This window comes from Trachemys scripta, chromosome 2 (genome assembly GCF_013100865.1).
Source record: "Trachemys scripta elegans isolate TJP31775 chromosome 2, CAS_Tse_1.0, whole genome shotgun sequence".
Classification (NCBI taxonomy): Eukaryota; Metazoa; Chordata; order Testudines; family Emydidae; genus Trachemys; species Trachemys scripta.
The window spans coordinates 96,135,151-96,197,193 of NC_048299.1; the positions used below are offsets into that span (position 1 = coordinate 96,135,151).

At 42.9% G+C, this 62,043-nt stretch overlaps 2 protein-coding genes across 2 annotated transcripts in view; both read left to right on the forward strand.

Moving 5' to 3' along the window:
- The window catches only part of CNTNAP2 (contactin associated protein 2), a 1,628,923-nt gene extending 1,619,128 nt beyond the window's left edge, over positions 1–9,795 (forward strand). Inside the window, exons 23-24 of the mRNA XM_034761282.1 lie at positions 1,363–1,434; positions 4,780–9,795. Of these exons, the coding sequence (XP_034617173.1) occupies positions 1,363–1,434; positions 4,780–4,979 (272 nt within the window). The 3' untranslated portion in view covers positions 4,980–9,795. The remainder of the gene's footprint in view (positions 1–1,362; positions 1,435–4,779) is intronic.
- A 17,239-nt stretch (positions 9,796–27,034) lies between these two features.
- On the forward strand, positions 27,035–49,380 carry LOC117871731 (transcription initiation factor IIB-like). Its single transcript, XM_034759498.1, has 2 exons — positions 27,035–27,179; positions 48,830–49,380. Exons 1-2 carry the CDS (start codon positions 27,035–27,037, stop codon positions 49,378–49,380), a joined length of 696 nt encoding a protein of 231 aa, XP_034615389.1.
- The last annotated feature ends 12,663 nt before the right edge of the window (positions 49,381–62,043 follow it).

Sequence of the window (62,043 nt, forward strand, 5' to 3'; positions counted from 1 at the left end):
GTGTAATATGATCCAATGGCTGGCAGTTGACGCTAGACAAACTCAGATTGGAAATAAGATATACATTTTTAACAGTGAGAGTAATTAACCATTGGAACAATTTCCAAGGGCTGTGGTGGATTCTCCATCACTGACCATTTTTAAATCAAGATTGGTTGTGTTTCTAAAAGATCTGCTCTAGGAATTAGTTTGGGGAGTTCTATGGCCTGTGTTATACAGGAGGTCAGACTACTAGCTATTTAACATGCCGTGGCTCTGCTCCCAGAGTATACATATGGGAAACCACTTGGGGCCGTGGGGTCTGAAGAGAGTTTTGGAGCTAGAGAGGTGATTCTGAGCTATTAAGACTTTGCAACACAAAAGGAACCTAGATGCCTAAGAAGAGAAAGTTAAACTCCATAAGGGCAAGCCTCTGGATACAGTGATTGCATCAGTGGTCTTTAATGGCAACCTATTACAATATACACCAACGAAAAAAGAACAGCTATGCTTTAAATACTGACCTGAGTAATAAATAATTTATCCAATTTCTGCATCTCCTCCAGTAATGGTTTTATTATTGAAATGTTCTTGTTGATTCATTGAAAACATTATTATGTTTCAGTGACAAAGTATCAGGTGCTGTAAGTGTGCCTCCATATGCACAACTACCAGGGTTGGCAGTATAGAGCTAGCAAGTAGGCACTGCAGTGATGGACAATACAGAAAAATTACGATCACAGATTAAATAGATGAGATTCCCTTTGAAAATACTCCTCAATATTCTGTGGATGGCCAAACCTGGAACTTCCCATCCAAACTTTAGCCTAAAGCCTAATGATTCTTTGGCCCATCTCTACCACAATCACTCATTTGTTTACTTTAGGCTGTGCAACAAAAAAGAGAATTCCTTTTTCTGTCACACAGTTTGCTGGTATTGTATAGCAGTCCCTAAAGGCTGGAGAAGTTGGAATCCCTTCTGGACAGCAATGTCTAGTATTACTAGGGCAAAAATCTCATTAGAAGCACAATATGATCTCCCACTGTTAGGGAGAAATAAATTAAAAAATCGTATAAAAGTCTTTGTTAGTTCAGGATGCCACAGACATACTTGACTATGTGTTAACACATACTGCTGGATTGCCTCTTGTATTTCATTTAGATTCTTGAATGGTTTGGGGTTGAGTGGAGTGGCTTTGAGGTATTAGGTAGAGGGGAAAGTTTCTTATTTAAAAATAAAAATACAAATCGCAGCTGACTTTCTTTTTTTAACTTTATTTATTTTAGGATCTTGGGCTTGTGACAAGTGTATTTTTAAGCCAGTCTTGTGAGTTTTCGGGAACTGGTATATTATAACATGAATCTTTGATTCCTGTTTTACAGCCAGTGCTGATTTCCCATACAATGGTCAAGCTATAGGAGATGGAGTTAACAGGAACTCTGCCATTATTGGAGGTAAGAAAAATATATGCATTGGTGAGATGTTTTGTGGCTTGTGTATAGAAGTTTGAAACATCAGAAAATAATGTGTTCAAACTGCTTGGTTTAGTAAAGGGCTTCCCTACATGGGACAGTTATACCTGTTTAAGGTAAGGTTTGAACCACTGTAGTTATACTGTTAAAACTCCCCATTTAGACCTTCTTAGCCCAATAGAAGAGTGCCTTTTTTCAGTTTAGCTTACGGCACTTTGGAAGCTATTTAAGCTAAAGCCAAAAAAAGCCACTTTTATTCAGTGTAGTTGTACTGGTATAACTGGTAAAATGTCCTGCTGTTTAGTGTAATGAACTAGTACACACCAATCAGTGTGAACCTGGGGCCTGCTCCTGCTCCCACTGAAGTAGGCTCAAGCCTGTAATTCAAAGGTTGTAGGTCAAGCACACTCTGTTATACTCGTGACATGATTCAGCTATCACCAGGGCCGGCTCTAGGCACCAACAAAACAAGCTGGTGCTTGGGGCGGCACATTTTTAGGGGTGGCATGGCCGGCGCCCCTAAAAATGTGCCCCAGCCACCCGAGCTCACCTCCGCTGCTGCTGCCGCTGCTCGCGTGCCACGGCACGTGAAACAGCTGATTCGTGCGCCGCTGCTCGCCCTCCCTCCCAGGCTCTCAAACCTGGGAGGGAGGGCGAGATCCCGAGCGTCCGCGGCGCGCAAAACAGCTGATTCGCACGCCGCTGCTCCCCCTCCCTCCCAGGTTTGAGAGCCTGGGAGGGAGGGGGAGACTCCGAGCGGCCACGCCGCGCGCCGCTTCTCCCCCTCCCTCCCTCCCTCCCTCCTAGGCTTGAGAGCCTGCGGGGAGGAGGCAGGGCTGGGGATTTGGGGAAGGGGCAGAGTTGAGGCGGGGCCGGGGGTGAGGTAAGAAAAAAACGGGGGGGGGGGCAAAATTGTTTTTGCTTGGGGCGGCAAAACTCCTAGAGCCAGCCCCAGCTATCACGCTGACCTCACATCTACTTAGGGGCCAGATTCTGCCCTAACACCTCACAGAACCTCATTATAATTACAAATGCATATGTTATTAATTGCAGAATTTGGCCTCAGCATCCACTTAAAACGCTGCAGCGGCACAGCTGCAACACTTCAATGAAGACATTACCTATGCCGATGGGAGGGGTTCTCCTGTCAGCATAGGTAGTCCACCTTCCCGAGAGGCGGTAGCTAGGTCAGTGGGAGAATTCTGGCTACACCAGGGGCTAGGTTTGTTTAACTGCCTCTCTCATGGGGTGTACTCTTTTCACACCTCTGAGCAATGTAGTTATACCAACCTAATTTCCTAGTGTAGACCACTCCTTAGTGAAACTGGTTTGTGAGAAGGATTTTTTTCTTAATCATAATTCAGATATTATCTGCAAAATGGGGATCCTGGTTCAGATTTATACATAGACATATATATGCTTAGGTCTCCTGGCCTGCACCATACAAAGGGGTATTCAGATAAGGGGGTTGGGTCTGAGCCCCTCTTTAATTAGCACCATAGTATGCTAGAGAGGCATAGTATTACCACATTAATCTCCAAATGCATTCAAGTATTTTTCTAAAAGATAAACCTTTCATCTTAAAATCTGTTTTAGGGAAAAATTACCACAGCTTTCTTTCACTTATCCACAATGGAACAGCTTCAATATGGGGGGAGGCAGAAAGAGAGAGTCCTGGTGATTAGAGCACTCACCTGGGGGTGGAAAACCAGGGATCCAGTCTCCTGCTCCAAAGAGGTTTTTTAATTATTTATGCACAGGGGAAAAGCTTCAACAGGAGAGACTTAGGGGTCCCCACAGAATAGCCCATGGCCCAGTGCTTGGAGCACTCACCTGAGAGGTGGCAGATCTCTGTTCAGATCCCTTCTCCTCATCAGATGGAGGCAGGATTTGAACTGGGGATTGCCCACACCTCAGGTGAGTACCCTAACCACTGGGCTAAAAGCTACGAGGGAGTCCTTCCTTTTAAAATGACATAGGTACTAATCCCAAGAGAGAGTTTACAGCTGAGAATTCAAAGCAGAGTGAGGCGCCTCCCTGCCTCCAGACTTAGGTGCCTATTTCTGAGAGGAGTGGGGGGCAGGGGTCTTGTATACCCCTCCCTCAGCTTGGCATCTCCCATTGGCTATCTTAGGGAGGGAGTCATCTAGTGTTCTTGCTTTTGTGAATCCCATCCTGATGTGCCTATCTTTCCCCATTCATTTTATAGGGAGCCTGAGAGCTCTGTGAATCACATTGATTTTCTGGTCACCTAAAAGCTAGGTGTGGTGATGGTGACTTAAGTATCTTTGTGAATCTAGCCCTTATTATCAAACTGGCCCCTTTTTAGGGTTGAAAAACTAATTGTCTATAGCTTGTTGGAAAATAGAAAAATGTTTACAATTTTTTTTGTGAAAAGTACCCCATTTTTAATAAAAAAAAATTGAAATTGAAAATATTTGACGAGCGTCAGCGTTTATCCCCCATACAAACTGGGCTCCCTCCAAGCACAGAATTGCATCTCTGAATATAGGGAACATAACTAAACAACACCCTTAATGCCCAGCTCATAAATTACCAAGCCTCGTATAAAACGACTGACTACAGAAGAGATTGTTAGCGTGAGAACCTTGCAGTTTCCCACTCTGGATGAAATTCACACACCCACAGAGGGCCCATCCGGCCCTCTACACCACAGAAGTGCCACTTTAACACCACTGCCACCCATAGGGAACACAAGGAAGGTCATAAAGGGGGCTTGCTATGTCAAGGCACTCAGTACTTGCCTCAACTAGGCTATTGGAGAGGTGACTCTAAATAGGATGGTGCAGTTGAGGGTAGGTCAGGTGAGGAGCAACCTCACCTGACCTCTTGGGGGTTCAGAAGGCCAGTACCCACTATTCCAGGCAAATACAATAGGCATCATAGAAGGCCTGTGCTGCATTTCCAGGGCCTACCTACAGGTGACATGCGGATTCTGTCCCCCAAGGAGTTGTCCTGACAAAGCCCAGGTAACTCATCTTCATTTATACTGGTATTTAGTGGGAGTAGTTGGGCCCTCTGTCTCTATGACCACGCATGAAGCACCAAATACACCTGTGGACTGTATAAATAGTAATAATGTTGAGGTTCAACCATTGCAGTAAGGATTGGGGACTCCGTTTGATTAAGTTTTGGAATAAACCACAAAGGAATTCCATAGACATTAGTAGAGCCAAACAAAAAAAGTTAACTTCAGTGGTAATTAATTGCCAGATTGGTGTAAACATATGAAGTAGACAGTAAAATCAAGCCCCTGTGGAATTCCGGAATTTTTTTTTTGCTTCTGTCATTTCTCCTTTCCATTAGGTGTCATCGCTGTTGTGATCTTCACCATCCTTTGCACGCTGGTGTTCCTGATACGCTACATGTTCCGTCACAAGGGAACCTACCACACCAATGAGGCCAAGGGGGCGGAGTCTGCTGAGAGCGCTGATGCAGCCATCATGAACAATGACCCCAACTTTACGGAGACCATTGATGAGAGCAAAAAAGAGTGGCTTATCTGAGAGTGTGTGGAGGGGGTTGGAAGCAGGGCCGGGGTGGGGTTGGGGATGACTCTTTTAGCAAGGAGAGAATGCTCTACTTCAGACTCTTGAGCACATCTAGTAAAAAGATCAGCACAAATGAAGGAGCAAGCAGCAGGCAAAACCGATGAGACTGGAAACAAGGATGACACACACATTTAAGAAAAGTACTTTTTAATATTCATTTGCAATGAATTGCCCCTTCTGTATCCAAACAACAACAACAAACAGCAGCTTTTAGAGCTTCAGCATTGGTTAAAATTTGTCAGTAATACCTGTCTTTTCTGTGTGTGTTTAGAGGTGTTCTAAATACCCGTGATGATAACAGGGCCAGTTTTCTACATTTTTTAAAAGCCCTTTAGAATGTGGATATTTCTGTCTTGAGAACAGCTTACAAATCGACACATCCTCCAAGTGTTCTTTTCGGTCACTCATAGTCAGTTCCAGACAGGTTGCCATAATACTCGTTCACATATTGTTTCATTTGGTGGTGTTTGAATTGGGGTTTAGGAGTTCTAGGGGAGGAAGTGGGGTAGGGAAAAGAGGATCAAATCATATTTGCCAGTTTTCAAAATGCTACCATCTTGTGCCAACACTTTAAGAGTCCCACTTTGGCACAGCCATTTCAAAATATTGATTGTGTATAGTCCTTATCAGCAATGTAAAAATATTATAATTATTTCTGACTATAGGAGGGGAGTAAAAGCACAGGAAAATTTTTGTTTGGGTTTGTTTATTTAAATCTGAAGGAGTCTGTAGGCCTAGTTTGAGTCTGCAGACTTAATCTGTTTCTGTAACTTTGGCTATAATGCTGCTGACCTGAGGCCACATGGCGGTTTCAGTTTAAACTCAGCTCTGCCTGTGATATTTTGGCATAAACTGTATGTAGGCATAAGCATTGTAGTTGGGAATTAGAGTCAGCCTTTACCGTTTGTTTGCTTCTGTTTCTCTTCATAGGCTTTCACAGAACTATTAGCACAGTTCTAAGGAATGCATTTGATCCAACAGTTTTCACAGAATACTTTTCTGTCGTTGGCATAGCAATTTAGTTTGTTCTTTAAATCTTTGGTTTAAATCCCTTTGTGAAGAAAGCCTCTGTCACAGTGTTCTCTCAGGCAGTAAGGTAACACAAGAGGCTTAAAGAGTCCTGCTCATAGAGAGGGCAACAGAAACACACAGCATGAGAGCAGAGGTCCTTTTTTTTAATAAACAGATTTGCCTGATCAGTTTCACTGTCTTTGGGGAGTAATGACTAAGGACTGCAAAGGCAATATCTAGTGCTTCAGGGATCACAATCTCTCAGACCAGCTGAATGTCAGGCATGTCACTGAGAAAGAGACAGACACTTTGCACAGAGGGTAAGTGGTAGCCTGAATAGCTAATTTCATCCTTTGATGGCAATAAAGTGGTTTTTGCTTCCCCACTGCAAAGGAGCAGGAGTCTCCAATAACCTTGTTTGATGGAGACACAGGGCCTTATGGGTAGTTATGCGTGGAACAGAATGAAGATATGAATGTATAGCAGGACATTTACTGTGCATCAAAAAACAGAACCAATACTAAGAATTTCTTATGAAAGGATTTATGCCTGTGACATTTTTGGTGTCACGTAACCTTATAATATTTACAATTTTGGTATGCACCGCTTTAATCCATTCCTTGAGTACCTATTCACAAGACTTATTTGAAATTCCGATGAACTGCCCTCTGATGAGCTAAGCAGTGCTGTTTTCTTTTAGTTTCTTCTTCTCTTTTATTTTTGCTTTATAGAGCATTATTTTGTTGGATGTTGTAAAATTAGAATTTTTTAAAATTAGAGACAGAATATTGAAGCATTTTCAGGATTCCTTTGTATTCACAGGTCTTAAAACTGCTTCCTTGTTTATAAATGCACAGTCAGCAGACATGGCGACAATTTAAAGACATTGGATATGTGTTAAGGCCTTTCGTTAAAATTCGTCTGTATCACAAACGGGACTTGTTGAATCACTATAGCTAATGTAGATCACAAACCCACTACTTTCTTCAGGGTATGGATTTGGACTCAGTAGGTAAATTTGGCCAGTTTTAAGAAAGTTATTGTCTGTTTCTCAGGTATCTTTATGGCAATCCAAACAGGAAAGAAACCCATCTTTGCCCCACCCCACCCCATGATTAGCATTGGTTTGCCTCAAAAACTATCATTTCTCTCTTTGAGTGAAAAGTCCTTATTCTTGTTTAAGATCAGCGGGTATAAGAAGAATATCCTCCCCCTGAAGAGTGTCAAAACAACACGATAGCATTTTGAAACTAATCTGCCATACATCACTAATTATTCAGGCCAGCCACCTCTACTGTTGGGTGGGTAAGTCACAAAAGTCTTCTCTTCTAGTGAAGAAAATCCCACTTCTCCTTATTGATTTTAGTTTGTTAATTTGATTTCAAATGGTATTTTAGGCATTCCCAGTAAAGACTGTACCTGTTACTTCAGAAGGCCCAGATACAGCAAATGAGAGCAGAGCGCCCATTTCCTTAGGCTGTGATTTTGTTGCAGTAAAAAGGCTGACTTTCTAACTGAATTTAGTGTGAGAAGTGTCAGCTCTGCTGCCTGAGACGGGAGTCCTATGGTTCTTCACACAACAAAGACAGCACAAATCACCGCAGGGGCATACTTCCCAACTAACATGCCTCATCTCTGCGCTGGAAGGGCAAGTGGATAGTTGTCTCTCCATGTCCAGTCAAGACTTCAGGTACTTGGTTGACCTAGCAACAAGCATCTCTGTTATGACAGTGGTCTTTGTGATGGTGATGTCTGTTCATTAAGAACTAAACTGAGACCACTAACTCAATTCACATGAGGCACTGAGCAGCCGTCTCATGGAAATGATGGAGCTGGTCTCGATTCAAACCCGTGCAATAAAGAAGAAAGGCAAAGTCAATGCCAATACTCTTAAGCATCTGGTCTCCCAACCTTCTGTCTCTCTCATGTTTCTTCATGTGAAGCTCATGAGAGCTGTGTAAATTTGAGTTGGCCTCTTTGCAGGGAAGCCTCACGTGGTGAGAAGATGGTGATAAATTTCAATGTTATGATTATTTTCCTGATTCGGCAGGAATAAGGAAATGCCTTCATAAACCCAGAAGCTATTTGTATTAATGATTGAAAATCTTATTGAGAGCGGCATTAGCAATAGTGTATTTCCTTAAACTGGAAGTGAGAGAGCTGAGCAGGCTGAGACAATGGATTTGACATTGCAGACTGACACACATGCCCTCCACACCAGTATTTTATGATGGAGATGGTGTCTTGTCTGCCGGTTCTTGTAACCTTTTCCTAGAATGCCTTGTATCTAGAATGTCATGGTGAGTAGTCTTAAGCAGGATAAACACTGGCCCTGCAAGGACCCAGGAACTGAGAACGAGCAGACTAAGATGGGTACCTTGCATAAGCCTGCAAGCACCATCTCTTTTGCAGGAAAGTCTCCCTTGCAAAAGAAATGGTGATATCTTATATGATTCGTGAGGGAAGTTCACAGGTACTTCTGGTTGCTAAGAGAGTTTGTACTGATGAACTGAGCAGTTAAAAATGGCAGGTAATATAGTGAGTTTTTGGCAAGTGCTATATATCTTTCTATGGTGGCCAAACCTGAATCATAACAGAGTGAATCCTGATGAGCATGCAACACTGCCCTGAAATGTACTCAAGTATCATAGAAGCATAGTGCACATTCAGCTGAGTCAGTTTTGTCACTCCTTTTAGTCCCTTTCCCTGTTTGAACGTGTGGGGAAATGTGACTCTAAAAGGCCTGCTCCTGCTCCCATTGAAATCCATGGCAAAATTCCTGTTGATTTCAGTGGGGGGCAGCTTGTGCCCAGAACCAGGAGTGTTGGTCTAGTGGGGTAATGCTAAGGGACATTTGGATCAACAGTCATAATAAAGGAGATGAGCTGTGAAGTGCCAAAGAAATTTTGTCCTAGCCAAAATGGTAAAAATTAAGATGTTGATAACAATACAGCTTTTAATAGAAACCAGCTTTCTAATCTGTTGTTTCTTATGTGTTAATTCAAATGCCCCTTATTCCATATTAGAGTCAGTTGACATTAGAAATGACCTTTAAAATCAGAAATCAATATTAAACAAAAATGCGAAATTTCTGTTAGGACTATAATATTTGTGCCTACATATACACTGCGCCTTTGTTCTCTTATACATCGTTATGTTTTTCACAGCAGTTACCACTTGAAAGGTATGGAATTCGCAACATTTTTAATCATGCTCAAGACAGCATGATGCATATAAAAGGGTGGTTATCATCAATATTTCACTAAGATTGCCAAAGAGGGGGTGTATAATTACAAGTTTATGGTAGAGATAAGAGTTCATTTTAGAAGAGAGTCTATTCAGTGACTACATTTTAATCAAAACAGAATCACTTTTAATGGCAGATGCATCTAACTTCCAGGATACCAATTGAAATGTGAAGCTGTTACTCAGTCTGATAAGCAGTAGCTTTTTAATATGGTTTATCACTCAGCTTATCTTCCATTGTGTCATAAGCATGGTGACTCTTTATGGGTTACATTGTTGAAAAGCAGAACCTAAATTCTATCTCTGTTAATCAAAATTGGTATTCCATCCTAGAGATATGAAACAGGAATCTCACCCTCCAAAAGTAACAGCATGTAAATAAGAATGAAAGAAGGAAAATATGTATGTATGCCTAATATCCTTTGTGAATGTCTTTCCTTTAGTTAAAAGTTCTATTAGAAACCAGATTGATAAATAAAAAAATAGAAATTCTACATAGTTTTAATTATCCTAACAACTGCTTCCTTGTGCTTTGTATGTTCTGATCATTGTCTATATTTTTTCTTCCTCTAACAACAGGAAGTCAATTTGGAAAGGACAGAAGTCTCTGCCTCATGAGAAAAGACTCAAAATATGCAGCGACTCATATCCTCTCCAAAAGGACTTGTTCCTTCTTGCAACAAAGAAGGCAGTCATACACAAAAACAGTGATTGCTTAAAAATAAGAAACTGTTGCTAGACTGTTTAGTTTTCATTTCAACCAGCCTCGATTACATGCTGAAGGCCAGCTCCTTGGCTAGCGTAAGCCGGCATAGCTCCATTGACTTCATGAAAGCTATACCGATTTAGGGCAGCTGAGGATCTCGCCTCAAAAGTTTGGTCGGCACAAAATGACTGCTTTTGCTGTGATTGTTGTCATTCAGGCGCCTTTGCAGACAGTGTTAAGGAAGTTTTGCTGTTGCTAGCATTCATCGTGCATCTTATCTTATCTTCTACATTGTAGTATGAAATACGTATAAAAATTCCCTCTCTTAAAATAACATAGTATAGTTCATTTGTGTTCCTTCAGCACCATACTTCTGTCATTGAATATGGATGTGAGCCTACTATTGAATGCAGTGAGTTGTGTATGCATATCTAAGGGCAGAATTGGGCCCTCTGTCTTTTAATAGGTTAAATTATCAGGTTCCAGAAAGCTTTTATATTAAATACCTTCATAAAAGTATATGACTTGTACTTATGACTAAGAATATGTGAAACCAAGCCGGGAAACATGAATGCTACAAATACCAGTGAGTCAGGGGAAGTAGTTATACCATTGTCCCCAGCATGTTGTGCTGTCTACTACAAATTGCCTTGATGTTCCAAAACCAACTACAATCCTGGTCCTGTCTAGGACTTTATCTGAGTTTCTAGAACGTGATTACATATACATGACAAATTGTGACCCTGTTGTAACTAGGGTGACCAGACAGCAAGCGTGAAAAATCGGGACGGGGGTGGGGGGTAATAGGAGCCTATATAAGAAAAAGACCCAAAAATCAGGACTGTCCCTATAAAATCGGGACATCTGGTCACCCTCGCATAGGCGTGCGCATGGGGTGTGCCCAGGCACACCCTAATGCAGGGGTGGGCAAATGGCTCCACTCCCCAGTGCAGCAAGCTATGGGGTCCATGCTCCTGGGCCAGAGCGCCCGGCTGAACGCAGCAAGCCGCCGGCCCTCCCCCCCTCCCCTGGAGCCATGCCACCGCACGCGCAGCGCTCTGGGGGCCGGGGCTGCGCACTCCCGCGGGGCAGCGTTTGGCTCCGTGTTGAGGCAGACATGCTCCCCCCTCTCCTGGAGCCGTGTTGCCGTGCGCAGCGCTCTGGGGGCCGGGGCTGCGCACTCCTGCGGGGCAGTGTTTGGCTCCGTGGGGAGGCTAGGAGCCTCATCTCATGGTAAGGGGTCCAGGGCCAGGGGGATTGGATAAGGGGTGGGATCCCGGGGGGGTGGTTAGGGGCGGGGGGTCTCTGGAGGGGGCAGTCAGGGAGCAGGGGGGTTGGATGGGGCATGGGAGTCCTGGGGTCTCTCAGGGGGCAGGGGTTGGCTAGGGGTCAGGGCAGTCAGGGGACAGGGAACAAGGAGGGTCCTGGGGGGGCAGTTTAGTGGGGGGGTCTCTGGAGTGGGTTGTCAGGGGACAAGGAGCTGGGGGGGGTTGGATGAGTCAGGAGTTCTGGGGGGGCTGTCAGGAGGCAGGGGTGTGGACAGGGGATGGGGGAGGCAGGGAGCAGGGAGGTTGTATGGGTCGGGAGTTCTGGGGGTCCTGTCAGGGGGCGGGGAGCGGTTGGATAGGCCTAGGAGTCCCGGGGGTCTGTCTGGGGGCGGGGGTGTGGATAAGGGTCGGGGCAGTCAGGGGACAGGTAGGGGGTAGGGTCCTAGGGGGGCAGTCAAGGGACAAGGATCAGGGAGGCTTAGGTAGGGGGTGGAGTCCTGGGGGGCAGTTAGGGGCAGGGGTCCCAGGAGAGGGTAGTCGGGGGGGACAAGGAGTAGGAGGGGGTGGGAGTTCTGAGGGGGGAAGTCAGGGGGCGGGAAGTAGGAGGGAGTGGATGGGGCGGGACTAGGGCTAGGGCAGGGCTCCGTGGGTGCACACCCTAATGAAATGGGCTGCGCACGTCTATGCATCCTAGTTGTAACCTGGCACTCCTGACTCTGCTATATTTATACTGTGGGAGCTCAAGAGGGGGAGAATAGTTGTATGTTCTAGTGTTCGTCTTGATGGGAGTACTGTCATGTGGCTAGAGCAAAGTACAGGGATTGAAGACCTGTCCATTTTATTATCATCTCTGCTACTGACACACTGCACTTTTGGGCAAAGCTTTAACCTGTCTGCTTCAGTTTATCCAGTGTGTGTTTCACCAAGATCAGATTGTGTGTGTGTGTGTGTGTGTGTGTGTGTGTGTGTGTGTGTGTGTGTGTGTGTGTGTGTGTGTAAAATACAAGATTATTTTGAGTGTGATGTGTATAGTTATTGAATAAGCATTCACAATTGCGCTTCATTCTGAAGACTTTAAAGTGTGTGGGTGTGGCAAAATGAAAATGAGGATTATATCAGAACCATTGCAGGGTTGAAAAGTATCAGGTGATAGAGGTAACTGTCTATCTTTAAATTCAGCGGGATGAGGGAGAAAAAGGCACTCAATTTTGCCCACATTGCAATTTTACTATTGACTTAAATGAGAACACGGCTGGACCCAGTACCCTGAACTGAATTTCTTTGGCCATCCAAAATACAGCTGAAGGCTTGATCTATACTAAAAGTTTAGAGTGACGTGGCTATGTTGCTCGGGGTGTGAAAAATTCACAACCCTAAGCACCATGGCTGTGCCGACCTAATCCCTGGTGTAGACACAACTAGGATAATGGAGGAGTGCTTCCGTTGACTTAACTTCCGCCGCTCCAAGAGGTGGATTCCCTTCAGTGATGGGATAAAACACTTCCCTTTCTGTAGGATGCATCTCTGCTAGAGTTCCAGCAGCAGAGCTGCACCACCGCAATTCTACGTCTCCTGTTCCTTCAGCACCATACTTCTGTCTTTGAATATGAATGTGACTCCACTTTTCACATACAAACAATTCTCCTGCCAAAAAGCATTAAAACTAAACTTTCAGGGACTTTAGTGCGTCAAAGAAAGAGAAGGAAAATGGTTGAGGCAACAAAAACAAAACCAGGTCAGGCACTGTAAAAAGAGAGCATGGTGCGAAGAGGTTTCAGCACAGAGAACATTTATTTTGATTGTAATGAGATTTTCTGTTTCTAAGACATCAAATGAGACAAGCAAAGCACTGCAGCTTTGAAATTAAAACAAACAAACCCTGAAGCTGTGAGTAGAATCAGGTGCCCAATTTGCTTCATCTGGTTCCCTTCTGAAACATGCCAGGCTGTGATATTGACTGATTAGGCCCCTGTTGGGCATCAAAATTTATCGGCCAGGACTTGAGAAAAGTGTGTATCTCTTGCTTTACAAACACATTTAGTTGCTGTAAATTACCTTTTGCAGAGTTAATTCAGCCCTTTGCACAAGTTGGAGAAGGGACATTATTATTTAACTCATTATAAACATAGCAGAGATATTGATTGGTGATAATATAGAGTAGCCCCTGCCATTCCTGAGCCCAGTAAATAACTGTGGTAATGAGCACTGATATTTAATGAAGGCTGTTGTCCGGCACATTGAGTCAGGTGGCTGAGATTTCTAGGAAACAAGAAATAGGAATTAGTGGATCTGAACGAAACACAAAAACATAACTTGATGTTTGTGGGATTGTTTTGCTAGCTAATAGATGAGCTATGCATTTATAGAGTCTTTAGTCAGCATTCTCCTCTCCAGCAAGTAGTGTGAACTGTTAGGTACAGTGAGACAGTTCTCCTCAGAGTATCTGTGTAATGCATAGACTGCAGACATAATCAGTATGGAATATACAAAACAGTGCTCTGCATGATGGCTCCGTTATATGCAGGTCAGATTGAGAGCAGAGAGGAAAGATGGTCATGTGGTTGAAGGGCTAGCATGCTGGGTTCAAATTCTAGTTCTTTCCCAATTTTTTTGTGTGATCTTGAGCAAGTCACTTCATCACTCTATGCCTCAGTTTCCCACCTAGGAATGGAGACTCATATCTTTCTACCCCATAGGGATGATGTGAGGAGAAGTTCACCACTGTTTGTGAAGTGCTCAAATACCACGCTGACAGGACCCTCTAAGTACCTTGGTAGATGGAATTTTGTTGTTTGATAGATTGTGTTTTTTAAATCCACCCTTTCACTTCAAACTAGATAGATCTAGTTAATTTCTACAGCCCCCGTTACCAGAGTATGTGAGTGCCTGACAAACATTTATTCTCACAACCACTCTGTATGGTACTTTCCCCTTTTTCCAGCCAGAGAGCTGACACTGGCTCAAGCTCGTACACACAATTTGGGGTGGAACAGGGAATCTAACCAGGAGACAGCCCTTCTCTGCCTTTGAGGCAGTTCTCAGAAGAGTTGGTGTCCTTCCCAATTTTCCGCTCTATCCCCACGTTGTTGCAACTGCTCTTTTGCCCAAGGTGAGCTGGTGGCGGCTCTTTCTGGAGCTAGTCAATACTGCTCTTGAACGATCACCACCGTGATGAGTCAGTCCCTTCCCTCAGGGGCTGCGTGTGCTTCCTCTGCAGCATTCCCAGCCCGAGAGTGCACACTAATAGCTCTCTTACACACAAGCGTGTCTTTGGTTATCAAGAGTGCACCTAGACAAATGTTTTAAAAATGAATATTTCTTTAAAGGATTAAATTCTCTGTGTGTGTCAGACTAGTTAAGGATGGGCGAATAATAAATCTGTGGCATCATTTATGCAAAAAAATCATAATTCTTCGACCATTGCCCTGAAAACATTGACTGGCTTCACAAGTGGAACTCAGCTGGCGTTGTCAACTCCTTAAATTGCCCAGACAGCAAACATCAGCATGGCCTTCAGTGAACTAGTCTCCATGTGTGTTCAATCAGCAGCCATACCTTATCCAGGCATGTCTGCCCCCTCTAAAGTCACACTTACTATTAGCATGTCACTGAAGCAGTATGTTCTTTGGGGGAGCAGCCCAGAAATAGTTTCAGTGTGCAAGCTGGTCCAACCACTCAAGAGTACTAGGTCTTAAAATATGTTTATTAGATGAATATTTAAAAATAGATATACTGCATGTCATCATAAATGTGTTGAGATGAGTGGACCATGCCAAGTAGCTGGCTGATCATACTAATGTGCTCTGCTGTAAAAGGAAGAGTTCCCAGGCTTGTTTCAAACCATGCAGTGCACAAAAGCACAATGTTTTATCTGCTGCACAATCCACTGCAACAGGATAGTAGCAGCATTGAAAAATTCCCAATGGGTCATTTTGCTGAATCCCAATTTTGAGCCCTTTTCCTTTTAAAGTTATTGCTATAGGAGCTAAATGCTGCACAGACTGACAAGTCCACTGCTTTCAGAGGGGTTGCGTAGGAAATAAATCAGTAAATAATGTGTTCTATTATCCCCAGCTCTTACTCCTAATCAAAAATCCTCTCCTCTCCTACATACAAATACATCCAACATTATCCTGACATGCTAGCTGCTCTACCATTGCCAACAGTGCTGCTTAGTTCTGGTATCATGGGCTCTGTCTTGTGCCAATGACCCAGTGAAAAAGTTATTTGCTATTTCCTAAAATCACTGCTTGGTTCATAATAGCAGAGCTTTTTCTAATGTATAGCACTGGATGCCTGAAAGTAAAATTTTACGTCACCAAGTTCTAGAAAGCAGCTCTATCGTAAACTGTTCCTATTTGTGTCAAAACCATATCTCTGTGTCAAAGAGAGAGTGCCTATATATTAGACCCATTCTTTGTAAGACTAACTAGATCTTAGCTTAGTTTCCATTTTCCTCAAGCTCTATTACTTTTAAAAGCAGTGCCTGGAGAAATAGACTTTTTATTTCCCTTAAGTGGAGAATTGCCACAATATCCCTAAAAATGTCAAGATTAATTCTCAACTGTACCTCCCTGTGTGATCCTCTCCCCAGCCCTTCTACTCCCTCCCCCAGCAACAAAAAAGGTTGGTTATTTTTTCCAAGTGAATAAAGTAAAATCGTAAGAGCATTGACTAGCTCATCCTAAATGGTTTAGGTACTTTGATGCATTTGTAGAGGACCATCTCAATAGGGATTGTTCCCAACTGCTTTTAAGACGTTACTGGTAGGTCCAAAAAATATAAAGGGAGTTTTATGTATGAATTTATTTTCTGCAGGCCAGAATCTTAGCTCAATTATGCAAAATCTGTGAGAGCAAAATCTGGTTCTGTATCAGGAGTCTTTGAGAGATTGCTCTGTACCAATCACCCTGCTCATGTTGTGTCTGATCCATTGAGAACCAAAACTACGCGTAAGACCCGTTACATCACATATGGCCCAAAATGCCTTCCTGTGCAGACAGCCTGCACAAGGCTAAAGCATTAACTGAGTCCCATTTAAGCCTTATTTTAGAAGACTGAAATGGTTCATTGGCCCTGTACAGGCAACCTGCCTGCACAGAGGTGACTTTCACTCCATAGGCGACTTAGCAAAGTCTTATATCCAGGTCTCATGTTCACTGGCTCAGACACATGGATCAACCTGGGTAGTTGTGACATAAAATACCTTCACTCTGGGAGAGCTATTTATTGCATGGAACGAGTCCAGGGAGATTCATTGAGTGCAAAGGCATAATTTGGCAAACTGTATACCTGCAAGAATTCTGTTAATTAAAAACTCTGTCACCCCCACCACTCCTATTTGAATGTTGCTAATTAGGGGATGCTAAACCTCCTGGAAATGAGCTGTACAGAGTTAATCCCAAATGTAAATGTTAAACCAAATGACTCTTGCTTCATTTCATTGGGAATTGAATGGATTGCCTGAGTGCTTTTGCGGCAAAATGCTTGTGTTGTGCTCAGTCTGAATCTACTTCCTGACTTTTAATGACAGATGTATAGATATTTTTATGGAGATGTTTTATAAGTGGCCTTTATTTTATCATGTCTTAGCCTTTAATTGTGCATGTTAACTATTGCCAGGCTAGTGTTGTTTAGAAGCAACAGAAGGGCTGGGGCTGTAGGCTGCAGCCTTTAGCAGGTGGCGTCTTATCATTGGTGCACTTTGGGTTTGGGGTGAGGGAATTTCGGCTTGTATTTTGTTTGATTTTTTTCAGTTATCATTTGCACGGTTTGGATTTGCTTCTCTTTCCCGGTGTCTTTTTTTCTCCTCTTTTAACTATGGCTGCTTTGGCAGGAGTACTTTGGGCTAGAGCAGGAACCTGTTTCTCAGTCTCCAAGAGATGGAGTGCAGCCTTTTGTATTGTGCATTCCTACTGCACCAGCTGCCTTGCACTCTCCATTGGCGTGAGGCCCCCTGTAAATCAGTTGCTTTGTTAGATTCTCTGGGACCTCAGAACTCACTTCTGTTCGCAGAGTGATACATTCAGGTGTCTCCGTTCTTGCCCAGCAAGATGGTGACATGTGGATTTTGTTTGGACAGGACTGGAGTGGGGGAGACGAGGGTGTGGCAGAGAATAGGTTTGAATGAGGATTCAAACTTCAGCTGGCTGCATAGACACAAGAGATCTTGCAGTTGTAAGAAACTGTTGAATCATTATTGACACAGAATATTTCACTTCCTGTTTTCCTTTTTTGCACTCTGTTGGGTTCTATGCCATGTGTAAGCCATTCTGCACTCACTGGCAGGCCAAAGCTCAACTAACTCGGCTTCTTCTCGTTCAGACGTAGACGTGTGCCTCATGTTTACTAGTCTCACACCTCTCATGACATAACTGACAAGCAGTGTGTACTTGGAAGAGGAACAGGGCCATCAGCTAGCAGGGAAACTGAACCAATCTTTCAACCTCTTCCCTCAGCCTCAGGAAGAAAGTCGTGCCAAGGAGGATGTGCCTGCAAAGCTGACCTAACCACTGATATGCACACCCTATCTAGTTGGTGAAACATGATGGCATCAATTTCCAATCATTCTAATCTGCTGGCCTTTTCAGTGAGCACAATTTCCCCAAAGTGTAATCAGGACATTATGATTACCACCTTTAAATAAATACATAAACCCCGATCCAAGAGTATAGTGGTATCTGAGATTCCTCCATTACAGGCATTTAGTCTACAGATTTATAGCTATGTTTGCTATGTTATGCTTGAATAAACATATAATTCATTGAAGTACACAAGACAGGTAAAAGAATACTGTCTCTTTAAGGAGAAGAAATTGTTTGTAAATTTATAAAGAGCATAATCTGTTAGGCCTTATTTGAAGTATGTACTGTGGTTTGGTAAAAGTACAACATTAAAAGAGCCTTGCCAGATCAGGCTTGTATTGGGCGCTTGTGTTTTTGTTTCTTTTAATGTTCTTGGCGTAAGAAAAACCAAAAACAGAGGTGAATAAAAATGTTCAACCTGAGATTAAGTGGGCAGCACTTCTCTGAGCAGAAGGTAGCACTTTCCAGAAGCGAGTTGTAAAATGTGAACACCTTCCTCAAGCCAAAAGCCTCATTCAGTGAGGACATTGAGGGCTAGATGTTTCAAGGTCTTTAAGTGCCTAAAGCTGTGGATAGGCACCCAGTGCAATTTTCAAAAGCACCTGAAGGCCATTGAAATCAATGAAAGTGAGGCCCCTAGGTACTTTTGAAAGCCTCGCTAGGATCCTGTCCTTTTGACACCTAAACACCTTTGAAAATGTGGGGCTGAGTCACTGTGGGCCCAATCTTGAAAACGCTTTTGTTCTGTATAGTCCCATTCATTTCAATGGGCCTACTTTCCCAAGTTAATTTACCCAGGTACACAAGTGGCTGCAGGATTGGTTGCATGCCATGTTGCTGCAGGAATCAATCCATCAAGAGAGCAAATCAACGGAGTCTCTGACCCTTCTCTCAGCCAATGATTAGGCAGGCAGTAGGTATTTGTCCCAAAGTGCTTAAGCTTTGCCCTTATGACTACCAGGATGTCATCAAAAACCTCATTAACTTACTCAGTGTGAACTTGTTTCAAGTGACGATCCCTAGGGATCAGCAATAATTATCATTAATATTCATTAATGAACTCAGTAGCCAAAGGCATCTGGAACCTAACTCAGATACTATCGTGACGGAGGCTATATAAATACCTCCATGGAAGGATAGGATATTATATGTGAGCATATAATAAAACGTAATAAAACAACTAAAAAGGCAATCTGACCCACAGAGAATCAGTGGGAGGGTTCAGGGAACATGAGGGAACAAAACTCAGTAATATACCCACAGGCAAATATTCACTTAGCAGAGGTGGTCAAATAGCAGGCTAGCAAAATTGTGCTAGGAACTGTATGGGACTATTGTAAAGGTACCGCCAACCTAGTGAGGAGGGCTTTAAAAACTAGTTTCAAAAGGAGCAGTGACCAAAGACCACAGGTAGGTATTAAAAAATAGATGACCTTAACAGAAGGCTAGAAGTTGGGGAGTCAGAGGTGAGGGGGGAGAGGACTGGAAAATTACAAGAGGGTCAGAAGAGGGTAAACAGTGGGGAAAACAGTGCAACTTCTTAGATAGCTATACACAAATGCAAAGAGTATGGGGAATAAACAGGCAGAACTGGAAATATTAGTACATAAGTTAAATTATAACTTAATTGCCAACACCAAAACTTGGTGGGATAAATCCCATGACTGGAAGAGCAGTATAGCTTGTTCAGGAAGAACAGGCAGGGAAAAATGGGAGGAGCTGTTGCATTATACATCAAGAATATAATCACTTGTTTGGCCCAGAAGGTCAGAGGCAGGCCAGTTGCAAGTCTCTGGGTGAAGATAAAAGGTGGGGGTGCGTGGAAAGAAGTGATGCTATGGTAGGGGTCTACTATAGACCACCAAATCAAGAAGAGGAAGTGGCTGAATCATAGAATATCAGGGTTGGAAGGGACCTGAGGAGGTCATCTAGTCCAACCCTTTGCTCAAAGCAGGACCAATTCTGAACTAAATCATCCCAGCCAGGGCTTTGTCAAGCCTGACCTTAAAAACCTCTAAGAAAGGAGATTCTACTACCTCCCTAGGTAACCCATTCCAGTGCTTCACCACCCTTCTAGTGAAAAAAGTTTTTCCTAATATCTAACCTAAACCTCCCCCACTGCAACTTGAGACCATTATTCCTTGTACTGTTATCTGCTACCACTGAGAACAGTCTAGATCTATCCTCTCTGGAACCCCCTTTCAGGTAGTTGAAAGCAGCTATCAAATCCCCCCTCATTCTTCTCTTTTGCAGACTAAATAATCCCAGTTCCCTCAGCCTCTTCTCATAAATCATGTGCTCCAGCCCCCAATCATTTTTGTTGCCCTCCGCTGGACTCTTCCCAATTTTTCCACATCCTTCTTGTAGTGTGGGGCCCAAAACTGGACACAGTACTCCAGATGAGGCCTCACCAATGTCGAATAGAGGGGAATGATCATGTCCCTCAATCTGCTGGCAATGCTCCTACTTATACAGCCCAAAATGCCGTTAGCCTTCTTGGCAATAAGGGCACACTGTTGACTCATATCCAGCTTCTCGTCCACTGTAACCCCTAGGTCCTTTTCTGCAGAACTGCTGCCTAGCCACTCGGTCCCTAGCCTATAGCAGTTCATGGGATTCTTTCATCCTAAGTGCAGGACTCTGCACTTGTCCTTGTTGAACCTCATCAGATTTATTTTGGCCCAATCCTCTAATTTGTCTAGGTCCCTCTGTATCCTATCCCTACCCTCCAGCATATCTAATACTCCTCCCAGTTTAGTGTCATCTGCAAACTTGCTAAGGGTACAATCCACGCCATCCTCCAGATCATTAATGAAAATATTGAACAAAACCGGCCCCAGGACCAACCCTTGGGGCACTCCGCTGCCAACTAGATATGGAGCCATTGATCACTACCCATTGAGCCCGATGATCTAGACAGCTTTCTATCCACCTTATAGTCCATTCATCCATCCCATACTTCTTTAACTTGCTGGCAATCATTAATGGGACAAATAATAGAAATACCCAAAGACCTGGTCATAATGGTGGGGTCTTTAATACCCAGGTATCTGTTGTAAAACTAACATGGCAAAACACAAAATGTCCAGTAAATTCTTACCATGTATTGGGGACAACTTCTTGATTCAGAAGGTGGAGGAAGTAACAAGGGAGAGTTGAATCTGGAAGGCAGAATGGTTGTGAAGCTCATGGTTGAAGGCAATTTGTGTGTAAATGCGAATTAAATGACAGATTTTATCATTCTAAGTAAAGGAAGGAGTGAGAACGGCAAAATAAGGACAATGGACTTCAAAAGAGCAAAAGACAAATTCAGAAGACTGATCCATTTTCTTCTTGTGTGATCTTACCTATGGGAAAATGACAGCTGGCAGGTTCTCAAAGAGACAAAACAAATGCACAACAGCAAAAGCTCCTGATGTGAAGGGGGAAACAGGAAGACTAGGAAGAGGCTAATATGGGGCCATCAGGCACTCTTTAATGACCTGAAAGTCAAAAAGGAATCCTACAAATTGCTGAGGAGGAGTACAAAAGAATAGCACAAGCATGTAGGAACAAAATGAGTAACTTTAGCAGGGGATATAAAAGGCTCTATGAAGAAGTTCTATAAATACTTTAAGAACACAAGTGGGGCAGAGATCCAATAATGGACATCAAGATGGCCAAGGTGTTCATTTTGCTTAAACCTTCAATAAAAATGTTAATCATGACCAGATAATTAATACAATTAATATTATCAACCCGGTGGAAGGAACACAACCCAGAAAGGTTACAGAATAGTTAGATGATTTCAAGTCAGCAGTGCCTGATGAAATTCATCCTAAAGGACTTAAGGAACTAGCTGAAGCAATCTTGGAGCTATTAGTAATTATCTGGGTGAGGTCCCAGAGACTGAAGAAGAGCAAACAAAGCACCTATCTTTCAAAAAGGGAACAAAGAGGACCCAGGGAATTACGGCCCAGTCAGCCTTACTTCAATACCTGGAAAGATTCTGGAACAAATTATTAAACACTCAGTTTCTAAGAACCTGGAGGATAATAGGATTATAAGGAATAGCCAGCATAGATTTGTCAAGAACCAGTAACACCAAATCAAACTAATTTCCTTCTCTGACAGAGTTACTGACCTACTGGATGGGAGGGAACAGCAGATGTGATATGTCTTGCTTTTAGTAAGGCTTTTTGACACAGTCACACATGACAGTATCATAAGCAAACTAGGGAAATCTGGTTTAGAGTAAATTACTATAAAGTGGGTGTGCAAGTGGTTGAAAGACTGTACTCAAAGAGTAGTTATCTATAGTTCACTGTCAAACTGGGCATGCACAGGAGTCAGTCCTGGAACTAGTCAATATTTTCATTAATGATTTGGATAATGGAATGGAGGGTAAGCTCATAACATTTGCGGATGACCCTCACCCCTTTACCAAGCACTTTGGTGGACAGGATTAGAATTCAAAATGATCTTGACAAATTGGAGACTTGGTCTGAAATCAATAAAATAAAATTGAGACATAAATAAAATAAAATAAAGTAAAGACAAGTGCAAAGTACTTTACCTAGAAAGGAAAAATCAAATTCACAGCTATAACTGGCTAGGCAATGGTACTGTTGAAAAGGAGCCGGTGGCTATAGTGGAGCATAAATTGAATATGAATCAATACTATCACATAGTTGTGAAAAAGGCTAATCGCATTTTGGAGTGTAGTAACAGAAGTGTCATATGTATGTCATGAGAGGTAACTGTCCCACTTTACACAGCACTGATGAGGAATACTGTGTCCAGTTCTTGGTACCACACTTTAGAAAAAATGTGAAGAAATTGGAGAGAGTCCAGAGGGGAGCAACAAATATGATAAAAGTGTTAGGAAAAAAAACCTGACCTATGATGAAAGATTTAAAAAACTGGCATGTTTAGTCTTGAGAAAAGAAGACTGGGGGGGTGGGCACCCTGATAACAGTCTTCAAATATGGTGGGAGTGCATCAGCGCTCAGCATTGAGCCCCTTCTTGTTTATCATCATCCTGGATACCCTCACAAGGAATATACAGAAGACGCCACTGTGTTGCACGTTGTTTGCAGATGATATTCTATGCAGTGAGGCAAGTCTAAAAGAAGATAGTGATAAATGGCGAGATGTGTTGGAAAGACAAAGGCTCAAAATTAGCAGATGAAAAACAGAGTGTAGCTGGTATGCAGGGGTGAAAGTAAATTGGATTCGCTTAACATTGTTTCGCTTAAAGTCGCATTTTTCAGGAACATAACTACAACGTTCGGTGAGGAGTTACTGTATACCTATCCCCCCAAAAAAACACCTCTGTTGCTTAATAGTTAAGGTTGCCACATAGCTAACATTCCTGACACAACATCACAAAAGCAAGAAGATGAAGAGTTATACCACCTAATCGTACATAATGCTCATTCTCCATGCTATTTACTACTACCAAAACTATTACACACCACCCAAATCTCTGTCCCCATGGGGATGTTAGCTTTCCAGCACCAGTTTTCCCCAAAGCAGCAGTGTAGCCGGGAACAGAATCAGGCTCTTGGTTGTTAGATTTACAGATCTGTGTTACTGTGCCAGCTCCATTTTTCCATTAAAAAAAAAGGGGAAAAAAGCATTCTGTGGGCTCAACATGTGAAAAGGGTAGAGTCAGCGCCAGACCAGCAAATGACAGTGTCTTCTCCAGTCTGGTTAGAAACCCCACCAGTAAGTAAGTAGAGCATATAAATGTCAATGGCAGAATGTACATTATCCAAAAGTAGGAAAACAGCATCCTGGGAATACTTTTAATAAAGCAAATGTTTCAATAAGTCTCCTATTGTTGCCTTTAAGTTCCAATAAAGGGCTGTTACAAAGGAACAAGGAAACAAATGTCTGAAACCCCCTTAATATGCCTCCCCAATTTTCTACTATTTGTAAGCTCCACATGACTATCTTTTAGTGCTATACAAGAAAAACAGCAGAATTAAGGCGACCCTTTCATTTTGATGTAGCAAAACAAAATGCATTGGTTTTGGGATTTTTTTACATTTGGTTACAATTGATTTCAGTACCAAACGCACACTAACAATCCTCAAGATATCACATTAGCAGTTGAATTACCTTTTGGGTGAGTAAAAATTATGAATGATTTGGTCTTGCTCCAGCAACACTGATGTTATCAAGCCTGCCTAAGGAAAGAATGGACGTCTTGCTTGCTTCTATAAATTAGGCTGCACTTAAGGTATTGATGCATTCAGATCACTGGATTCTTTTCACGTCTTCTCTTCATTGTTATGACATTTATTATTAAACTTTTACATTTGCACATTGCTTTGGAGGGATTAAAAATGAGACAGTCCCTACCCCTACGAGTGAACAATCTCAGGGCCAGAGTCTGCCTCTCCTATTCATGTTGAATAATACCTCACTCCACTAGTAGGGTCCATTCATTTCAGTTCACACAGGAGTAACTAACAACTCAGTGTAAATAAGGGTTTCAAAATCTGTCCCCAACGTAGTCACAGCTAGCAAGCTGAGATAACAGACAAAGGAAGAGGTAGGGTAAAAAGGAAGGAGGCTCTTGTGAGTCACCATAGCAATAGTGTGAGTGTTATAAGTTCTGATGTTTTTTAAGCAGAGACAGGGCAAGCAGAGAGGCACGGGTAGTACAAGTCTAGAAGTCAGCAGCGGAAATTGTGGGAAGGTGAGGAGGGGCCTGAAGGTGGAGAGTAAAGCTGCCTAATGCCCAAGAAGTGGGATTTTGTTTCAGATGTAGGGAGCAGCATCAAGAAAGAAGGCAGAGGGCAGCAAGGACAGAAGGAACTCCGTATACGGGTGTAAATTGTCATAATGCCATTAATCTCAGGGCTGGTCCACACTAACCCCCCAGTTCAAACTAAGATACGCAACTTCAGCTACGTGAATAATGTAGCTGAAGTCAAAGTACCTTAGTTCAAAATACAAGGTACTTACTGCGGGTCCACACGCGGCAGGCAGGCTCCCCCGTCAACTCCGCGTACTCCTCTCGCAGAGCAGGAGTACCGGCGTTGACGGTGAGCACTTCCGGGATCGATTTATCGCGTCTAGACAAGACGCGATAAATCGATCCCAGAAGATCGATTGCTTACCGCCGAACCCGGAGGTAAGTATAGACATACCCTCAGTGGGACTATGATGAGTTACACCAGCTGAGGATTCAGTCCATAACTGTAAGATCTATTTCTTAGGTTCTGGATACCTCACTGACCTCTTAGCTAACAACACATTTCCTGTGTAAAGAAATTGCTGCCGATGAAAAATTGTGGTATTAGACAATTTCTGCATCAAGTGCTTTATACAGGGAGTTGATGGCAAAGCACAGTTGACTAGAAATGAACAATGAAGAATTGGGGTGGCTAGAAAATGATGAATCCTAATCAGTTTTTTTCTGCTGTCAGAACAACAAGGCTTTACACTTGAAAGGTACTGCAAGGGAAATGGCCTAGGATGCTATCTGCTTCTTTTTGCAGTCTGTCTGTCATACGTAGAAGGTTCCTGACCCTGCAGAGACCATAAAGAGGGTAGGAAAAGGTTCAACTAGGGTACAAGATATATGGGAAAGGGCACAAGTAAGAAGGAATTTGCCAGGATAAAAAGAGAGAACTAAGAGAAGAATGGAGAGAGATAATAGAATAGAAAAATCAAAAGTCATACAAGTTGGCTTTGACTGCACTCTGGAGTCAGTTCAGTGGAATCTAGGGAATATTTAGGAGCTACTGGAGTTGCTTAGCAGCACCAAATCCGCTTCACACCTAACATACCAAGAGACAGCTCTTATCACCAGAGACGTATCCTCAATGTGTTCAGCTCTCTGGCAGCCCAAATACTTCCAGTGCCACCTCCATTTGCTGCACATAGTGCTCCTAAGCTCTGTGGTGGCATAGCAGTACCATTTCTGAGAGGAATTACATTTGAGTAACTTGAATTCTAAGGCATGTTTTGGTGTAAGAATAAGTAACACTATGAAGCTTTAATGAAAAACTTCCTATCAAACACAATTCAAAAAAGTGACTGTCTCCGTTATCTACTGCAAGGGTTCTCAACCTTTTTCTTTCTAAACCACCCCTCCCTCCACCCCTACATGCTATAAAAACTCCATGGCCCACCTGTGCCACAACAACAGTTTTTCTGCATATAAAAGCCAGGGCCAGCGTTAGGAGGTAGCAAGCAGGGCAATTTCTTAGGGCCCCAAAGCTAAGTTTCTCAGGCTTCGGCTTCAGCCCCGGTGGCAGGGCTTGGAGCCCTGGGCATCAGCCCCATGCCGTGGGGCTTCGGCTTTCTGCCCTGGACCCTAGTAAGTCTAACACGAGGCCTGTTGGAGGACGCCCTGAAACCTGCTCGCAGCCCCTCCCAGGGGCCCCAGACCTCTGGTTGAGAACCACAGATCTACTGTATGCTAAGGATCTTGGGTGAAATCCTAGCCCCACTGATGCTAATATTAGTTTTTCCATTAACCTCACCCCTGGTGTATAAAATACATTGGTCAAATACTGTCTCAGTTAGTCACACGTCAGTAAATTCAGAGTAATACCACTGACTTTAATGGAGTGGATTTACACTCATGTCACTGAGAGCAGAATCTGGGCCCTAATCTTTGCTTTAAAGAAGCTACTGTAATTCGTATTTCAGATCTTTTCTTGTCTTTTAACAAAGTAAGAGACAAAGGGTCTAATTCTGATTTCATTTACCTCTGTAACTCTACAAACGTCGGGATGAGTGAAATCAGAAACAAAGCCATACTCTTTCAGAACAATTACTATACTAACATAGTCTTCCTAGCAGTAAGCATTCAATTGCTAATCTGTGAAGATGATTATTTTAAGTCATGGCGCAGTCTTTACATTTTGCAATAAAGGTTCGGTTGGAGTAAACTCATGATATGTAATGTCATTGATATGCTCTGATCTGCATGCAGCATTTTCTGTAGTAACAGATACGTCGGGTTAATTGCTCAACAAGCCATAGGTTTCCCTAATTATATTAAACAAACATTCAATATCATCTGCCTCACTGTGTGGAAGTGCATAGCAAAATTCACAGCTTCAAATAAGAAAAATAATTTAGGTGGGCCATCTGCTTTTTATATTTAATGGTGGTATCCACCGCAAACCAATGAGGAATCACAGGGCTACAGGGTCTTTTGCATCCAAGGCAGAATGACAAGACTGTCACATGACAAATGGATGTGACAAACTGTCTGTCTTATTGGAGAGCCAGAAGGTCACCAAAGAGATCTGTGTAAGAAACTGTCAGAAAATAGCATTAAGAGAAATCAGCATGTTGTTTTTCAAACTGCAGTTTGACACCATGTCCCCGGGTGGGTTGCTGCCCACAGGAATTGAACCTGGGACCTTCAGATCTGGGTGCATAAATCTATGCTGCCCATACTAAAAGACCTCTCTTAATCAAGACTGTTGCAGGTTCAGCAATCTCCCTATGTGGCCCAGCTGCCACTAGCAGGGGGACAAAGTGCCACACTGTCATGCATCTGACGAAGTGGGTATTCACCCACGAAAGCTCATGCTCTAATACGTCTGTTAGTCTATAAGGTGCCACAGGACTCTTTGCTGCTTTTACAGATCCAGACTAACATGGCTACCCCTCTGATACTGAATGGGTGTGTGTTACAAATGGGTATGTGTTACAACAGTACCTTAGCATGCTTTGGGAGCCACATCCACAAGGAACAACTACCCCACAACATAAGCAGAACTGAAGGAACACTTATAGGCCATGTCACAGGATTTTAAGAGCAGGTCTGGGCCAACATATGCTTGCTTCAATGACTAGCCCTTTAAGTACTGGTATCCTGGCAATTATCATCCCCAGAGGGTCATGTGATTGTAAACTACTGCAGGGCATTCTGGGAAGGCGTACAGGGAATATAAGGAGCAGCCGTCCTTCTATCCAAGAAGGAATGAGTAGAGCTCTTTATCAAGAATATAGGGGACATGATCACCCACAGAACTGCTGTTGGAAAATACCTGTGAAGAGATGGGATATAGAAGGACCTAGGAAAGGTTTGCAAAACAGGGCCTGGAACATCACAGTATTAGTGTGGGCTTTAGGCCTGGTGCTGGCATCTGTTCTTGTTTAGGAGCCCAAGTCTGCATCTTTCAAAGAGGATAGGAGGAAGCTGACACCCCTCCCCATGCCCAGCTGGCAAGATTATCCTACCAGCTAGGAAGACCATCTTTGAGGAGAAACTGAGATAGCAGATGCAGCTCCATGCCAGAGATGTAAGATTGGGGGCAGAGGGGGATGAGAAAGAGGGATGGGAGCAAAATGACAAAAATCCAAAAACTCTTTTGCCTTTGTGTCATTTTTAAAAAATAGTAAAAAAGCTTGTGGATAAATGTCAAAGTTAATCTTGTTTTATCATTTTTGTCCCTGAAACACAGTGTGTCTTTGTCAGCTCTATTGTGTCTGTAATGAGGTAGCTAATCTAAAGAGTGCCATCTACCTGCAGAGGGGAATAAATAGCATTTATAGGTTCAGTGAGAGTGTTATGTGCTGGAAATGGCTCCCTGGATGCAGCCGGGGCTGGCCTTAGGGGTGGGCAACAAGGGTGACCCAGGGTGCTGTGGTCAGGAGGGATGCCAGGGCCTGTGCAGTGTCCTGGCTTGGTGGAGGGGGTGGGCGAGGTGGGCCAGCTCCCAGCCAGGGGAGGGACTGAAGTTGCAGGGGGCACCAAGGCCTGCATGGTGTCCGAGCCTGCCCGGGGGGGCAGGCAGGTGAGCCAGCTCCCAGCTGGGGGAGGGGCTGAAGTTGCAGAGGTTCACCCATGGTGCCATTTTCCATAAGGCCGGCCCTGAATGCAGCTCTCACCATGGTGTCAGAAAGTGAAATGCTTTGCCCTGCTATGATTCCTCCGTGTGGCTGACCAGAGTCACTTCTACAATGACCACATTTTAGTCCCTGCTGTAATTCAAATGAAAGGGAATATATATGAAAAGTGGAGCTTCTTCAGGGTGGCATGTACTAACTAAATATCCCTGTACTCACACCCCAGACACTGTTTCAATGCTGCTTATCCAAAAAGTGCCTTGTAAGGTATCACTTGAAAACTAATAGCGCACTGGTCATTAATATCATTGTAAAATGCATGTGTTAACATTATATGTGAAGTTATGAATTCCCTGTGGTGTTGTGACCTGCTGCTGAGGTCAGAGCACTGAACTAGGACTGCACAGCACACAGACACTTAAGATACTACATGCTTGTCTATTGACTGCTGGTGGCTGGGTTGTGTGCCACAGCAGCGGAGCATTTAAGGCACCCAAGGTTACAGGCAGGCAGTGGCAGAACCCCTTACTAGTCCAGATTGCACCCTAAAATGTGACACTAAGAAGAATAAAGAGAGCATGGAAATCAAAATGGGCTCCCTCAATGAAGTAGCTAGCAAAGACTTGCCCAGATGTATCTCCTTTTTGTGTGACTGTCCTTTGCATTGAATAAAAACTGCTCAGCTGTGTGCCATAAGCGCTACACTGTTAACATCTAGTAGAGATTCTTCTTTAACTCAAATGTAAGGTTAGAATGCACTCAGGGGAATCTGGTAGAGCATACAGTGGAGCAGGAGCTCTGACATCCTCTAAGAAGATACAGCATACACTCCCCCTCTTGCCTCAAGATAGCTACATGTGCTGGTGCAAAGTGCTAGATGGATCCAGACTCTTACATTTGGTGTGGGGAATCTGGCACTAAGAACATAAGAATGCCCATGGTGGGTCAGACCAATGGTCCATCTAGCCCACATCCTGTCTTCTGACAGTAGTCAGTGCCAGATGCTTCACAGGGAATGAACAGGGCAATTATCGAGTGATCCATCCGCTGTCATCCAGTTCCAGATTCTGACAGTCAGAGGTTTAGGGACACCGAGAGCATGTGGTTGCATTCCTGGCCATCCTGGCTAATAGCCATTGATGGACCTATTCCTCCAAAACTTATCTAATTCTTTTTTGAGCCCACTTACACTTTTGGTTTTCACAACATCCCCTGGCAATGAGTTCCACAGGTTGACTGTGCATTGTGTTAAGAAGTACTTCCTTATTTGTTTTAAACCTACTGCCTATTAATTTCATTGGGAGACCCCTAGGTCTTGTGTTATGTGAAGAGGTAAGTAATACTTACTTATTCATTATCTTCACACCATTCATGATTTTATACACCTCAATCATAGCCTTCCTTAGTCATCTCTTTTCTAAGCTGAACAGTCCCAGTCATGTTTTTTTTTTCTTTAATCTCTCCTCACATGGAAGCTCTTCCATATCCCTAATCATTTGTTGCCCTTTTCCAATTCTAATATATCTATTTGTGGGATAGCGTGACCAGATCTGCATGCAGCATTCAAGATGTGGATTTATGTATATACCTCCATTGAGATATTCTGTCTTATCTGTCCCTTTCCGAAAGGTTCCTAACATTGTTAGCTTTTTTGATGACCGCTGCACATTGAGTGGATATTATCACCATTGGCAATCTTAGCCTAATGCAGTGTCTGTGATTCCCCAACTAACAGAAGTCTCTGGGGGATTTTTTTTTTTTAAGTTACTTCTTAGGTTAGCATTTCAAGAAGTAAAGCATAAACAGTAACACAAGCTGTCTCAATGACTGCATATTCAAACTTTCCAACAGCTTAACAGTCTGAAAACATGGACCTAAGAGGAAAGGACTCTTATGCATTGCTGCTTGAAAATGATAGGTTGAAGTCAAGTGAAAAGGCCATCAATTGTGTCTATGCCCCTATCATTCTTAACTAGTCACTAAAATCTATGAAGCTTGTCACAAAACAGTATATTCCACATCTGCTTCTGCTTCCTAGGAACCTGGCGTAGTCAGTGCCTTTTAATATATTTTTTTTTCCTCTGGGATTCTTCAGTACAGCTGGAGCTACATTATCTGCATATAAAAAGGAGACGTATGAGATGTGCAAACATATGCATTACAACTAACCAGCCCCGGACCTGCTGCGACCAGGGGAAAGGCATCCCTCCCCCAGCCCCAGACCAGGCCTGCCGCAGCCGGGGTAGGAATTCCTATCCCATGGCCCCAACCCCGGGGCTGCCACAGTGGGGAGGGGTGCCTCTCCCCCTCCCCCCCCAGCCCAGGTGCTGCTGTGGGGAGAGAGAGCTGTGGGGAGTCCTCCCAGCCCCATCCCAGAACCCGCACTCCCAGTCGGAGCCCCTCATCCCCCCCACACCTCAACCCTCTGCCCCATCCCTGATCTCCTCATCCCTAACCCCACCCCAGAGCCCGCACCCCCAGCCAGAGCCCTCACACCCCTGCACCCCAACCCTCCGCCCCAGCCCTGAGCCCCCTCCCACACTCCAAATGCCTCGGCACCACCCCCACCACATGAATTTTGTTATGTGCACCAATATGAAGGTAATGTGTTACACATCACCTCCATATTGGTGCACATAACATTCATTCTGCACGTGTGGGGGGGGGGGAATAGAGGGAACACTGCTTGTGAGGTATCATTTGAAAACTCAATAGGCTACTCATTATTGTCTTGGTTAACGTATGTGTGGCAACATTGTATGTGAAGTTATAAGATTCCACTGTATGTTGTTGTTAACACATGTTCCAAACTGAGGTTGGCAAACAAGTCTATCTTAAACAAGGAAATGTGTGCTCTGCTTAATTTGCATTTAAACAGAGTCATGAAGTAGGAAGGGAAACAAAGGAAGAGCAAGCAGTTGAGAAAAAAGCAGCAGGGAACATCCTTCCCCCATAGACTTTTTGTTTCCTGGTGCCCAGCTGGAAATATTGTTTTTTGTTTGTTTTTTTTAAGAGGGGGACCGAAACTATAAAAAGGAGGGTCTAACACCTCAAGGCACCCCTCTCACGCTCCCTGCCCATTACATTCACGGCCCCTGAAGTGACAAATGAAGCATTTGTTGAATTCTGGAAGAAAGGGCCCTAACCTAAGAGGTCTGATCAGTAGGACTGCTGAAAGCATATGGTGAGAGAACTTTACTTTGAATTTAACATAGTTTAAGTTAGGCGCCAGTTGCATTTTAATCTTTATTTTTCTTGTAAACATTTCTGACTTTTTATGCCTCATTACTTGTGCTTATTTAAAATATATCTTTGTAGTGTATAAACATGTTTTGTTTCATTTAATCCAGTATGTTTAAATTGAAGTGTTTGGAAACTCCATTTGTGTTGGGTAAGTTATGTGCATATTTCTATTAAAGAAATAACTGATTTAATAGAACTTGTATTGTCCAGGAGAGGGCTTGGTAGTACAGGACATAGATTTTCCTCCAGAAATGTAAGACTGGGGGTGTGGTAGGGTCACTCTGCAGTATAACCAAGGCTGGTGAGAGCTCGAGTGTAACCCAAGAGTGGTTGGCAGGCTGCAGTTACACACAGACACCCAGCATGTGGCTTTCATGCTGGAAATCTGTTTGTGAGTGGCCCAGGTGGGAGCTACGTCAGCAAGGCATTGTAAGGCACCCAAGGTTGCAGAGCAAGGGTGGCATGGCTGCTCATTTGATTGTACCCTGCTGTGGCACAATCATGCATCACTTAACCCTTCTAACAAACTTTGTGCTTTCCAGCTTGTAAAAGGCCACATTAAAAGCCAAGTCACTCTGAAACCCAGGCTTTCTGTTCCTGAGAGCCATTTTAGGACAGGAAATGGCATCTAACACCGAAGACTCTCTAGCATTATTGATCTGAGGATCTGAAATCTAGTTGATTAGTAACTAGAGCTTTGCATGATGTCAAGTATCAGGGGGGTAGCCGTGTTAGTCTGTATCTACAAAAACAACAAGGAGTCTGGCGGCACCTTAAAGACTAACAGATTTATTTGGGCATAAGCTTCATCTGTGTATCTAAAGAAGTGAGGTTTTTACCCACGAAAGCTTATGCCCAAATAAATCTGTTAGTCTTTAAGGTGCCACCAGACTCCTTGTTGTTTTAGTAACTAGAGTTACTCAAACATCACCACGTGTTCTTTTTATCTATACATCCTACATAATTACCATATTGGAGCCTCCACACTGTCAGCCAATTAATGTGCTGCTTGTCATAATTCAGAGCAACTGCACCTGTATTTGCCCTCTATGGTCCACCAAGGGCACCCACTCTAGGCTTCCAGCTCCTCACTGTCATTTGGACCTACATGTCTGTCTCTCTCCTTGCTGGGTGTTTTCCAGTCTGCATAGTCCCTTGCCTACACTGTGAGTTTCCCAGCAAGTCTGGCTGCCTAAGCAGGCCTGCTTTGCTATCTCCTCAGATGTTATAAACAGCATAATTGCACACAATTAAGTTACCGCACAGCTCTTTCTAAGCAAGCATGTTTATTCTTAAGGTGAGAGCATTACAGAGAAAACATGAACACAATGAAGGAATCTATATGCATGCTAATAAGCTTTCCTGAGACCACCCCAACTCCAACAAGGGCTCTCGTAGATGCCAATCCTTCAACCCCCATCAAGGGCTTTTTCTGTGGTACCCAGTTTAACACCTTTTACTCAGAACAAGCACAGCCATGTATCTGAGAGTCACTCTTTTATGCAGTTTGGGCCACTGATCAGTAGACAAAGGTCACCGCCTTCAAAAGGCTGAGTTTTGCATAACCAGAGGGGGCATATTTGCATACACATCCCTCTAGAGATTTCCTGGGGAAACACACAACTTTAAACATTCATACTTGTCTGGCCCTTTGTTTCAAATAGTTCCTTGAAGCTCAGAACACTTCCCATGGTTTACATTAGTCATGTCCTCCCGCCCCACCCCCGAGAAGCAACCCACAATAATACATAAACTTTCCATTTAAATTTTAAAGCTACTTAAATGTAATTCAGTAAGATTTAACTTAATTCAGTCGGATTTCTCAAGGAACGTGCTGTATATTGCTGTAACTGTCACACTACCTATAGGACCAATTATGCAAAGACTTATGCATGGGAATAATTTTACTCATATACTTGTCTTCAAGATCAGGCTATGGTGTATATTTGATATATTGATATTGCCAATTATATACCAGAGCTATTGTATACATTTAATATATGCAACAATTCTCAGAAAATATATGGCTTGTCTTGATGTTAATTCAACCAGATGCCTCTGGGGCTCTAATTGGGACAGTACACAGCAGTATGGCATCCTGGCTCCTCTCCCGTGTTGCTGCCTCGTTCTCAATAATCTTGGCTCACATGTAGATGGTGGCGGGAGACTCTCTGTTTTCTTTGCCAAAAGAATATTGAAAACATGACTTGAGGGTCATTTTACACACAGGCATCTGCCTGAGTTTTGCAGAGACTCTGAATCAATAGCTGTTAGTCTAGGTCTACACTTACAGAAGCATGGAGAGTACATACACACAGGGCCGTCCTTACCCATATGCAAAGTACGCAGCTGCGTGGGGCACCAAATTGCCTGGTGCCCTGCACAGCTGCATGCTGCTCCAGCCCCTGCTCCGGCTCTTCCCCAGGGCCCACGCCCTGCCTCTTCCTGCCCCCACCCCAGCCCCGCCCCCACTTCCCTGAGGACTTCAGAAGCGGCCCCGGCCTGCTCCAATCCCCTGGCTCCCAGCTGCACCACCGGCGAGTGCTGGGGGGCAGTTCCCCCCTCCCCCCAAGCCTGGGAGCCAGGGGAACAGAGCAGGCTGGGGCCAGGTCACTCCACTTCCCACAGGAAGTGGCCATCCCCCCCCTCCCCCAGTCCCTCACGGAGGCCTGGGGCCAGCCCCCCACACACACACACACTCGCCCCTGTGGAGGCCTGGGGTGGAGCCCCACACAGCCCCCCTGCAGAGGCCTGGGGCCAGTCCTCCCTCCCATGGAGGCCTGGGGCCCCACAAGCCCCCTGTGGGGGAGCTGCATAGGGCACCAAAATAGCTAGGGACGGCCCCGCATACACAGCACACACCCCTAGTGTGGTATACATAGCAGTGTAGATGGTGAAGCACACAGAGTAAAGACAAGCCGGAACCTTAGTATATGTGCCCTACATGGCTCTCCACACACCCAAGCAGTGCCTCCCCCATCTGTACTGCTGGTTTCAGGCCAGGGGTACAGTGCCACAGTGCCAGCCTAGACATCCTGGTCGATTACAGCACAGTGACTGGCCTCCGGGAGGTGTCCCACAATGCCTGTTCTTGCCTCTCTGGTCATCAGTTTGAACTCTACTACCCTGCCCTCAGGTGACCAACCATCCGCCCCACCCCGTAAATTCCTTTGGACTTTTGAAAGTTCCCTTCCTGCTTGCTCGGTGATGCATGCAGTAGTCTCAGTGCATTTTTCCAGGTAGCCATGCCTGCTCCACACACTAGGCGATCCCCCCGGGGTAGTATATCCCTACTGCTATATTCTTATTATTAGAGCATGGAATTACTGTCCATAGAGATTTTATGGTACAGTTTGGTTCATGTAAAGTGTCACAGAACACTGTTACTGAAAAATTGCTTACTTTCTAATTTTTACCATATAATTACAAAATAAATCAATTGGAATATAAATATTGTATTTACATTTCAATGCATAGAGCAATATAAACAAGTTATTGTCCAATTGAAATTTTAGTTTGTACTGACTTCTCTAGTGCTTTTTATGTAGCCTGTTGTAAAACTAGGCAAATATCTAGATGAGTTGATGTACCCCTGGAAGACTCCCAGTGCTACACATACTCCTGGTTGAGAACCACTGTCTGGGGGTGGAAGCTAAAGTGAGTGGACATGGAAATAGGAAGAGCTAGTTAAACTGAGGGCCAGATCCTGTGCAGAAAACTTTGTGTAGCTGTAGAAATCATTTTTAAAATCTGTCAAGTATTTATTCCACAAGGTCAAATTTCTAGATCCTGAATCCACAAGTTATACTGGTTTAAACAAGTACATCATGCTGCATTTGTAGTAACAAGAAATGCACGTAATCTGGTTTTTGACAACATTGCTATCCCTCATGGATTAAAGGCATTGCTGTGATATGTGATTGTACTTAATGAGTTAAAACTTTAGCATTTATAATGGGTGGATTACTTATTTTTGTTTACCAAATAATAGTTTTGAATCTGTGGCTTCAATTAGATTTAATTACTTTCCCTATGGCTTTCAGTTAAGAATGGCTTTTAAAGGAGAAGCCCTTTTATTACATTTAAATTACTTTCCCTCTGCCTTGCAAGATAAAGGAGCACCTTTAGAGAGGATAACTACTAAACAGGGATGGATTCTAAACAAACATAAGGTAATTTAAGATTTTCCATACACAGAGCTGTTGCGTTACAAAGAGTTTGTTTCACACCTCCTCTGCAGACTTTCATCACTGCATGTGATTGATTTTCAATTAACCTAGTGATTCATATAGGTAAGATTAGAATTGAACTTCCGTTTAGTGATAAATTTGCAAAGCAGTCTAAGGAGTTATTGTTCATTGAAGTTGCACAGCCAAATACCTGCATTCTTACTTGAAAATTTAGGGATAAATATAAAACAAAACTCCCCACAATTATAGGCATTACTATGAGATGATTGACTGTGATATGGGTGTGTCCAAAGGTGAATTTGAACAGTTATTTCACAGTAATGTCCTCAAGAAAGGAATTGGAACCCTGTGGACCCCATTTAAAAAAAAAATAGTCAAACGGTCTGTTTACACTTGGAAATTTAGCTAAATAGCTATTCCAGAATAATTATTCCAGAGTAATTCCCCAGGAAACACTCTCGTTCCAGAATGTCTTTCTCTGAGTTAGCTTAATCCACTTCCTATGAGGTTACAGAATAGGATCCTCTATTATGACATAATGCTGTTTGCTTTTATGTAGAATCCTTTAGAAAAAGCTTCCCCTAATGTTTTACAGTAGGAATCAGCTACAAATGAAAGCAAAAAGGAAGGGTTTTAAGAGAAGACTAAAGTGCAGAAGTACCTTACTTACCATCTTTCAAGAGATTTACAAGGGTATTGCATTCTGGTTTTATAATCCGGCTGGGAATGCTTTTCTCTTTCTGCCACTTAGTTAAGGTAAATTACATGTATGTGGCTACTTTTTGGCTGAAAAGACAATGTACCAGGCAGCCTGTCTGAATTGCTACAGTTGGCAAAAGGAGTAACCATAAATCAGTCTCTCTCTGAATGATATTTAAGGGCTAGTCTGCATTCAAAGCTCTACTGCAGCGCAGCTACAGCGCGTCTGGTGAAGACTCTGTATGCCTATGGGAGAGAGCCTCCCGTCAGTATAATAAAGCCACTGCTGTGAGAGGTGGTAGCTATGTCCACGGGAGCTCTTCTGCCAACATAGCGCTGTCCACACTGGTGCTTAGCGCAGTGTAACTTGCGTCGCTTGGGAGGGGGGGTGTGGCTTATTCACAACCCTGAGCAACCTAAGTTAGACCAACATAAGTGGGAGTGAGTACAAACCCTAAGACTTGCACACCATGTAAGAGAGCCTCACTATGAAAAAAAATAGTGGAGTTAAAGCTATGTATGCAGCTCAGCTATATTATGGCTACTAGTGTACTGCATTGACTTGAAGACCCAAATAAGTTACATTTAAGTGGTTGAATCAGTACATGAACAGCCATCCTTGAAGTTGACTAAAGTTAGTTGTAAAACTCATTCTATCCTTGAAATTGACTAGTTATGGTATCTTTTGTATTCAAGACTTGGTTGTAAACATTTTAAAACAATATATAAATAAAAGATCACAGTTTGGGGGGATTTTCACAATTTCCATGTTCTCCGTAAAACTGTGATTTACACAGAGCCCTGGGTGTAAGGAGAAAGTTCCACCTCTTAGGTTTTTTGTGAGAAAGGACTGACCCTGGTTTAGGCACCTAACTGCAGGGGACGGTTCACAGCTGTGAACCTTTGAGGAACAGAGCTTAGGCCACATTCCTCTCCTTGCTGTTTCTTTTCTACTGGCTAGTTTAAGTGGCTGCCCGCTCAGCTTGGTGGCTTCTGTGAATCCTTTTCTTTAGGGCCCTAAATTTTCCTATACATGCAAGTGGAGGCTGGGTGCCTAACCTGGGGTTGTGAATTCCACTAGGCAGCTGAGCACCTGAAAGTTAGGCATTGCAACACCTGTGTTTCCCCCTTGTGAATCTAGCAACAGTAGTGAGAGGAATAGTTTCCATTTTACTGTATTGGTTGCTCACTCAGACCATGAGTGAAATCAAAATTTCATTGCTTTCATTAAAATCACACATACTCTCATAAAAAACCAACCTTCCACACAAACTTCCTTGTGGTTGGACTTTACAAAAACTAGACAAGCCATTTACAACACACACTTTGCTTCTCTACAAAGGAAAAGGGACACTAAACTATCTAAACTACTACATGCCACAAGGGGCCACAACAGTGGTTCCCTTAATTCACCTAACAATATTGTTAATCTATACAGCTATACTCTTAGCCCAGCAGAAGAGTCTGTCCTATCTCGGGGCCTCTCCTTCTGCCCCTCCACCCCCACGAATAGGATACAGTTCTGCGGTGACCTGGAATCCTACTTCTGACGTCTCCGACTCAAGGAATATTTCCAACACACCTCTGAACAGCACATTAACCCACAGAAACCTTCCTACTAACGCTACAAAAAGAAGGATTCTGCGTGGACTCCTCCTGAAGGTTGAAACAACAGACTGGACTTCTACATAGAGTGCTTCTGCTGACGTGCACAGGCTGAAATTGTGGAAAAGCAGCATCACTTGCCCCATAATCTCAGCCTTGCAGAACACAACGCCATCCAGAGCCTCAGGAACAACTCTGACATCATAATCAAAAAGGCTGACAAAGGAGGTGCTGTTGTCGTCATGAATAGGTTGGAATATGAACAAGAGGCCTCTAGGCAGCTCTCTAACACCACATTCTACAGGCCATTACCCTCTGATCCCACTGAGGGTTACCAAAAGAAACTACACTATCTGCTCAAGAAATTCCCTGAAAACGCACAGGAACGGATCTGCACAGACACACCTCTAGAACCCCGACCAGGGGTATTCTATCTGCTACCCAAGATCCATAAACCTGGAAATCCTGGATGCCCCATCATCTCAGGCATTGGCACCCTGATAGCAGGATTGTCTGGCTAGGTAGACTCTCTCCTCAGGCCCCAAGCTATCAGCACTCCTAGCTATCTTCAAGACACCACTGACTTCCTGAGGAAACTACAATCCATTGATGATCTTCCAGAAAACACCATCCTGGCCACTATGGATGTAGAAGCCCTCTACACCAACATTCCACACAAAGATGGACTACAAGCTGTCAGGAACAGTATCCCCGATATTGTCACGGCAAACCTGTTGGCTGAACTTTGTGACTTTGTCCTCACCCACAACTATTTCACATTTGGGGACAATGTATACCTTCAAGTCAACAGCACTGCTATGGGTACCCGCATGGCCCCACGGTATGCCAACATTTTTATGGCTGACTTAGAACAACGCTTCCTTAGCTCTTGTCCCCTAACGCCCCTACTCTACTTGCGCTACATTGATGACATCTTCATCATCTGGACCCATGGAAAAGAAGCCCTTGAGGAATTCCACCATGATTTCAACAATTTCCATCCCACTATCAACCTCAGCCTGGACCTGTCCACACAAGAGATCCACTTCCTGGATACTACAGTGCTAATAAGTGATGGTCACATACACACCACCCTATACTGGAAATCTACTGACCGCTATACTTACCTACATGCCTCCAGCTTTCATCCAGACCACATCATATGATCCATTGTCTACAGCGAAGCTCTAAGATACAACCGCATTTGCTCCAATCCCTCAGACAGAGACAAACACCTACAAGATCTCTATCAAGCGTTCTTAAAATTACAATACACACCTGCTGAAGTGAAGAAATGGATTGACAGAGCCAGAAGAATACCCAGAAGTCACCTACTACAGGACAGGCCTAACAAAGAAAGTAGCAGAACGCAACTAGCCATCACCTTCAGCTCCCCAACTAAAACCTCTCCAGCGCATCATCAAGGATCTACAATCTATCCTGAAGGATGATCCCTCACTCTCACAGATCTTGGGAGACAGGCCAGTCCTTGCTTACAGACAGCCCCCCAAACTGAAGCAAATACTCACTAGCAACCACACAACAAAAATACTAACCCAGGAACCTATCCTTGCAACAAAGCCCGTTGCCAACTCTGTCCACATATCTATTCGAGGGACACCATCATGGGACCTAATCACATCAGCCACACCATCAGAGGCTCGTTCATCTGCACATCTACCAATGTGATATATGCCATCATGTGCCAGCAATACCCCTCTGCCATGTACATTGGCCAAACCGGACAGTCTCTACGCAAAAGAATAAATGGACACAAATCAGACGTCAAGAATTATAACATTCAAAAACCAGTCGGAGAACATTTCAACCTCCCTGGTCACTCAGTTACAGACCTCAAAGTCTCAATTCTTCAACAAAAAAGCTTTAAAAACAGACTCCAACGAGAAACTGCAGAACTGGAATTAATTTGCAAACTGGACACCATTAAATTAGGCTTAAATAAGGACTGGGAGTGGATGGGTCATTATACAAAGTAAAAACTATTTCCCCATGCTAATTTTCCCCCTACTGTTACTAACACTTTCTTGTCTCTGTTTGAAATGGGCCATCCTGATGATCACTACAAAAGTTTTTTTTCTCCTGCTGATAATAGCCCACCTTAATTGATTAGTCTCATTAGAGTTGGTAATGGCAACACCCATGTTTTCATGTTCTGTGTGTGTATATATAATATATATATCTTCCTACTGTATTTTCCACTGCATGCATCTGATGAAGTGGGCTTTAGCCCACGAAAGCTTATGCCCAAATAAATTTGTTAGTCTCACTATGAAATTAGGTCGAATTTATAGAAGCTGGTTTTATAGATATCGGTTTTATACAGTTGATTGTGTGCGTCCCCACATAAAATGCTGTAAGTGCATCCACAGTACTGAAGCTAGCGTTGACTTCCAGAGCGTTGCACTGTGGGTAGCTATCCCACAGTTCCCGCAGTCTCCGCTGCCCATTGGAATTCTGGGTTGAGATCCCAATGCCTGATGATGCAAAACAGTGTCGCGGGGGGTTCTGGGTACATGTCAGGCCCCTCCCCCTCCGTCAGAGCAATGGCAGACAATCGATTCGCGCCTTTTTACCTGGGTTACTGTGCAGACAACATACCACGGCAAGCATGGAGCCTGCTCAGCTCAGCTCAGCTCACCGTCACCATATGTCATCTGGGTGCCGGCAGACGTGGTACTGCATTGCTACACAGCAGCAGCTAATTGCCTTTTGGCAGTAGATGGTGCAGTATGACTGGTAGCCTTCATCGGCTATCTGGGTGCTGGCAGATATGGGGCTGCATTGCTACACGGCAGCAGCCCCTTGCCTTTTGGCAGTGGATGGTATATTACGACTGGTATCCGTCATCGTCGTATTCCTCAGTGAGTTCAATCAGAGGCACCTGATCAGACATGTTTTGTCTCCTGGCCTATTGAACCGTCTTGACGATGATGGCTAGCAGTCGGAGTACATCATTTTCTGCCAAGCACCCAGAAGATGCCGATGGCTATCAGTCATGCTGCACCGTCTGCTGCCAGCTTAAGATGTAAAAAATAGATGGACCAGATTTGTTCTGTATTCATTTGCTTCCCCCTCCCTCCGTGAAATCAACGGCCTGCTAAACCCAGAGTTTTGAATTCAATCTTTGGGGGGGGGCCATTCTGTGTGACAGTTGTTTGTGTTTCTCCCTGATGCACAGCCAGTTTTGTTGATTTTAATTCTCTGTACCTGTACACCATGTCGTCAGTCGCCCCTCCCTCCCTCCATCAGTTTCACGCCTTTTTTCAGACCAGACGCCATAATACTGGGATCATGGAGCCCGCTCAGATCACTGCAGCAATTATGAGCACTGTGAACACTACGCGCATTGTCCTGGAGTATATGCAGAGCCAGGACATGCCAAAGCAAAACCAGGACCAGCCGAGGAGGTGATTGCAGCGCGGAGACGAGAGTGATGAGGAAATTGACATGGACATAGACCTCTCACAAAGTACAGGCCCCAGCAATATACAAATCATGGTGTTACTGGGGCAGGTTCATGGTGTGGAACGCCAATTCTGGGCCCGGGAAACAAGCACAGACTGGTGGGACCGCATCGTGTTGCAGGTGTGGGACGATTCCCAGTGGCTGCGAAACTTTCGCATGCGTAAGGGCACTTTCATGGAACTTTGTGACTTGCTTTCCCCTGCCCTAAAGCGCCAGAATACCAGGATGAGAGCAGCCCTCACAGTTGAGAAGCAAGTGGTGATAGCCCTGTGGAAGCTTGCAACGCCAGACAGGAATCAATTTGGAGTGGGCAAATCTACTGTGGGGGCTGCTGTGATCCAAGTTGCCAGGGCAATCAAAGACCTGGTGATATCAAGGGTAGTGACTCTGGGAAATGTGCAGGTCATAGTGGATGGCTTTGCTGCAATGGGATTCCCAAACTGTGGTGGGGCGATAGACAGAACCCATATCCCTATCTTGGCACCGGAGCACCAAGCCACTGAATACATAAACCGCAAGGGTACTCTTCAATGCTGCTGCAAGCCCTGGTGGATCACAAGGGACGTTTCACCAACATCTACATGGGATAGCCGGGAAAGGTACATGATGCTCGCATCTTCAGGCACTCTTGTCTGTTTCGAAAGCTGGAGGAAGGTACTTTCTTCCCGGACCAGAAAATAACCATTGGGGATGTTGAAATGCCTATTGTTATCCTTGGGGACCCAGCCTACCCCTTAATGTCATGGCTCATGAAGCTGTACACAGGCAGCCTGGACAGGAGTCAGGACCTGTTCAACTATAGGCTGAGCAAGTGCAGAATGGTGGTGGAATGTGCCATTTGGACGTTTAAAAGCGTGCTGGCGCAGCTTACTGACTCGGATAGATCTCAGCGAAACCAATATCCCCATTGTTATTGCTGCTTGCTGTGCGCTCCACAATATCTGTGAGAGTAAGGGGGAGACATTTATGGTGGGGTGGGAGGTTGAGGCAAATTGCCTGGCCGCTGATTACGCGCAGCCAGACACCAGGGTGGTTAGAAGAGTACAGCAGGGCATGGTATGCATCAGAGAAGCTTTGAAAACCAGTTTTGTGACTGGCCAGGCTATGGTGTGAAACTTCTGTTTGTTTCTCCTTGATGAACCCTCTGCCCTCCTTCCCCCAGTTCACTCTACTTCCCTGTAAACCAACCACCACACCCTCCCCTCCCCCCTTCGAGCACCGCTTGCAGAGGCAATAAAGTCATTGTTACTTCTCATTCATGCATTCTTTATTAATGCACCACACAACTAGGGGGATAATAGCCAAGGTAGCCCGGGATGGGTGGGGGAGGAGGGAAGGAAAAGGACACACTGCAGTTTAAAACTTTAACACTTATTGAAGGCCAGCCTTCCGATGCTTGGGCAATCATCTGGGGTGGAGTGACTGGGTGGCCGGAGGCCCCCCCACTGTGTTCTTGGGCGTCTGGGAGAGGAGGCAATGGGACTTGGGGAGGAGGGCTGTTGGTTACACAGGGGCTGTAGCGGCGGTCTCTGCTCCTGCTGCCTTTCCTGCAGCTCAACCATACGCTGGAGCATATCAGTTTAATGCTCCAGCAGCCGGAGCATCGACTCTTGCCTTCTATCTGCAAGCTGACGCCAGCTATCCTCTTCAGCCCGCCACTTGCTCTGTTCAGCCCGCAATTCATCCCGCCACCTCTCCTCTCGTTCATATTGTGCTTTTTTGCACTCTGACATTGACTGCCTCCACGCATTCTGCTGTGCTCTTTCAGCGTGGGAAGACATCTGGAGCTCCATGAACATATCATCCCTAGTCCGCCGTTTTCTCCATCTAATCTTCGCTAGCCTCTGCGAAGGAGAAACATTTGCAGCTGGTGGAGGAGAAGGGAGAGGTGGTTAAAAAAGACACATTTTAGAGAACAATGGGTACACTCTTTCTCGTTAAATTTTGCTGTTCACATTACACAGCACATGTGCTTTTCTTACAAGGTCGCATTTTTCCTCTTATATTGAGGGCCTGCTGGTTTGGTGTGAGAGATCACTCACGCAGTGCCAGGCAACAGAATTCGACCCGCAAAGGCTGATTTTAGCGCTAATCCCCTCATCGGAGGTGGAGTAAAGAAACTGGTTTAAAGTGCCCTTTAAGTCGAAAGAAAGGGCTTTGTCGTGTGGACGTGTCCAGGCTTAATTTGATTTAATGCTGCTAAAGTCGATCTAAACTCGTAGTGTAGACCAGGCCTAAGGTGCTACAAGTACTCCTCGTTTTTTTTTAGTTACATGATCACAGTTCCCAATCCCAATCTCCCACTCCCGGCTCTTGGTCCAGTCTCAGGGCCCACCGGCACATTGTCCCGGTGTCATTCTCCATCAAATCTCAGCTCATCCCCACACTCACCAAATCTGTCTCCTCCCTACCCCTGACCCATTCCTAGTCCCAGTCTCCTACCTTGAGTCCCCATCTGATTTCAGTCTTTCTTTCCCTGGCTCCCAGTCCCATTTTTCTTGTTCAGTCAGTCCTAGTATCCACCCTCTCTGCTTTAAGTCCCAATCCCTCCAGCCTCCTTGTCCCAATTTACTTTGGCCCACCTGGTCTTCCTGTTGTTCCCTCTGCATTTGAGTCAAGCTGCTTCTTCATCCGATGCTGCTGGACATCATCAAGTGAACACTGAGAGCACAGAAGATGTAGGCTCCCTACTCATGGTTCCACTGACTAGCCCTGGCATAGCCTGTTGCAGCCCAGAGTTGTAATTGCAGGGAAAAGTCTTCTTCAGTTCTGAGCTGGAGCATGTCTAATGCAGCTAGAGTCTTTGGAGATTCCAGATGTGACGCTCTAATGAGCATGTGCAAACTGTTATTTTTCAAAGGCTTATAACTTGGCCAAATGTATTTGGATTTTCACATGGATGGCAAAAGGCACATCTCTGACAAAAAGGTCACCTCCCAGCCAAATTTCAAGTCCCTTCTCTAAAGCAAGGTGTACTAGAACTTCTCCCCTCCCCCCCCTGAAAAAAAAACCACCTTTCCAGAATTTTTTAGCACAGGCAAAACCATATATTTTTCCCTAGCCTCCGTCCCAGGAATGTCTGAACTATTTTGACTGAAATTCTTTTTAAAAAGTCAGCTTGAGGCAGACAACCTGGCATGGAAAATTTCAGCCCAAAGGGCTTAAGTTTGGCAAACTTAAGCAATTGAAAACAGGGTCTTACAGTGGAAAGTGTCTTAATTACCTTCATAACACTGCTCTACAGCCAAAATGCTTCTGAAATAAATGTAGTCAAACTTTACTAATTCTGGGTCACTGAGAACGAAAATGATGCTTAAAATTGTTGATTGGCTCTAGTTTTCAAGATATGCTATTGGGTCAGTATATACGACCCTTGACTTGGGAAGGGCGGAGGATAAGTGAGTTATAAAGGAAAGATTCTCAATTTAAACCAGAAATGACTAAAATACATCTTTGACTGGATCTATGAATAAATCTATGACTGGGTTTGGACAGTACTTGCTTTTAGGCAAAACAATGAATGATGCAATCTGAAGCTGGTATTGCGTCATACATGATATGACTTGCATCATGTTATTCCTAGAAGTCATGGATGATGCACTCATAACGAAGCTTACATCACTCTGCTGAACAAATTGCCCTATATCAGCTCTAAAAATCATGCAGTGTCATGCTCTCTTATTTGTCAGTGTTTGATTTTGCAAAGGGACACATTTCTGTTTAGCCAAAGTGAGCAGAGATGCCTCGTACTTGTGTGAACAGTGCAGATAACTTCTGCTATGTTTGTGGTGAAGTGACTTTTGCATCACAAAAGCGCAGTATAACCACTATGGTTAAGAGAGCCTATCATCTTTATTTTGGCTGCAAAATTGGAGATCAGGACAAGAGGTGCGCCCCACACATATGCTGCAACACTTGTGCAACAAATCTTCGCCAGTGGTTGAACAGGAAAAGGAAATCTATGCCTTTTGCAGTGCCAATGATTTGGAGAGAGCCAACAGATCAGACCAGCAATTGTTACTTCTGCATGATGCCTCCAGTTGGGAAAGGTGTGTCAAAGAAGAAAAAGTGGACTGTGCATTATCCAAACATTCCATCAGCTATACGCCCAGTACCCCAAGGAGAAGGACTGCCGGTTCCTGATGCACCAGAATCATTCTCACTTGAGTCAGACGAGGAAGAGGAAGAGGATGAAACTTCTGGTCCTGAACCATCAATGTCACAGGACCCACATTTTCTCCCATCCTCCTCCTCTGAACCACACCTCATAACACAAGGTGAACTGAATGACCTTGTCAGGGATTTGGAACTACCCAAGAGTAAGGCAGGGCTGTTTGGCTCCAGACTACAGCAGTGGAATCTCCTGGCAGGTGATGTTAGGGTTTCCATGTTCCGTGACCGTCAAAAGGATCTTGTCTCATTCTTCTTCATGGAAGGTGATCTTGTAGCCTGCAACAACATCGATGGTGTGATGGCAGCCCTCAACATCGTTCACGATCCAGATGAGTGGAGACTGTTCATTGATTCATCGAAGACAAGTCTTAAAGCTGTTTTACTGCATAATGGCAATGTTTTGTCATCAATTCCAGTTGGTCATGCAGTCCATATGAAGGAAACCTATGACAACATGAAACAACTTTTGAGGTGCATAAACTATGACCAACATCAGTGGCAGCTTTGTGGCGATTTGAAGGTTGTTGCTCTCTTGCTTGGTCTGCAGACTGGATACACAAAGTACTGCTGTTTTCTCTGTGAATGGGATAGTCGTGCAAGAGATTCCCACTACATCAAGAAAGATTGGCCACTCCGACAGTCATTGGAGCCTGGGAGGAAAAGTGTTCAGCATCCACCACTTTTTGAATCAAGGAAGATTTTGTTACCACCCTTACACATCAAGCTGGGTCTGATGAAGAACTTTGTCAAGGCCATTGACAAAACACAAGCAGCTTTCAAGTATCTCCGTGGAAAATTTCCAAGGTTAAGTGAAGCTAAGATAAAGGAAGGTGTCTTTGTTGGTCGTCAGATTCGTGAACTTCTTCGAGATGATGCATTTGACCATGCACTGCGTGGCAAGGAAAAGACGGCATGGAAAGCCTTCCAGTTAGTGGCAATAAATTTTCTCGGAAACAACAAGGCAGACAACTACAGGTTGTTGGTGGAAAACCTCCTCAAGGCATACAAAAGCCTTGGTTGCAACATGTCACTAAAGATACATTTTTTGCACTCTCATCTAGATTTTTTTCCACCGAACTGCGGAGCAGTGAGCGACGAGCATGGCGAGCGATTTCACCAGGACATTGCAATAATGGAGAAACGCTATCAGGGCAAATGGAGCCCATCAATGCTTGCAGACTATTGCTGGACAGTGACAAGAGATGCTCCATTTAATGAATACAAGAGACAAGCTAAAAAGCGCCGAGTAGACACTGAATAGGACTAAACTATGTACATAATAGTTTTTTGCCTTTTGTTTCATAATAAATTTTATTTATATAACCCTTTTGCTGATTTTTAAAGTGTTACATAAACAGGACAGGTGAAATATTATCATGTAAAGCAACCATAAACACATGAAAAGACCTAGGTGTACAATTTATGATTAAAACTCTACTATCTACACAATGTACATAGACATAAAATGTAAAAACTTAAATATCTTAGAAACAGTAGCCAATCAGTTGTTTTAATTGTCATATTTGAATTCAGCACATCAAAATACATAATAAATAGCACATTTTATCTCTGAAGCAGACGACTTCTCAAAAATTGTAGACCAGTATAATGGGTGATGCTACCAGCCTTGCATTATAGTAAGAATTGTTTGCAGATTTCTTTATAAATGAGGCAACTCACAGGGTAATGAGTTATAGATTACAATATTACTGCCACAGATCAACAAAAAGTCTTTTATCCTGGCAGCAATTATAATTCATGCCCATCTCACACCCCAATGCTTTTTGGGTGTTTTTTTTTAACCACAATGGGACTTTCCTTAAAAGTTGTTACAAGGATTTTCAAGAACACATAATTGTGTCAAATTCGATTCTTCATCTAAAACAAACTGTACTTAGACTGGAGTGGATCCAAGTAGTCTCTCTCTAATCAGGAAACCAGCCATGTTTAATAGGAATGTTTGTATAGGAACATCACTTTCTGTGATTTTTTTTTAAAGCACTACTAAATGTACCTCAAGGGATGAAACTGTATTAGCTGGGGAATAGAATAGATGTTCCAGTACCGATTCTGTCTCTAATTTCTGTGTTTTTTCTAAAATCCATTAGACCATTACATGCTGAGTGTCACTTCTACCAAGCCTAATAGGAGGAATAAAGCAATTTCCATGTATACTATAATAGTAGAAACACATGTTGGAAAATGTTCTAGTATGTAAGAATAGAATCTGCATTAACATACATCTGACATCAATTACAGTTGAAAAGTATTGATATGCTTGTAATAAGAAATCAGATGCAAACAATCCCAAAACCCGCTAAACCCAGTAAGGAAACAAGCATATTTGCCTCTCCTTATGCCTTCTCCCCCGTAAGGCCAAACATACTGAGCCACCCTTCTCTTCCTTTACTTAATCAATATAAAATGCAGAACAATGGCTACTGCACTCATTCATCAAAACTTGCTGCACCTGTGCCCTTGCCAATCATTGTAGTTAAATCCCCATCACTCAAGAGAGGATTCTGGGTGTCTCCAACTCGAGATGGGTCTTTTGTTGCTTTATCATTGCTGAAAGTTCTCCACTCTGACCCTACATCTATGACCCGGTCACCCACTACTAGTCCACATTCAGGACAGATCATGTCTCCAGCTCTATAATCTTCCACTAAAATGGAATCTGGATGGTTTGGACATGTCACTCTGGGAAGCACATCCAAACGGCTGGTAGACGCCATGTTCCTTCCTTCCTTCCTGCCTCGTCCCAGGTAGTGCTGTCTCTGAACAGGGCCGGGAACAAAAGACCCATCTCGAGTTGGAGACACCCAGAATCCTCTCTTGAGTGATGGGGATTTAACTACAATGATTGGCAAGGGCACAGGTGCAGCAAGTTTTGATGAATTTGGAAATTCAAAGTACCAGAATCGCAGGACTATGAGCAGCTCTGATCGAGCAATGATGAATGCTTTTAGAGAAATTACTAACATGGCAGACAGAATCAACCTTCCCAGAAATATAGTTGATCGAACAAATAATTTATTCAAGCAAGTGTATGAGCAGAAGAGCCTGAAGGGGAGAAGTAATGATGCCATTGCTTCTGCTTGTCTCTATATAGCCTGTAGACAAGAAGGTGTTCCTAGAACATTTAAAGAAATATGTGCAGTGTCCAGGATTTCAAAAAAAGAAATAGGTCGGTGTTTTAAGCTTATTTTGAAGGCTCTGGAAACCAGTGTGGATTTGATCACAACTGGTGATTTCATGTCAAGATTTTGTTCAAATCTGGGTCTTCCTAAACAAGTACAGATGGCTACTGCACTCATTGAAGAACATGAGTATTAAACATTAAACCACTAGATGGTGTCTCTCCACTGTTTATGATCATTCAGTCACCTTTAGAGTCTGGAGTTTTTACAGGATGGAGCCATCGTATTTACAAAGGAAAACACCAGTGGAAAGCTGAAGTGACCAAACTGACGTTCAGATAGTATATATGAGTTCATTCAGTGTCACTACAATTGCCTTTGAAAAACAGTTCTGTGCTCCAGTGAAAGATTAAAACTAAATTTACGAGTAGAAGTTTTCCTGAGAGGAAGGAATGCATCATTGTGCCTGAACTCTGACAGATACTATCTATGGGATGAGAGGGTTATTCAATCTTCAAATCCATTTAATCCTTGTTCAGCTTCAGCTAGCTAGAAGGGTGATAATGTAGACTTCAGTCCACTATAAAACTGACCTTCAACTTATTTAACATAGACCATCATGGCCATTGGCTCACATAGTAATGATTTTCAATCCAGTGATGAGCTACCACCATTTTAACAAGAGACTTCCACAAAAATTCCTACCTCTTAATTTATGATATCTCCCCAACCCTAGTTTGAGCACAGAGAGGATGGGTGAGGACCTGGAGAATCTATTTATTTGCTTTTCCATTTTAAAAAATTCATAACCGGGCAGAGGGAGATTGTACCACTTTAGAAACAAACATATATAGCTTGTGTAATGGGAAGTCAGAAAGGGATAGCCAAGCAATATTCTCCTCTACTATTTCTTGAAAATGGTTTTGAAAATACCTGACACTGACGTGGTTTGTTTCATTCAAAAGGTCTTCAGGAGTATTTTTAAGAGCATCAGGGATTAGAGGTCTGGTTGGTCCCAATATAAAGCCCAGCCTGACCTGAGCACAGCTAACCCAACCCAATCTGAGAGTGTCCAGTCATTTTAAAAACTAAGCTGACCCCAACGCTTTCCCCACAACCTGTGTCAGTGCTGCTGCTGCCACCTTATCTGTGGGGCTTGTTCTGGTGAGGGCTTCCTGCTCCCAGGCCCTGTGCCTGTGATCCATCTCCAATCGCCTCCACCTGGCCGGCTCCCCCAGGCACCACTATCTCACTGAGCTTTGCACGCTGCAGAGTAGAGGCACTGTGACTTGTTGGCACACAGGGTTTAGCAAGGTGGTGGCAACTGGCAGGAACAGGGCAATCAGCTGCTGCTGCACCAACCCCCTGGGCAGGAGGAGGTGATCAGAGATGACCCAACCCATGTCCAAGAGTGTTGGGTTGTTTTCAGACCTGACCTGAACAGATACAGATTAGGGGTTTGTTACAGGAGTGAGTGGGTGAGATTCTGTGGCCTGCGTTGTGCAGGAGGTCGGACTAGATGATCATAATGGTCCCTTCGGACCTTAAAGTCTATGATTTTATGATACAGGTTGTTGGGTCCGATCAGGTCAGGTTGCAAGGCTCTATCAGGGGTAAGTCCTGCTGAGCGGTATCATTTAGCAGTAACCAGGGTGATGAATTCCAACTTATTACACCACATACTGCACAGGATGAAGTCTAAGGTGTATTATGTTTCATAAATAAGAAATGTGGTAGGGTGCCCTATGCAAAACAATTTTTTACACTAGTGTAAGAATTGTGGGGAGGGGTCTCCAGCCAAAAGTAATGTAACGAGTCACCTCAGAAGAAAGCAATGTAGACAATTGGGGGTCGGGGGAGCAGAGCCTGCTCAAAGCTAGGAACGTTCAAAAGAAAAGAAGAAAATCCTCAAGGAAGCAGCAGGTATCTTCCACCAAAAAAGAACAGTTGGGAGTAAATCTGTCTGTGTTGACAAACGCAGCATTCATGATGAACCCTTTAGCTTTGTAGTGAGCATGATAAGTTATAAAATTACTCAAAACTTCTAGTCAGAGATTAGTTGTGCTTTAGATTGCCACTAGAACAAAAATGATAGAAGTAAAAGTAAAGTACGCAGACTGAAAATGATGTCACTGAAAGCTGTGATGCTTTAATGGAAGACAACAGATTACAATTCTTAACGAGGCCGCCCACTAAAGTATGCTGAAAATAAACTTTTTTGACAAATTTTCCATTACAATGGATTCCTTTTATTCCTGTCTCCATGCCAACAGGAGGACTTTTCGTCTATTATTTTCATCAGAACATTTCCAAGTACTTCCCCTCCCTGGTTAGGCTCTGGAAAGTGAGGGAAACTAAAAAGAATGGTGTCAGCAGAAGTACCGTACTCTATATACAGAATCTCTCCACAAGTTTCAAAGTAGCTATCAGCAACAAATGAACTTCAGGTTTCATTAACTTCTGTGTTTTAAGTGGTTATTTTTAAAATGGTGAATTAATCAGATTTATTTTAAAAGGTGTCTAAATTGCATGTTTTAACAGCCCTTCACTAACTTTTAGATAAGGAAATTTAAAATGTTTGAAGTTTGATTTATTTTTCCACTAACAAATATAAAACCTGTGATGTTGCATAGAGCTAATTTTACTATATTCTGATTCTTTGATAGTTAAAGAATATTGCACAAATTAAAATGAATGATTTTGCCTTGTTTTCTCCTGAATAAAAAGTATTGTGAATGCAGAGAGGTTTCTAGAGTAGCTGGAAATCTAAGTGCTTTGATATTATGGTGATGTGCACACAGTAAACTAATTAGGGCCTTGATCCTGCAAGGGAATTGGGGGTGTTTGGATCCAGAGTTTTGGTTCTATATAAATCTGTTTTAATTGGGTAATTGTGCACTCTCGCGTGTTCTTGCCCCACCAGTGACTGGCCCTATTTAAGTTTAGTGGCAAAGACATATAGGATGCACAGTTAGAGTTTTACTCTGTTTATCTATCTCTCAGAGCCATAAGGATAGTAAACATGGTAACCGGGCACTCTATTTTTGCTAGAAGTCTATAGAGCAACTGCCAGGTCCTGAAGATTTCCCACAGGGGAGAAATTGTATATCACTGTTTACTTCTGCTAATGCAAAAGGAGTGAGCTTATGTATGTTTTGTAGGGCTGTTAATTAATCTCAGTTAACTCATGCGATTAACTTTAAAAAATTAATTGCGATTAATTGAATTGCACTTTTAATCACACTGTTAAACAATAGAATACCAATTTAAATTTATTAAATATCTTGGATGTTTTTCTACATTTTTCAAATGTATTGATTTCAATAACAACACAGAATACCAAGTGTACAGTGCTCACTTTATATTATTTTTATTACAAATATTTGCACTGTAAAAATGATAAACAAAAGAAATAATATTTTTCAATTCACCTCATACAAGTACTGTAGTGCAAACTCTTTATCATGAAAGTGCAACTTACAAATGTAGATTTTTTTTATTACATAACTGCACTCAAAAACAAAACAATGTAAAACTTTGGAGCCTAAAAGTCCACTCAGTCTTACTTCTTGTTCAGCCGATCACTCAGATTATTCAAGTGTGTTTACATTCATGGGAGATAATGCTGCCCCCTTATTATTTACAACTTCACCTAAAAGTGAGAACAGGCTTTTGCATGGCACTTTTGTAGCCGGCATTACAAGGTATTTACGTGCCAGAGATGCTAAACATTTGTATGCGCCTTCATGCTTCTGCCACCATTCCAGAGGACATGCTTCCATGCTGATGGTGCTCGTTTAAAAAAAAAAAAAAGTGTTAACTAAATTTGTGACTGAACTCCTTGCGGGAGAATTGTACATCTCCTGCTCTGTTTCACCCACATTCTGCCATGTATTTCATGTTATAGCAGTCTCGGATGATGACATGGCACATGTTGTTCATTTTAAGAACACTTTCACTGCAGATTTGACAAAACACAAAGAAGGTACCAATGTGAGATTTCTAAAGATAGCTACAGCACTCGACCCAAGATTTAAGAATCTGAAGTGCCTTCCAAAATCTGAGAGGGAGGTGGTGTGGAATATGCTTTGAGAAGAGTTAAAAGAGCAACACTCCAGTGTGGAAGCTACAGAACCCAAACCACCAAAAAAGAAAATCAACCTTCTCTGGTGGCATCTGATTCAGATAATGAAAATGAACATGCATCGGTCCACACCGCTTGGATTGTAATCAAGCAGAATCAATCATCGGCATGGATGCATGTCCTCTGGAACGGTGGTTGAAGCCTGAAGGGACATATGAATCATTAGTGCATCTGGCACGTAAACGCTTTACAACGCTGGCTACAACAGTGCCATGCAAACATCTGTTCTTACTTTCAGGTGACATTGGAAACAAGAAGTGGGCAGCATTATCTCCTGCAAATGTAAACAAACTAATTTGTCTGAGTGATTGGCTGAACAAGAAGTAGGATTGTGTGTGTGGACTTGTAGGCTCTACGGTTTTATATTGTTTTATGTCTGAGTGCAGTTATTTTTTGTACATAATTCTACATGTGTAAGTTCAACTTTAATGGTAGATATTGCACTAAAGTACTTGTATTGGTTGAATTGAAAAATACTATTTATTTTGTTTTTTACAATGCAAATATTTGTAATGAAAAATAATATAAAGTGAGCACTGTATATGTTATATTCTGTGTTGCAATTGAAATCAATATATTTGAAAATGTAGAAAATATCCACAAATATTTAAATAAATTGTATTCTATTGTTTAAAAGCGTGATTAATCATGATTAATTTTTTTATTGTGCAATTAATCGCAATTACGTTTTTTAAATCACTTGATAACACTAATGTTTTGGTTAACTTGTTTAAAATTGTTTCAGTGAAAACAGTAGTTGAAATTAGTTACTTTAACTGACCAGTGATTTAAAAAAAAAATGCTTAAGCAACAGTTTTATTTCAGGATCACTTGCTTGCCTAGTTATAGCATAAGGTACCAAAATCTTGAAATTCAAGAGTAAAGGTAGATCCAATAGCACCCTAACCGTGAGAATAGTTTTTGCATAGGTCTGGTATGACCCAAAATAAATGGCACAGACACAGTGTGATTCTAATAAATATCAACATGCACACCTTACATTTTCCTTCACTTATCAACCAAGCACCTCACTACAATATCTTTTCTATACCCAGATTTGAAATAAGATTGATGTGGAGCCAAGAAAAGTGTAACTTGTATTGATCCATTACCATCCACTAAAATACTTTCTCTGGAAATGGGAGACTACACACAGGCCAGCAATTGGTAAGGTTAACATCAGTCTCACCACTGCTTGTTTTACCATAACTGACATTTTGCCCTTTTGATGAATGGAGCCACTCATCCTCTTCATTATATGTTGATCAAGGTAGGTATAAAAGATAGGTTATTCAGTTAATCAAGCATTCCTATTAGCTGAAAAACAATTAAAATTCCAAGTGGTTTATAATTATAAATTACAAGAAGACTCTATTTTACAATCTATCAATTGATTATCCCTGGAATAAATCTTTAATTGCTTCAAAAGCCTTAGCTCGTCAGTATGGTAGGAACTGGGGCTAGTCAATTTATTCATATGCAAATGAATTCATCTTGGCCTCAGGGCTGGCTCCAGGCACCAGCTTGTCAAGTAGGTGCTTGGGGCGGCCGCTCCGGAGAGGGGCGGCATGTCCAGGTATTCGGCAGCAATTCGGCGGACAGTCCCTCACTCCGCCTCGGAGCGAAGGACCTCCCTCCGAGTTGCCACCACAGATCACGATTGCGGCTTTTTTTTTTTTTTTTTTTTTTTTGGCTGCTTGGGGCGGCCAAAACCCTGGAGCCGGCCCTGCTTGGCATACTGTTTTTTCATACTATTGAGTCATAAATTACATACCATCATATTGGCTTTATTTTCTAACAACTGAAAGCCTATTGGATAGGATTCCCAGTTGCAATTATCTCTCAATGTTTTCACCTGATGACAGTCCAGTCAAGATATTAAACATTCATTATGTTAAAAACAAGCTGGCACAATAACAGTTCTTCTGATTTCTTTTTTTCTTATTGCTCACTGATTATGGAACTGATTATTTTCTATATAGAGAATTTTTTTCCTTAACCTCCAGCATTAGACTCTTACAGAAATCACAAACCATTTTTAGAGATTTTTTTAGTAGCTTATATAATTATAAATGACTTGTCTCATACTTTTATTGTTTGCAGAATCTTAGAGATTAACAGGCTACAAGATATTTATACTCTAGCCTTGCCCTAACCTAGCAATTTCTATCCCCTTTCATGAGTTTTATGTAGGAGTTCCTCAGAATTGGGCCCTCCAGCGTGAAGGCACTACATGCAGCCTGTGCACCCTTTCCAAATCCTGCTCCCCATCTTTCATGCACAGTGAAACTACACCAGTTACTCCGGGGAGAATTCTGAATCAAAAAAATTAAAAATTCTGTGCCAAACATTTAAAAATTCTGCACACAATATTTTAAAATTCTGCATATTTTATTTATCAAAATAACACAATATAATCCTGCCAGTTTCAATTCGTTTGGTAATTTATTTCAAAATACCTGTCCATAAGTATGTCTGTAACAATAGAGACAAAAAAAAAAGGTTCAGGAAATTATTTTTTGACAAATAGATTACTTACTAGGCATATTAATACAGAACTTTGAGTAATTCATTTAAAGTACAATACAGAATCATATTTCCTGCCCCACTCAGAAGCCGTTCAAACACTTGCGGGAGTCAGGAAATGGAGGAGCTAAGGGAGAGGGAAGGAGCCTGGGAGTGAACCTAGAAGGTTGTTGCATGTGGGTGGGAGAAGTATGGAACAGGTTTGGGGGAGGGGGATTGTTAGGGAGTTGGGTAGGCCCCCCCATGCATACCCGTAGCGTCTCCAATTCAGTTAGACACATCTGCCCCTGTCCTTATGTGTCCCCTGAACTCACTGTCCCTGTGTGGTCCTGCACCCCTCCTTCCTCTCATCCCCATGTGGCCCTACACCTCTCCCCCCCGTCCATGTGTGGCCCTGCACCCTAACCCCTCTCTCCATGTGGCCACGAAGCCCCCCTCCCATTCAGCTCCTGGCTCAATGCTGTCACTCCACTAGCTCCTAAGCCCATGTCTCAGTCTGCCCCCCATCCACTAGCCCTTCTGAACCTCAGTCTGTGACCCCTCAGCATCCCTGTGTACCCTGCTCCATCTGTCCTTTGCTTCCTCACCTGGCCCTACTGTGAGGAATGCAGCCTCTCTCCCTCCCTCTCTGCCGGCTGGCTGTCCTCTCTTCTGGTGCCACAGCAGCCCCTGGTGGGTGAAAGGTGTACTTGCAGCACCTCTCCAGCAGAATCTATATTCTGTGGAGGAAGAAAAAAAATCTGTGGGAGACATGAATTTTGTGCATGCACAGTGGTGCAGAGTTCCCTCCAGGAGTATCCAGTTCTGCTTCAGGAGAGGATAGGACTTGCCACTAAATGCACAGTTGTTATTATTTCTGTTTCTATCTGACTGCAATATTTTCAGAAGGACAAGGTCAATGAGGTAATATCTTTTATTGGACCAACTTCTGTTGGTGGAATACACATGTTTTTGAGCTACATAGAGCTCTTTAGGTATCGGTATTTTCAGGCACTTAGGATGGGCCAAATCCTGATATCCTTAATCAGGCAAAACTCCAGTTAACCTCAATGGCATGCTACCAGTGGTCTTCAGGGTTTGGCTTCATATTCATATTGACTAGATTAAAAACGCTGAAAGTGAAATATTTTGAAGACTAGAGATTATGTATTGAGACAATTAATACCAAAATCTTCTAAAAAGGACAAGCTAAAGAGTGAAGATGAGGCAAAAACTTCAAACTGTACTTGCTTCCTATTCACTACCACATCCATTTCATGCTCTGGAACCAATTTACAAAGCCCTGAAAGTGATAAGGCAAGGCTTCTCAAAATTTGGGAAATGGAACTCTCCTAAAGGAATATAAAAAACACTAGTGTGATGTTTTTAAAGGCCTACCCAAAATGAGCTGTCACTCAGTAGATTGTGTAGATTTTCTTGGTACATTCTCTTCTGTCTTATATGCTTTGATGAGCACTGAAATAGGTAAGTGTTGACATTTAAAGTATCACTACTGAAGCACCAATTGAAAAGAACTGGGCTGTTCTCAGCCCTCAGCTACTGTTTCAGGCTCTCTGCAAATTCAGACACTGTTGCATCCAATATACTCGATTCATATTTTCAAGGGGTTCTTTACAATCAAGTGTATGTCATTACTGCAGAGCTAACCCAGGTGAGGAACACCTGGGTTAGCCTAGCTTGGGTGAAAGCAGCCATGTTGCAAAGCCATACTGGAGTTACTGGCTCTGCACTTACTGGTGTATGTCATTAGGATTTGTGGGGTCATATTCCATGGTTCTTGCCACTGCAGTAAACTGAGCTGTTGTATGATTCTCTTTCAGAGAACTTGTCTGTCCTTCTGGAGGAATTGTGGGAAGGCATTGAGTGGTTTAACCTGTGTTCTCACTGCAAAGTGGGATGGTTACTAGCTCACATATTAGCAGCGCTTAAAGTTTAATATATATATGGAGATTATACCTATCTCATAGAACTGGAAGGGACCCCGCAAGGTCATCAAGTCCAGCTCCCTGCCTTCACTAGCAGGACCAAGTACTGATTTCACCCCAAATCCCTAAGTGGCCCCCTCAAGGATTGAACTCACAACCCTGGGTTTAGGAGGCCAATGCTCAACCCACTGAGCTATCCTATAGGGTAGGCCACCTAGCCTTGATGTAAAGTGCCACCACATCAGACCAGACAGCTTAGGGACAACATCTGTATAAGACCCCAGATTAACTCTGCAGTGAAAACAAGCCTTATGTATAGCAGAGTCCAAGCACATATTAGAAGGAGTCTGTGATCAGCGTTCTTAACAGCAGGCCCAAGACTCTGGATCACCTAAAGGAGAGTTCAGGAAGCATTGTTTAATATTCTGAGGTAATACTGTAAAAATCACCCTTCACCATGGTGTTCCTGAAGAACCGTAGCATTTGATAAACTGGACAACACTCAAAACACACAGCTCACAATCAAACAAGAGTAGAGTGCAGGACTGACAGTTGGACAGTTTCTTTTAAAAATAATCCATGTACAGGGCCCAGCCACTATTACTGCAGTAGACACTATAGAATCGCAAATAAATTAAATTGGATAGATCTGAGACCAATAAGCCAATATGTTGTGGGCTTTACCTGGTTCATCAATACAAATTAATTTCATAGTTCATGCATCAGGCCAGAAGAGATGTCATAAGCTGTATTGAAGTCAATATTTTATTAAGGAATGCAAATCTGAAAGCATTCCCTTATTTGATGATCCCACATGCAATGGCCCTTTCCTTCTTTTACGTTAAAAAAAAAATCTATTACTCCAAAGGCGTTTATTATATTGCAATCATAATTGGATTGTTGGAAACTTACCAGAAAAGTTTCAGGTGGTAAAAATGGTAAGAGATAAAGAAAAAATATACCTGATAAAACCTTAAAATATATGCTCATTCAAATGCAACAACTATAGATCTGTAGGAAAACAACAAAGAATAGGTCTACAAAGGCTTGACTTGTAGATCATTGGCAACTTTGAGATTCCTTCTATATCAGGTAGGACACAGTTGAAATTGGTTATTTTCTTTTTTCCTTTTTTGCTATAATACAAATGCTGAATACACTTAAATAAAAAATAGCTTAACAGCTCTATATGAAAAATAGATGCATAGAACCCTAATTTATTATACATAGTCTGTGATAGACCCTTACGATTTTGTTTTAATTTTAATTTTAACTCTTGCTGTGAAAAGATATCTAACTTTCTTGATACACTCATTCTCCAAGGATTGCTAAATGAAGATTTATTGTTGTAGGACGACTGGGCTTCACATGATTTTTTTTTTTTTGTAACTTTTTGGTTCTGAATTATTAATGTTCCAAATAGAGAAAACATAAATAAAAATACAGCAACTGACAAAATAACCACAGGTAAATCCTGGCAAAGTTTAAAGGCAGAATCCAATCATTCATCAAACAAGCTGGTCTCATTGTCCCATATTTTCCTGAAGCTGGAAAGTGGCCTGAGTACAGTTTTGATTTATCCATTGCCAGTAAGATATTTCTTGCTGCCTCTGAGAGGTTTCAGAGTAACAGCCGTGTTAGTCTGTATCCGCAAAAAGAAGAACAGGAGTACTTGTGGCACCTTAGAGACTAACAAATTTATTAGAGCATAAGCTTTCGTGGACTACAGCCCACTTCTTCGGATGCATATAGAATGGAACATATAATGAGGAGATATATATACACACATACAGAGAGCATAAACAGGTGGGAGTTGTCTTACCAACTCTGAGAGGCCAATTAATTAAGAGAAAAAAAGCTTTTGAAGTGATAATCAAGCTAGCCGAGTACAGACAGTGTGATAAGAAGTGTGAGAGTACTTACAAGGGGAGATAGAGTCAACGTTTGTAATGAGAGGTTTGTAATAGTATCCTGCTCTGTATTGCCTGGGAATGCTAACATTCCAAACACTCTGGCTACTCTTCAGTGCTTAAATCTTTACAAAATATTCCTGCCAGAAAAAACAAGTACTCCAGTTTGGCTATCAATCCAGGTTTATCTATGTAGCTGACAAATCACTTAGAGCTTTTTCTAATTCTTATTTTTAATTATTCACAATAGCAAATAAAACCCTCATTGTAACAGACTAAATAGGCCAGTTATCTTAAAGGTTAATAAATCAACATCTTGAACTATTTTTTTAGATATTCAATATGAAAGTATTTTCCACAAGGGTTTTTTTTTAAATATATTTTTACAGCAAGATGTATTTTATTTATATGAAGGCTACTGTTGGTCTAATTAGAAAGTAAATTTATAGTAAAAAGGGCAAGATTCTGACTGCTTTTTCCACATCAACATATGTAGATAAAGAGGGACCAGGCAAGGAATTGCAAGGCTTAACTGCTTTATCCTGATCTTCACTCCCTTGAAGCCTACTGTATTTACACTGCATGGGTCCTCTCCTCCCTTTATTGTTTTGCAAGAGCATTCCAAGGTGGATTTTAGACACAGACTCCCTGATTCCTAAGTGTGTATCCTGCTGATGCACTGTTCCCCTTTCCCCATTCAGATTACTCCTGCTTCTGCTTTCTTCCTTCCCTCTGTTATAACCCTATGAAAAGCTCATTGTTGTGTAGTAAGATTATGACCTCAGAGGCAAATCTCCCTCCTGTCCCCTACTCCATTCCTCCTCCTCCTTAGCTGTGCTCACACAGCTCTTTGTTCAATGATGGGATTCTGACATCCATCCTCCTGAGATTATGACATCAAAGGTAAATCAGCCAATCACTGCTCTTTCCCTCTTCTCTGTCTCGTCTCTATTACCTCCCCTCAATCTTTATTCATTTTCATACAGCTCTCTTGTTGAGAGCCAGTATAATCCAGCAGACCAAGCATCCGAGTGAATCAGTCCTGGATTCTATTTTGATACTACCAATGACTCATCTTTATGTTGTATGCAGTGTAGTTATAGCTGTGTTGGTCCCAGGATATTAGAGAGACAAGGTGGGTGAGGTAGTATCTTTTATTGGACCAACTTCTGTCAGTGAGAGAGACAAGCTTTTGAGCCACATGGAGCTCATCTTCAAGTCTGGGAGAGGTATTTGACTGTCACAGCTAAATGCAAGGTAGAACAGATTGTTTAGCATAAGTAGTTGATAAGGTTTTCACCCCTCAGCTCATAGAGAGCCGAGAAGTGATGGACCATTCAAGATGGATTTATAGTTTATTACAACAATCTGTAACACGCTAAAGCCTTCTTTTTGTCCTTTTGTAGAGATATTAATAGGCCTCTCTACCTTAAATGGTCCCTTAGAACGGTGCTTCTCAAAATTATTTGATCCCTAGTTTGTAGTTTGTCCCCCCACTACTGCCCACGCCCATCACACAAGTACATATATTGATATACGCAGTGGCAATGCTTCACTTGTATCAGTTTTGATTTTTTGTTTTTCACTTGAGTTTTTTTTTCCTGTTGCACAAATGAACCAACAATCCATTGTAAGAAGAGCAAAAGCAAAACACTGCTTGTAGTCTATGCTTACAATTAGATGTCCACACCATGTTGTAGCAAACAGATTAATGCACAGATGGCAACAACTTTGTATAATGGTATGCAAGCTTAACATAAATCTGTCAAAATGCACATCCCCTACCACAGCCGACACATAGGTGCAGCACACGGGGTCACATGCACCTGCAACAATTGCTGTTTAGCTTGTATTAAGCATGCTCACAGAGTCACACGGACTGAGCGTGCTCAGTAACATCTGCTGAAGCCGCTGCCCTCACTATCCCCCCTCTCCCCCGCACTATTGGCAAGTATGGGTCATCTTTGCTATCTAGAGTCAAATGCACAGTGCCATCTGAGGACCTGATATGTCTCGAGGAATGAGTTTTGATAATTATTTATTGCTGTGGGTAAAACGTGCACAGTACATTTTTCCCCCATAAAGTTTCTCATGCCCCCCAAGAATACATTCCCTGCCCCCCCTCCTGTTTGAAAACCTCTGCCTTAGAATATGTGCTAACTACTTATGCTAAACAGTCTATTTCATCTTACATTTAGCTGTAACCCTTGGAGTACCTTTCCCAAACCTGAAGCAGAGCTCTGTGTCTCAAAAGCTTGTCTCTCTCACCAACAGAAGTTGGTCTGATAAAAGGTATTTTAACTTCACCCACCTTGTCTGTCTGACTCATCATGTCAGCTTGGGCAAATCACTTC

What these genes read in the sequence shown, in the direction of transcription:
- LOC117871731 (XM_034759498.1), top strand. Translation starts at nt 27,035, where the DNA reads ATGACAAATGGATGTGACAAACTGTCTGTCTTATTGGAGAGCCAGAAG. An exon ending in GTTTGACACCATGTCCCCGG is followed by an intron (nt 27,180 to 48,829) that starts GTGGGTTGCTGC and finishes GTCTCTGAACAG; the next exon opens with GGCCGGGAACAAAAGACCCA.